The sequence below is a fragment of the Falco biarmicus genome, chromosome 3, assembly GCF_023638135.1.
Source record: "Falco biarmicus isolate bFalBia1 chromosome 3, bFalBia1.pri, whole genome shotgun sequence".
Classification (NCBI taxonomy): Eukaryota; Metazoa; Chordata; class Aves; order Falconiformes; family Falconidae; genus Falco; species Falco biarmicus.
The window spans coordinates 18,576,918-18,636,145 of NC_079290.1; the positions used below are offsets into that span (position 1 = coordinate 18,576,918).

At 42.0% G+C, this 59,228-nt stretch overlaps 3 protein-coding genes and 1 non-coding gene across 12 annotated transcripts; 2 read left to right on the forward strand and 2 right to left on the reverse strand.

Annotated features, from left to right (window-relative positions):
• Positions 1-1,167: 1,167 nt before the first annotated feature.
• FAM83A (family with sequence similarity 83 member A) lies at positions 1,168-12,248 on the reverse strand. Of its 2 annotated transcripts, XM_056332144.1 has the most exons (4): positions 11,513-12,248; positions 8,405-8,572; positions 6,766-6,890; positions 1,168-1,763 (listed from the first exon to the last, which is right to left on the reverse strand). In XM_056332144.1, exons 1-4 carry the CDS (start codon positions 12,086-12,088, stop codon positions 1,217-1,219), a joined length of 1,416 nt encoding a protein of 471 aa, XP_056188119.1. In that variant the 5' UTR covers positions 12,089-12,248; the 3' UTR covers positions 1,168-1,216. The 2 variants fall into 2 exon arrangements, with proteins under 2 accessions (XP_056188119.1, XP_056188120.1); XM_056332145.1 differs by lacking the exon at positions 8,405-8,572.
• A 2,048-nt stretch (positions 12,249-14,296) lies between these two features.
• Positions 14,297-14,369, forward strand: TRNAM-CAU (transfer RNA methionine (anticodon CAU)). The gene has a single exon. It is a non-coding gene; the product is annotated as a tRNA-Met (tRNA).
• Positions 14,370-15,812: 1,443 nt separating this feature from the next.
• TBC1D31 (TBC1 domain family member 31) lies at positions 15,813-39,703 on the reverse strand. 6 transcript variants are annotated; one of them, XM_056332534.1, is made up of 22 exons: positions 39,535-39,702; positions 37,599-37,745; positions 36,923-37,038; positions 34,858-35,036; positions 31,772-31,923; positions 31,205-31,364; positions 30,777-30,977; positions 29,427-29,600; positions 28,501-28,580; positions 28,252-28,398; positions 27,857-27,990; positions 26,719-26,852; positions 25,945-26,124; positions 24,702-24,886; positions 23,937-24,089; positions 22,653-22,788; positions 21,631-21,723; positions 19,752-19,892; positions 18,529-18,723; positions 17,920-18,079; positions 16,898-17,014; positions 15,813-16,187 (listed from the first exon to the last, which is right to left on the reverse strand). In XM_056332534.1, exons 1-22 carry the CDS (start codon positions 39,609-39,611, stop codon positions 16,045-16,047), a joined length of 3,204 nt encoding a protein of 1,067 aa, XP_056188509.1. In that variant the 5' UTR covers positions 39,612-39,702; the 3' UTR covers positions 15,813-16,044. The 6 variants fall into 6 exon arrangements, with proteins under 6 accessions (XP_056188509.1, XP_056188507.1, XP_056188508.1 ...); XM_056332532.1 differs by having other exon boundaries at positions 24,702-24,934; positions 39,535-39,701; XM_056332533.1 differs by having other exon boundaries at positions 17,932-18,079; positions 24,702-24,934; positions 39,535-39,699.
• Positions 39,704-40,208: 505 nt separating this feature from the next.
• On the forward strand, positions 40,209-57,563 carry DERL1 (derlin 1). 3 transcript variants are annotated; one of them, XR_008820553.1, is made up of 9 exons: positions 40,209-40,550; positions 42,261-42,372; positions 45,338-45,402; positions 48,241-48,267; positions 49,742-49,837; positions 50,527-50,579; positions 51,727-51,837; positions 53,652-55,683; positions 56,378-57,563. XR_008820553.1 is itself a non-coding variant. In XM_056330190.1 (8 exons), exons 1-8 carry the CDS (start codon positions 40,398-40,400, stop codon positions 53,788-53,790), a joined length of 756 nt encoding a protein of 251 aa, XP_056186165.1. In that variant the 5' UTR covers positions 40,209-40,397; the 3' UTR covers positions 53,791-56,344. The 3 variants fall into 3 exon arrangements, 1 of the variants encoding a protein (XP_056186165.1); XR_008820552.1 differs by having other exon boundaries at positions 56,412-57,563; XM_056330190.1 differs by lacking the exon at positions 56,378-57,563 and having other exon boundaries at positions 53,652-56,344.
• The last annotated feature ends 1,665 nt before the right edge of the window (positions 57,564-59,228 follow it).

Consider the following 59,228-nt stretch of genomic DNA (forward strand, 5'->3'; position numbering starts at 1 on the left):
GATAATATAAAGCAGGGTAAAAAAAAATCTGCTAATAAATCAATAGATGTTAGGCATCTATTAGTAACTTGGGGATTTGGATGGAAATCCTTTGTTTCATGGATTTTCTTACTATTTTTTGCCTTTCACTTACAGAAGCTTCCTTTGTTTTCAGGGATTATTTGGCAGAATATTTTTCTGGTTTGGCTCAAACTGCTGAATCTCTGTAACTTCCTCTGTAACTGTTCAATGCACACTACAGACACCCAGTTTCTCTTTAAAAATTAGAAACTTTGAAGAACTCTGAAATAAAGCATCATTAGCTCTCACTTAGCATTCAATCAAATGAACACTGAGAGGATTATTACAATCCACGTGCTATTAAATGAATAGGAACACAGTCCTGGTGTGTTACTAGTAGGACTTTGCTGCTTTACTCAGCTTCGTTCTCCAGTATGAATATACACAGATGCTCTGCAATAAGGAAAATTGCTCTGAGCTGGTGGGATTGGAGGTTTGTAACAAAGTGTGCTGGAACACATCCTTGTTGCTAAGGCATGGAAGTGAGCGTATGGTGTCTGCAAGTTGTCCTCTGTAACCTGAGTTGTTGGTCTCGGTCCGTGTCATGGTTAGGAGGACCCTTCCTAAAAACCCTGTGAATAGACATCCTTGCTGCACGCCTCAAGCAGACAGCTCTGAGACGGTGCGGTGGTAGGAACCGTGCTTCCCCATCAGCTTAAAGGAGTCCTGCTAAATCAAGATTAAGGTGCGATGATAGCATGAAGGTAGACTGCTGCAGCCAGCATTGCCTTGGTTTGGCACGTAAATAGCAGCCTTCAGTCTCCTTATGCAAGTGCATAAAATGCATGGTAATAAACTGTGACTTACCCCACTTTCAGGTGCCTGGCCGTATGAAAAAGGTTAACCACTTAAATCTACAACCATACAAATATGCTACCAAGGGCAGGTGGTAAGCAGCAGCAGTGTTGCACTGCGAGCAGTGAGCAGCATTGTTTAGATGCGTTCTTCCTCGGATCGTGATGCACCCAAGGTTTACATGTTAGCAGGCTTGGCTTTTTAATTAGGGAAACAAAGCATCCAGAAGCAGCAAAACAAAACAAGAGGCTTGAAATCATCCTCATTTTGTATTATACAGAACTTCTATATTCATCAGTACACAAGCGATTGCTAAACAGGTCCTCACTAGGTATACTTGCAATTCAAAACAAGGTGGTTATTATGCAAACAGGTTAGCTTTGTGAAGGCATCTCCAGGGTGAGCTTAACCCTGTCCTGTTTGGTTCCTCTTGTCTAAGCCTTATAGGCCTGTAAATGTTCATGTTGTTATACAGAACCATGGAATTATCAGCCACGTAGGGTGGCTGATAGTAGTTAGCCTGGATGGCCTTCTGTGGTGGGGGGTGTGTGAATGAGACATAGCTGTGGAAGGAATTAACTCTATGGAGAGGTGACTGGGGGCTGAAATTGCTGCTGAATATGAGAGTTCTTGGAGTTTGCTTGGTCTGGTGGGTGCTGCCAGCTGAGAGGCTGCTGAAGGGATCAGAAAGCGTGTTAGCGCTTCCCTCACTGCTGTAGGAGAGGCTGCGCTGGGGGACCCAGCTCTTGCGGAACAGGAAGGGCATGGTGCGTGGTGGAGACTTCGGTCCCCTCACCGGCTTGGACAGCGCGTAAAGGTGTCGGAACTCTTCATCAAACAGCTCCACAACTTGACCCGTGAACTTGGAGAGGAGGTTGCGGTGAACCTGGCCACATAGCCATGTGAAGCTGGAAGGAAAGACAAGGCAAGAGTTAGCTTTAATGTCAGCCATTAGGAACTGGAGATGCCCGCAGGGGTAGTGCGAAATGCAAATGCGTTCTACTGCTGAAGCTTCTTGTCTAAACACAGGATGAAGATGGTGTCGCAGTTGAATTTCAGGTCAGTTCACATCAGTGCTCTTTGACTTGGATCAAGCTTTGTTATTGCAGCTGCCTCTAAAACCTTCAAGAAACCTTGTAAAGTTATACAACCCCCTCAAGGGAGTGGTGATCCGGATCCATTGCAGGACTAAATGTCAGATACAATACCCAAGCTTTGGATGTCAGTTCCGTGGAAAGGAGTTTAGACCCCTCTTTTGGGTACCTCTCTTCCATGCACAGTGCTTAAATTTGGGTTTACCATGTCTTGTCTGCGCACACATAAATCGTACCTTGCTTGCAGAATGCTGTACCAGTTGGTAACTCTCACCCACTCAAAACTGGCGTTAGAAAGACTAGTGAAAAATAACTATCCCTTGTTTTCATTTTGTCATACTTTTTCTGCATTGGTCAAGAGAAACACATAAAACCCCAACCTCCCTGCCACACCCCACTCCCACAAAACAAACCGCCACACCTGACAAATACTTATTTTCTTCACTACAGAGGAAATGAAATTATAAATATTTCCTACAGCCTTTCCAAAAATAAAAATAGCACTTTTCTATAAAGTAAGAGAGAAACACCACGATTGTTTACATTCTGGTAGTCCAGAGACACACCTCAGGATACTCCATAGCTTTTAAACTATTGTTGGTTTATGTGCTTCCCTAATCCACTTGGCAAACATAAATTTGTGCTCTTTTACAAAACTACGAGCCAGCTTGATTGTGGTGTGCAGGCTGCCTTGTCTGAGCAGCAGCAGCAGCAGCAATAAAATGAGCATAGTAGAGAGAATGAAATGTAATTACTCCCTGAGCTGACCGCCGGGGCTTGAGCTGTGCAGCAGAGGATACAGAGCAGTGCTGGTTTTGAATTCTGTGTTGGCAAAACTCTGCCCTGGTTATTCCTGCATGACTTTATTAGCTACGCTGGATTTGCACAAGGATTGCTGAGAGCCAGATTTGGCTGTAGGTGTATGCACTTTAAATCTTGCTCTTGTCATGTTTTGACAAAACTCCTGTGAAACTCAGTGGGACTGACAGCCTGAGCTGATGCTAAGGGAGTGAAGACAGATCATTTACACCTGCCCATTCAGAGCATTCTTAAAGAGGGTTGGGTTTGGGGCATGCAGTGGTTTTATACTGTTGCTTCAAGGAGCAAGGGAAGGAGTGAAGAAATCATTAGTTCAATGCCACTGGGCAATCCCACAATATATGCTGTACGTTTACATGAAAATATACAGTAAATTACTAGAATACAGGTACTTCTCATCCACTTTGTTCAAATCATTCTAAATATGGATGAAACCTTGGGAGCTGAAGTAAACAGCACAGCAAGCTAACTCCGTGCTGCGTGGGTAACATCTGCTGTGCTAGCTCAACATTGCCTTTATTCACTAAGAAGCACTCTCTAAACCTTTGCATGTCCTTTGGCTAACTGTGAAGGAGATAATAAAGCAGGAACAAATACAAAACCACCCACAATTTGTCTGGTATATCTACACTGAAGGTTACAACTCATGAAAGGGCTGAGGTATGGAGTGGCAGGTTTAGACTTTATATGTTAGAGATATATCTAGTTTATGTAAGAACATTTAGAGAGAAATAAAAATCAATTATACTTATAAATGGCTTTTAAAAACCCGACAGAATCAGAGGAAAACACTGTTGCACTCCACTGTGATAATTTGCTCCCACGTGTAACTTCCTGGTGTACCTGACGGACAGATACTAATTTGTGGCTCATTGATCTTATCTGTAACCCTTGTAAGCAAAGAAAGTTGGATCCAATTAATAGCCCAAAGATAATAACTCCATGGACTGATGGCAAATGGGTCAGCTGTAAAATAACAGAGTGAGACCTGTGTGATCTTAGACGCACATTTGTGGGCTTCACGTAGTGAGTCACAGCAATTTACATTCTGTACGCTTGGTGGAAGAACAAAGCAGAACTTGACATAAAGACTTAACAGGTTTTCATTGGCTTCATTCTAAGAGGAAATCAATTGTTTCAGTTTTAGGCTCTGTTTTGCTTCTTAGTTTACAATTCTGAGTGCTCTTTTGGGAAAGGCTCAGAGAAGTCTGTTACTGTCACTACCTTCGCAGAAGGATCATTTTTCTGCCAGGCCATTTGGAGTGAAGCACATCAGGAAGAAGAGAAAGCACAACGAAGTCCTGCCTCGCTTGGGGCCAAAGCTGTATCACAAATTCAGTCATTAATAGGTAACTTCTCAGCTGTCTTGCCAGGGCTTTGTCACAAAACCTATGTCCCGTTCTGGTTCCTCTCATTTATGATTATCTGAATCAAAACCCGCCCCTCCTGCACTGGATTTGTGTTTTTCTGAGTGTGCCCTCAGCGTGACTGCAGCAGCAGTTCGTTAGGGATGTCTCATCCCCTGTGTTAACATGCAGCATTACACACATTTCACCTGAAATGGAAGGACTGGGTTTGTCAGCTGAGCTCAGGTTTGAACTAACCTACGCCTTAGCGTTGCCTGCTGGTGGGATAACCTCTGCATGAGAAACTTGCCCCACCTGAACCGATGCTCCCGACAAAGCACCCCAGTGCTAGATGTTAGATGCTGGCTCTGTAGAGGCTGGTGGCTTTCAGAGTGGCAGCTGGGGTGGTACTCAGCTGTCCCTGAGGATCAAGTTCTGTGCTTTCTGCTGTTTTCATTTTGCCTTCTTTAGGAGCACCGAGTTCATGCACTATCTAACTTCAATTCAATTTTTTAAAAAAGGAATAACACAGTTGTCATGGAATGGGGTAGAGTAACACACATACAGCAGAAAGAAATGCTGCATCCTAACCCCACACCATAGATGCTGGCAGTAAAAATTGAGAGGAAAACTGTAACTTAAAACACATGGGTGGAACAGCCTTCAGAAGCTTTTCAGCTCTGGTCTGCCCTGTGCAGCAGGACCATGCTTATCCACACTGACCCAAGCAATGGCTTTTCAATGTGGTTTTAAAAACCACTCCAGAGCAGGAGATGCCACAGACTTGGTGGTGGTTCCTCTGCCTCTAACTAGTTGCCAGCTTCAGTCCTCTTCATTGTCCATTAGGCAAATATATTTTGTCCCCAAACTCTTTGGGTAGAAACAGTGAGCCAGGGTCCCTTTTACAGCCGTATGTCCCAAAGGGCTATTTTATTTCCTCAGCCTGTTCCCTCTACCGCTATTATGAAGTCACGCAGAGCACAGCAGTTTGGTGAAACTTGCTGTTGTATTAGTTTTAAGATCTATTCCAATTTGATTTCCAACAAATGCGTTGCAGAAGTGTTTGAGTCTGTTTTACTCAACATCATTCTTGTTTATACCTGCAAAGGTTGGTGGATAAGGTTTAGGGATAACAGAAAACGTTCGGATTAATAAAGTGAAAGCTAGCAAGCCTACAGAAATGCCTTGTACCGATAGCTAACTGTAAACCATGTGAATCTGCAAACTGGGGCTGAGCATGCTTAAGTCAAATAATGTACGGATTTGTTCCTCACCACCCTCTCTGCTTGCTTGCTGGATAGGGGATTATGCACTCAAGGCTCTTGAGGTTAGAAGATATTGCAACAGCAGTAGAGAATGACTCTGTGCAGTTTTTCTTTTTTTTTTTTCTTTTTTTTTTTTTTTTAGAATTGAGAAGAGAAGCCAAAAGGAAGCTTTATGGCCAAAGAAAGTAGATCTTGTTCTGTCCCTCTTCTCCCATACATTCTTCACTTCTACTCTCTCTATAAATCTGCTGTTGCATTTCTACACATCTTTGGTAAGGGATTAAAAGAAACCTGAAAGAGCACGAAAACCACAGAGTTGCCAATAAAAAACCCAAACACTGAGCGTTCACACATTTTTGTCTGATGGTTCATTTGGAAACTGAAGGGAAACTGGATGCTTGCCTCTGTGGACAGCTGAGCTCCTGCAGCCTACACCAACCCCAGGTATTCACCTTTACCTTTGTTACTACAGTTATGTAGTCTTCCCAGTGGCACAGTTTTGTCGGACTAGAGGCATTTAAGCTTCCAAATCATAAACTGGGATTAAGAAAAACAATCTTATCCTTTTAATTAAATAATCACCTCTTGTCTTTTTGTATCTGCATTTCTAGGATACACTCGGTCATTTGTGCAGCTTATCTACATAGCCATGAGGCTTAGGAACTTCATTTATTTGATGCAAGCTCAGAGTCTACTGAAATTCCCTGACTGGAGGATCTTGGATCTCAATTAAAAATGCAGTTGTTGAGATGCTGCATCCTCTACATGAAATAATTATAGCAGCATAAAAGCAAAGAGTTACAGACTCAGGTCATGTAAAAAAAAAAAAAAAAAAAAAAAAAAAGAAAAAAAGAAAAAAGGGAAGGTACAACAGATGCGTAGATATATACTGCCTACCTGTTAATGAAACACAAGAGAAAAACAGTTAAGTCTCTTAAGTATTCCTGGTTTACCTTGAATCACTGAACTTGTCATATAGAGAACAAATCCTCGGATAAGCTGAGTGACATATGCTACATTAAGGGATCCCGAGGGAGATGGAAATGTGTCATGTCTCATGATCACAGCATCTGAGGACCCAAACAACGAGGAAAGCATAATCTAAAGCGGTACACATTTCTAGTTCTGCTCCAGGGCTGCACCAGCAAAGGTATTTACATTAGTTTCTGAACATTTAAATTAAATACCACGTCCCATAAGGAACTAACATAAACTTCAAAGCAAGTTAAATGGATTATTGAAAAATGGTGCATATTTGAAAACATGAGGGGGTTTTGTTCAAAAAAGCTCCTCACCTGTACAAAATTTCCATGGGACTTTTTTGGTGAAGTAATACTAAAAATCATAAAAGACCACCTAGACACGAGCTGCAATGGCTTATCTCACCTGTAAGATCCAGAGAGCACGTATCGCCAGTCAGAGATAAGAAATTTCTCTTGTATTTGTCCTGAAAATTTCCTGCCTGATTTGGCGCAGTAAACCTCTCCAGTAACACTGCGGACTGAAATATTCTGTAAAGAAAAAAAAAAAAAAGAACTGAGCAAATTACATTTTTTAAAAATTAAAAATATGAAGGAAAAAGGGCTCTTCCCCCCACCCTGCCTTTAGCTCTTCACTTTCCCAATGCCTGTTATGATTTCTTCACAGACTCTCCGATGATATATTGAAGGTTTAGGGCTAGAGGAAACGGCCAAGTTCTCTCACCTGTCACAGGGTTACTTGTTTCAGTGGGGATATAAACCCACATGGACTTCCACGCAGATGTAGCTGTGCTGTGTAATGATAACTGATGCTTCCCTGCCCAAAATGAGATGTGTCCATAGCTGAGGGCAGTCTGCTGCCTCTGCCACCACCCCAGCAACAATCGCTCTAGCTGTGAGCTCTCTTGTTGTACATTGGCGATGGCACCGCACAGATACAGCAGGGCAAAACCTCTGCTCCTCCACCCCGTCTGGGCCTGCAAGGACATACGTGCTCTTCTGGTGCAGCACAGACTAATGCCGTCCTGCAGGATCAGGCACAAGTACACGTGTGTGTGAAGAAGCAGGACAGTTTGGCCCGTGCAATGCTCTGCGCTGTCCTTGTACCTGAGCAAGTGCATTTAAGGCAGGCCAGGCACCCAGACCTACCTCACCCTGCTGTCTGTATGCACACTTTGCACGATCAAGGCCTTAGTTAATGAGCAGCACCAAGGATTTGGCTCAGGCGTTGTTGAAGCCTGTGTATCGTAGTAGCAATGAACAGCATAGGCTTGTTCTTCCTAAGGAGTGGGGGTTTACAGACGGTGCAAACACTGTTATGAGCATACTTCATTAATTTTGGTTTCTTCATACATTCGGGGTGGAATTTCACTGTTGATATACAGGTCTCTGGTGCATCTAAGATGCCCTCAGGTCTCCTGCCTGTCCTCCAGCTGCTGTTCCAGAAGTCTGTTGCCTCTGCGGTACCAGCCATCCCCACGAAGATAACACAGGTGCCCTACAGCATCTCAAGTGAAAACTGAAATGGTCCCTAGGATGTTAGTTTTAAGGTCAGTTCCCTCTGGCAGAGATGAAGGCAGGCTAAGCTAACAGCCAGCTGAACCTGAGGCATTATCTTTTCAATAGAGCTTTAGCACGTTTTATCAGAAACAACCTAGTGCGACCAGGGTATTGCCATGCAAAAAAGTTTTGTGTGCCTGCTACCTGTGGCTGCCAGACCACAGCTGCTGCAGATTTACTAAATGGAAGCAGTTGTAATGTTTATGCTAAATTTACTAGGGGACTTAAGCTCTGTTTTAAGACTTCAGGGCCCAGATTAGTTTCATCGAAGGACCTCATGGAAATGCCTTACCTTCCTATGACATCCATGGGAAAATGTGGGCATCTTCAGAGAGAAATGAGGTGTGCTAACACTACCTCTGGAAATCTCTTGCTCCCTTTCAATTACAAGGTGGACTGACCCTAGCACAATCATGCTTCCAGCTCAGGGTGCCTCAAGTTAGGCAGATGAACCTGAGACTAAGAGCTTCACAGAGCCACAGTACCTTGAAGAGATCCTCAGCAATTTGCAACTTGTCACACATCTCCGAGAAGAGATTTATATTGCCATGATCGAGCAACAGGTAGACAAACACCATGCGTTTGTTAGCTGCCTCCAGGAGGTCACAAAGAATCTCAGTGTCCGTGAACACATCCATCACGATAGCTAGCACCTAGGGAAAAAAAGCAGAGGCACTAACAGAGCCAATTTACATAACTTAAGGTCACTTGTGAGGCCATTGAAATGTGGTTTATTTGTTTTAAAAAAATATTCCAACAAAAACAAATCATCAGAGATATATGTGGATATTTGTTCCGGTTTTCTCCCTAAGTGCCTGAATTGGTAAATTGATGAGACACGTCGCTTCATTGTTTTATTGCTCATATAAAGCCACCATAACACACAACATAAGCACTTCAGTTAAGCTCTTTCAATCGTAAAACACAAGATGACCCACGAATTTGTAGGTGAGATTTCAGCACTAGGAAATATACTGAAACGCTAATCAGAGAATAATAAGGATGTTGCTAGAATAAGAGACCGTAGCCCTTGCCAAATGGCTGATTAGCTTTTGTAAGTCACACGCATTTAGCAAGCCTCACTGGATGATGTTACAACTGTTACAACTTAACCTGGAACAGTTCTGGCTTTAAACCCTCACTCTGGTGGTGGTGGTGCGACAGACTGCAGCAGCTCCGTCTGGGTTTTTTGTTTAGTTTTTTTTTTTTTAATACTGATTTATAAACTGTTTTAATTTAACCATACACCCATGCTTCCCAATTTACAACTGGCAGGACACTGTGTGGAAGTCTCAGGACTGGGCATAAAAGCCCCAACAGCTACTTAAATGCACAGCCTCCAGCCAGTGTGGATCAAGGGAATTGTAAATGTGATATAAATCCACTTCCATACTCCACCCCCTACGCTCAGCGCTGGGCACAGCCTCATGAAGGTGCTGGTCTTCACCGACGTCGGTTATTGTCCATGGAAAGGGTCATCTCCCCAGGGCAATTCAGCCCATCTAATACCTGACTTATCTTCAGAAGGTGCCTATGTCTCCATTGACTGGAAAGGGAACTCTTGATTATTGCACTCACAGGGTATCATCTTCAAACAAAACAAACTTTACGGTATCTCTGCAGATCTGTTTTACTACTTGCTTCCAACTTGCACTGAACGTTACTCCACAGCCTATGCCCACACCTGCCAGCCAGATTATTCCCTTCACCACCACAAGGAAATCCTACAAGACCAAGCACATCTTGTGTGGCCAGCATCCTGTTCAGGCAAGCCAAATTATTTGCAGAGCAGCAAGGATCCCACACCTTCCTCTAGCACCACGCTCCAGAAAGGGCCTCGCCAGTGCCAGGTAAGTGGCGCAATTACGTCCAGTGTCTCACATCCTCACTCACTGTTAACTCACCTTGTTGTAACCAAGTTGTAACCAACTGATGCACAATACAGCATCCAGCCTCACAGCAGATCCAGGACACTCTCTCTAGTACTGCTTTTTCACCAGCTGTTACCAATCCGTATTTCTGCACCTGACTTCCCTCTGCTACTTGCAGTACTTCTCGCTGCTTTTGCCCAAATTTCATTTTATGATTTACGCTTATTCCGCAAGTGTATTAAGATTATAGTACCACTTGCCAATCCTTTGCAGTTCGATATCATCCACAAACACAGACTTTATTCTGTTGTATAAGTTGTTAATGGATATACCAAATACTAGGCTATCCAGGCCGGACCCTTATCAGATACTAATTAATAAATGCTGCCATTGAAAAACTATACTCCAAAAGCAGTTGCCAAATTTATACTGTGAGAAAGTGTTGCTCCAGCAGCCTCTTGTAATGTAAATTAGATGGTTAAGAAAGTCATGTGAACCACGGATTTATATTATGTTTCCCACTCTTTCCCCTACAAGTTTTCTTCTCTTGGGACAGAAAATTGGCCTGGGTTGATACTTTGCTAGATGATCATTTGATTATTCCAGAGACATTTCTTCTGTTACTGTATCTTTCTGATGCTGCCAACTGAAAATGACTGATTTCTAATTCCCCTGATGTGCTGAGCACTTGCAGCCTTTGACAGGGCAAATGCCAACAGGGATTCTTTTCTCCCCAGCCATTACACTCAGCGTTACCAGACCCAGCACTTGCCCTTGCAGGAGAACAATAAAGCGAAAGCCTGTGACTCCAGTGCGCTCCACAGCCTGTGCCAGACAGCAGGAGTGACAGCCTGGTTTTGTTCCTGACCGTTCCTCTCGTGAAACTGCTAGTGACATCTCAGGTTTATACCAGGGGACAACTCCCATATAATGGTAAACACAGCCCTGAAATGTCAAATACTTTGTTTCCAGGCAAACAGTAGAGCTGCCAGAACACTCATGACAGAGGCTTTTTGTCCCTCTCCAGCTGCTCAGCTCCTGGGTTCCCAGTGTGTGGGCAGCCTGACTCGGGGCTGGCACCTCTCTGTGGCCACTTGTCACCTGTCTGTTGTCAGGAGCATCATCCCCACCTTTCCCATGCGCCAGGTCACACTGCAGAGTCTCCATATGGAGCCCATGTGGCATTTTTAGTGACACTGACAATGTATTTGGGATGAAAGATCTTTCTTCTGAATAATTTCCTTCCTCTGGAGATGGCTCCTGGCACACCAGACGCATGTGCCCTTCTCCAGGCTTCCCTTCACCCACATCTCCCATGAATCTCCTAGAACAATTGCTAATGGCTCAGAGCTTGCTTTAGCTAAATTCTCATTACTGGTGCAATGGTCTGAATGGAGCAAACCGTCCCGCTGATGATGCATAAGAAGGGACAGAGCACAGCTGCCCTTTCTAACAGCACATTTGCTCTGGTGGGTTAATAGTAGTTTAAAAGAAGAGAGGATGCTTTTATTTTTAAGTCACCAACAGCAAGAGGTGGTACAAAAAACCGAAAAGCACTGCCTGTGTTCAGCAATGGGCTCTTTACAGCAGCAATGGGCTCTTTACAGCACTTTCTAAAGCAAAGCTACGCTGCAACTGGCTCGGATCAAACGCGTTTACCTGATCTTCTTAAGAGCAGTGAGACAAGCGAGTGCAGAGGGAACAGCAATTCTCTCCCCGTACCTGAGTGGTCTTGTTGATGTACCGGCGTATGATGTCTCTGATGTTGCTGTTTTTCTCTGTTTGGAAATACACAGTGGCGGTGGATTTTTCCTTTAAATAGGGTTTCTCCGCTGTAATCCATGTGTGCAGCAGAGCTGGCTCGCTGTTGTCAGAAATGGTGGGGAAGTACGTCCCTGAAGGGAGTGACCCGGCATCGTTCTGCTTTGGCGCAGCTGCCCCATCAGCGGCCAGCGTCTCCTGCGCATAATAGGACTCCTTGGCGTTATCCTTGATGTACTGAGCTTCCACTGAGGACAGGAAATCCACCTCGCCCTCTTTGCTTAAAGTTTCGAGGTAAGAGTCTGTCCCACCATCCAGGAAGGCGTCAGTGGCCAACCTTATGCTTTCGTTGTGGCTGAAATCCACTTTTGTCAACTTTGAGGACTGGTTCTTGATATCCTCCAGCCTCTTCCTTATCTTGCCCATGTGTCTGGAGTGGCTCATGGCTCTTTGTCGCAGCAGTCGATCTGCCGGGCAGGCACCATGCGTATGCGCTGTACAGGCAGCGCAATCGTCCGTCTTGTTTGGAGTCTGCATTCTGGCATGAAATCGCCTTGGCTGAATGAATTAACTATGAATAAAAATAAAGAGATCTTATTACCTCAGGCAAATTCACACTCCCTGATTTCGTTGGCACAATTATCTTCAAAAAAAACCCAAAGCTTGCTTCTCAGGTGGTGGTGTACTTTGTCAACAATCTGTTTCCAGATGGGACACAAGTGCAAAGCTGATTAGATTGCTTATCTGAGAGGCACCCACCTCACCCCCAGGGCATACGAAGGATTTGAGTCCAATTACCAGGGCTGTCCGATTTGGTTGTATTTCCCTTCCTGTCGCATCATGTGAAATGCGAGTGAGAAAAGCGCTCAAGCAAAAGCAGGTAGGCTCCCAAGCATCGTTGCACAATCTTCAAAATACCTTGAGGCTTCTCTGTCTTCCCTTAGTATTCGTTAGGGAGCAAAAACAACTCTGACGTTGAACTGGGACAGAGACATCAGCCATGTCCATAGCTTCAGAACAGCAGAAAGGGTCACGGACTCTTGTCTGCACCTACATGCTACCAGGCAGGCTTAAAAATAGACTTGAACTTCGTCACTGTGCCCCATTCCTAGTATGTTGCTATTACCACAGACGATTCACTCATTTATTTCTTTAAACCTTTGTGACTACGCCATCCTATTAAAAGAAAAATACCCCTTCCCAAACACCCTGAATATTATGTGGACGGAGGGTTGTGAGCTGGCCTCAAAGCATCAGAAATACAAACACTCATCACTTGATTGTGCACATTTAAGGCTGTTTGGTTGGGGTTTTTTTTCTTTTTTTTTTTTTTTTTTTTCCCAGGCTGTAGCTTCTGGAGTCACGTTGTCCCCGTGGCGGCCGAGCTGCTGTGTCATTAGCAGGACGGAGGCACAGGTTTGCAGCGGGGTGACAGGCACAGTGCCTCTGGGGAGCCAGGCCAACTGGTATGACGGCACGGGGGCGAGGAGAGGCAGGGTGGGAAGGCACCGTGCCTGAGGTACGCCGTAAATACCTGCGTGCATGCTTTTACGAGGAGGCACGTGTGACACAGTTTTCTCATGCGGGTTGGCTTTGCCCTCGCCCTCTGTAGCTCTGTGTCCATGCACTGGCGTGCCACGGCTCTGGGGGGGAGCGCAGGAGCGAGGGGACATGCCAGTCTGGGCTCTGTCACAGGGGCACGTCTGAGCGGGGAAAGGGTCCTGCCGCTGGGAGGGATGCGCCTGGGAGCACAGACACCTTCAGGTCCACTCGGAGTGACACAGGCCCAGCTTTTCCAGGGTAGCTTCCCAGATTCTGGCTCTGGGTCTGTGTCAGATGCCTTATGGGGGGGGGGGGGGGGAAGTAATTATACGTGAGGATGACACGAACACATACATATATATATTTGAGAAGAGAAAAGGGTACGAAATGGTTCAGATCATAATCATGGAGCCATGGGGGGCAGGAGCCACCCACCCGGGGGCCAAGGACGGACGGTGGCAGGGCCCGTTCCCCAGCTCCTGGTGTGATTTTACAAACTATCCCGTCCCTCCCCCCCCCCCCCGCCAACATCCGCCCACAGCTGTCAGACGCGGCCAAAAGTCACTAATTATCTACTGACCTGTTCCGCGCAATTATGCCGAAAATGATGCCACCTAATTAACCTGACATGCAAGATCGCGCCCTGTCAACGCTGAGCGGGGCCTCCCCGTGCCCAGCAGGGCTGTCACCCCCTGCCCTGGCCAGGGCCAGCACTGTCACCCTGGGTCCCACACCGTCACCCCAATGTCCCACATGGTCATATCAGGGCCCCACGCAGGCCACCCAGGGTTGTCACCACAGGGCCTCACACTGTCACCCCAGGGAACTGCCTCTGTCACCACGGGGTCCCACATGGTCGCTGCCATGTCCCACTGGGCCACCACGGGAGCCGCATGGTCACCCTGGAGCTCCGCTGCCGCCCCACGCATCCTCCCCAGGGTCCTGCTCAGCCACTGCGCAGCCCCACACGTGCACTCTGAAGCCCCACGCGGTCACGGCGGGGACCCCCCGGCACGGAGCCTGCCGCAGCAGCCGGAGGAAGGGCCGTGCCGTGCCGTGCCGTGCCGTGCCGTGCCGTGCCGTGCCGTCCTTGGCTCCGTCCGGGACGGCCGCAGGACCCCCAGCACCATGGCGAGGAAAGGGCCGCTGCGGTGGGACCGATGGTCAGCGTCGAAACGCAGCACAGGGCACCTTCTCGCAGCCGCCTCGTTAGCGCAGTAGGTAGCGCGTCAGTCTCATAATCTGAAGGTCGTGAGTTCGAGCCTCACACGGGGCAAAGGCGGAGAACACCTTTTTTGGCGGGGCGAGCTTCCCCTCCCCGGCCACGCTCACGGCGCTTTTAGCTGCGACCCAACCGCTCCCTAGTCCCTCGACTGTCATTGCTGTCGTGATTCATGAAGTTGTCGTGATTTATGAAGCCGTCGTTCCGAGGGAAGGGCACGTGTCTGCTGGCTGTGGGCTCACACAAACCGTTTCCGCGATGTACAGAGTTCAAAAACGCGCTTTGGCAGAGGATGTTCTGCACCCAGCTGTTTGCCCACCCACGTCACCGTGTGGGGACAGGGAAATGGGTCCCACTCCTGGGGGGCTGTGGGGTACACCCCGAGAGGTCCGCAGCCCCCGCAGCCCTGGCAGCCAGCTGGGGGAAGATGCTGCCCCGGGGCGCGGGAGGGCAGCGGGTCCCGCCGGCTGCCCCGCTCCGGTTGATGCGTGTCTGACAGCTGTAACGTTTTTATGAACCGTAAGTCTTTTATGAACTGGAAGTGCATATACATACGGCCCAAGGTGCCGGCCAACAACTTTGTGGGTTTATTCCTTCCCTTTAAATACAGAAACAACATGTAAACTCCTCTGAGACAGGCAGCAGAAAAAGGCAATTTTCTCTCACTCCTCCTGCCTCCCAGAGATATCTTTGCCTGTTGTGTATCTCCCCCTTCGAAAAGGAATGCCGCCTCTTCCCCGCGCTCCGCTGAGGGCTGCGATGACCTTTCTATGCATCCTGGGCTTTGCTTACGTGGCTGCTCCCAGTTCCAGATGCAGAGGACGCTAACGTGAGGATAACTGAGCACCTCTGCGCACTGAGGCCCTGTAATTTAATGAGAAACAGGGAGGCTGCTCTCGGCCCCAGGTGACAAAGCTGCTGTCGAGAAGCGCTGTCTGGCTCTGCCCCCTGCACGATGGGGCACCATGAGCAGCCCCACTCCGATACAGCCGCCCCCATGAGCATCAACGAAACCCCACGGGAAGCAGAGCGACTTCAGTTCCAGACCCTCATATTTTGACACAGCTGAGCCTACTCCTGTACCAGCCCTGTGCGTAGCAGTTACGAATGATTCGCTTTATTTTACCGTGTCTCATTCTTTTTTTACTGTAACACCACATAATGTTCTACTCTTGGGTTGAAAACATTAGCCAGTGAAAATCAAGCCTAGCAGCATGAAAAACAGTGTGTTTATTCAGATTCTCTCTCCCCTTCTTACGAGATAAACATGCTACTGTCTCCAACATGGAGGCTCCACAGCCTCTCTGGGCTTTGTTCTTGGTGTCTGGCTCTCAATGGAAGGGATTTTTCCCTCTAATTGAGAAGCTCCCTGCTGCAACTTGTAGAATCCACTTACATACCACTGACAAAACCAACATTTCAACGGTGGTTTGTTTCTTCAAGTCACGGCATCCACCAGAACAAATAAAAGTACAAAACCACTGCAAGTCGAATAACTTGATAGTAAAAAGTGAGTTTATTTAAAAGTAAAAATAGCATTATTGTCAGTAAGAAAATAATGAGAAGGTTACAAATAACACACATTTTTCTAGCTAGCATTTGATTTTATATAAAAATATTCCAAAGGCTTTTACAATAAACAATCTATGATCAGTCCTTAATCACACTATACATATTTAGCATTTCACTGATAATTTGAAAGTACAGCTGAGGTCCAGAGCAAACCATCTCAAGGTATCCACTTTGTAGCTGGGAAACGAGTTGGAGGATGTCTACTTCGGGACTGTGAGATAAGCTTTTGTCTGAGCCGTCTGACTTCCGCCATCAGTTCCCGCTCTTGGCACGCCAGTCCTCGTCTTCTGTCTAAGGACACTTAAGTGCCAGAAACTTGGACTTAATATTGCAACTAATGGTTTTCCATAAACACTACGAATGCTTATTGGAAAACAGTTACCTGTGGCATAGAAATGCTGTGCTTTACCAGTACTGCTGTATGCAAGAGAGCCCTAAGACCTGTAAAAACAAGTTCTTTGAAAGCTGTGCCTGTGTTTTGTTACAAAAAGGTCAGATGCTGATGGGTCACTACGGCAGGTCCATAGATACGTGTTTCCCATCGCGTGCAGAGTTTTGCACGTAAGATGCATATTACTTTAAATTGTGCTTCCACTGGCCATAGTAGCTAGTACGGCCCAGAGGAAATGATTACAGACTAATTCCCGACTATAACTCTCAGTAAGATTTTGATGAAAGACAGTTCTACATCTTCTCAACATCCCCAAATCATACTTAACTAAAAAGGGAGAAAAAGCATGGGTAAAATGATCGGGTCAGAATGGGATTCAACTAGGCTGAGGTTTAACAGGACCGCTCTCACAATGTGACACACTTCAGGAACTTCCTACTTGTGCTGCCCCTGGTAGCAAAGACTTTTTTTCAGGTGTGAAATAGAATCCAACAATAAACTGATTTACTATCCACTGAACACCTACATAACTAATAATGACTCAATTGCACAATAAGGCTCCAGTAATGCTTCTGAAATGAAATGTGAAAGAAAGGAGGGTCCTATCTTAGAAACTTACTGTGCGATGATGACTCTGATGCAGAAAAATCATTCAGACAGATGTTTCCAGTCCTTGGCACCTGCTGGAGTTCCACCCCTCTCTCTGTACGTCTGGCCTTTAAATCACAGTGTCTCTCTGTGGGAAATGGAGGGAAGGATTTTTTGTAAATTAAAAGTGTTTAAATTTCTACGGAATTTTTCTAGTTTGAGGTGAAACAGGTTTTCCCCAAGAAGCAAAACTGGAACAATCACTCGCTCCATCTAATGGCAAGTATAATTTGCTCAGAATTAGAAGTCAATGTTTCTACTCTATGGGTCAAAGCTATGCTTCACTGCATTCATTTTAAGAAATCACAGTTCCACATGTGCTGTTTCTTCCTATGTAATTAATCTTCTGACAAATGGGCCACTAAGATCATGTGGAATATGGCTACTTCTACTTGCAGTTTTAGGAGGAGACACCCATTTTAGTAATATGCAGTTGAAAATTACTCCATACTAAAACCATTAGGTAAATAGGGAAAAGTCTGAAAACAGTTTGCCCAAAGCAATACCGATCATCTAATCTTAATACTGATCACTAGTCTTGAGTGAGCCTTGCAGAGATGGGGGAATAGGAGAAATACCCACAAAACCACAAATGCAGTATTTGAGAAGGATGTACAGGCCTACTCTGGAAGTGCATACATGGTTTTTTCCTGTGAAAAAACTTGGCAAAGTCACTTGTTGGTACAATACTGCACCTCATCACAGGACATTATTTGACAGAGGACTTCTAAGAGATGTGGTTTTACGATTGGCTTAAGCCGAGCTATACCTGTGCTCCTATCAAAAATGCCATTTATACTGCTGCATCTGACAGATATCAAAGTGAGATTCCTTTCCAAGTCTGGCCTGATACATTGGCTTCACGAAAGAATACTGCCAAAAAGTACTTATATAAAGGAGTTAAGCTTAAGTTTATCCCCAATATTGGACACTTAGTTTACATTCATTAACCGAATGCTTCATGCTAACATCCACACCAAAGAACTGCACTACCTATATGCTCACCAAAATAGTCATCTTCCCTTTGCAGCTTTTCAGCCAATTCTGCGTCATTCATTCTGTCTTCTAAAAACTGCTTCCTGTGTTCATTTGCAGCAGCAGCAGCTTTCTGCTCTTCCTCCAGTTGAGCTTTTTTCTGTATAACTTCTTCCCACTATGCAACAGATATCAAATGTGTCTTTAACATATATGTTGCAAGGAAAAAGCAACAAGTAAAATCATCTGGATTATTACAGATTATGCTTCACTCTTAAATCAAAATATATGCTAAGATGAGTGAATGTTACTTTTTTTTGAAAAATTTCTCATTTAAACACACGGAGAAAGGGAAAAGTCTTAGGTCAGAGAAAAAAATTGAGAGGAAGTTACAGAATTAGGAATATGCTTCCCTAAGCCTAAAATATCCTCACCAATTTGCTCTAGTGCTTCCACAAACTTCCAGTCCTAACAAAATTTTTTTTTGTTATTTTTAATTTTGTTAAAAGGAGATTCCTAACAAAATATTTCTTCAATATCTTTCAGTTTTATGTTATGGACATGTTACGGGCAAAACCCAGTTACGTTTGTACCAGTCCCACTTAGAAAAAGAAATACTAAAAATACCTTTTGTTCTTCTGCTTCCCTCATGGCCTTCAGCAGTTCAGCTTCTTTCACCCTGTTGTCATGCAGGAGCTTGGCTATCTCTTCATAACGCTTCTCACGGTCCTGATCCTCACGCCTTAGTTTATGCAATGCTTGCAACCTCCAGTCGGTGTCAATGCGTTTCTGCTCTGCTTTGGCTGCATTTTCTTCAGCCACCTAATAAAACATCTTTCTTACTAGCAATTCATTTAGTCTATTCTAAGTACACAGGCTTACATACAGGTAAGGTAAACTGTTCTCCACTATCACCGTTGGATGTCCCTGCTGGGAGACTGTACCTGCAGTGCCACTCCTCCACTCATTACAGCGGGCTGTCTCACCTATCAAGGCTGCCTTCTGCTTCTTCACCCTTCTTTGTCTTTCCCTTACTGAGGGTCATTTTTTTGTTTTGTTTTGTGATTTGTTTTTTTCCTTTTTTTATATCTTTTGGAACGAGGCCTCAACTCTCTCCATGACTTTGGGGATTTTGCTTTCCTAGTATGGATTTAATACCGTTTACAGGTGCAATTAACATAAGAATGATACCTGCATGCCAAAACTTCCACCCACATCCATCTGCTTCCAAAAATCAAAGGCTGTTTACAAAAATTGAGACCCATATGTCTATTTCTAGACAAAATATAAATGCAGATGCCAAGCATATGGGCAGTGGGTTAGCTGCAACTATTTTTCCAACTGTGCAGTTACAAGTTCTGAGCTTGAAAATCTGAACAATTCCTAATGTCAAGCTACACACATTCATTACTGTGATCTAGAAGACATCTTCTACAGCTGAATTTCCTGCCAAGTACTACCAACTGAAAGTTCTTTTGAGGCATACTTCTGTTTTATTATGGTTACAAATAAAACATGTTCCTTAACAGGAGGATGATTTATTTTGAAAAGCACTTTTGAGTCTTACATGCTTTCTGAGTTCTAAGAAGTAAAGAAAAGTTAATATTCATGGCAGGCCCAGAGAAGTTCAGCATTACATAGCTGTTTGGACACTTCAGTCAGATTTTTAAAAACCTCAAAACTTTAAAAATACCATCATAATCTATTAATACAGGTATCTAGAAATTAGATTTATTTAGAAAATATTGTCATATTAACCTGAACTAGCTAATTGCAATTAAAATACTATTAACAAGTACTAGTTTGAATACTAACTCCCCAAAATACATGCTATGATCCAATCAGCTTACTATCTGAGCTTTCTGTTTTTCTTCTTTATCTATTTCCATCAACCTCTGAAGAAGATGATCTTCCAGATCCACCTTTCTTCGATGGGCATCCACCTCTTCTTTCATTTCCTTTGTAACTGCCTCTTGATCTTTGATTAGATGCTGCCAAACACACAAAGATAATTTACTGTTGCTAAGCTACTAACCCACATTTGTAATTCTGTCTCTATCATTTATTAAAATTTCATTAGACTAGTATTTGAATATATCCACACGTCTCATCCCACTACATACTGCAACTGCCCAGGAAACTGATAGTCCCTGCTGTTTTATCCATTTGGAAATAGTGTCATCAGAATAATCACAGTGGTCTCACAGGCTGATCCTGATGTAATTCCACTCCCTGAATTACAGTGGAGCATAAAGAGAGTTCCAACTTAAATGAATTTGATTCATCATGAAAATATTCCGTACTTTCATGGCACATTTTAGCCAAAACCTCAAAATGTTTTACAAATATAAATCCTGTTTCACGGTACAGGAACTTATAACAAACACATCTGCAGCTTGAATGCAGAGATGATTTGCCAAAGTAGCACGAATCAGCAGTAGATCTAGGAATAGAATTTTACCTCTCACCACATTTTCTTCATATTCATCAGGGCACATCTACACAGTTTTTTGGAGAAGGCATAACCCCTTCCCAGGCCTGTGGGAATCTATTGAGCTGTGCCAGCAGGGTACTAAAGCAAAGTTAACACATATGGCCTTCTTAGCTTGAATATAGCCCCTCACTGACGGCAGCGAAACAGTCAGTTCAGGGCACGGCAGGGAAAGCCTGCTTATACAGACTTTTGTGGGTAGACACATATCCCCAGTTAGTTAAATAATTGCTACCTTTCTATAGCCTAAAGAGGATGATCACTGTAGAATTAGCTCCCTTAAACAGCTGACTTTACATGTACTGGAACACAAATGAACTTAGCCTGGTTTGTGTTATATAGCTACAATACAGCTGGCTGTGTATTTAATAAATAGATGCTAAAAGAAATTTAGCCCAGTTATGCTCAGCATAACTGAGCATAATATATAAATTATATAAAGTCTATGGCCAAAAGTTTTAAAAAGCCAAATATAAGCAAACACATGCTTCAAAATAGGGGTTAACTATCTGGATGTCCACTTCTGCTTGCACGCCATTGGATCTGCACATATGCAAGATCGGCACATGTAGCTGTGATTTCTAAACACTTACGGAAGTTACTAAACCCTTCCATTAGTAGCCTTGCTTTTCAGTCACTCATAATAATTAACTCATATTTAACTTTAAACAGTATTATTAATTAAACCTCTTTATTAGTGATCTTTCTGAATTATAAGTCAGTCATTTGAGAAAGGAACTGCACACTCCCCACAAACCACCCACTCCTTTTTGCTTAATGATGTTGTTGGTAATTAAGACATTTTTTCATCAAATACATCAATTTGCTATACCGTACTCTCAAGAAAACGTAGATATATCTGGATATCACAGATGAGAAGGTAAGAGTTTCTAGGATGAGGAACATATTGTTACAGACTTTTTTTTTTACACATTTCTTGCTTCTCTCAACCAGCTGAGCACACAGCTAAACCCTGCAGCAACTAAATGATACCTCTGCACCGAAGAATAAAATGGGGAGAACATGGGTATTTTCTCCCAGGAAAACATCTAACAGTGCATTCTACTAATACTTTAATCAACAGAGGCTTTATTCTAACAAAAAAAAACATCAGAGAGGAAAAGGAAAAAAAAAAAAGGCCCCCTTTTTCCTAACAAAGTCTGCTTGAATGACCAATGCAAGAACTGCAAAGGAAGAACCATTAAATATAAACATCTGTATAGCTCCCTAATAATTACCTGTTCAAAAAGCTGTCTTTGTGATTCAAGTTCCATCCATCGTACTTCTATATCTTGAATAGTAGCAGCTGTTTCCTGGTCCCTCATGGATGCCTTGAGAAGAAAAGAAACACATGAAAACACAGTGAAGGAGAAATTCTTCTTCCTTTAAAAAACAGTATCAAGAATGTCCAAAATCCCAAGCCACACCCTACTTCTAAGTTCTTGTTAACTTTCTGTCACACCATGAATAATGGAAAATACTACACATCAAAAGCACAGGCCAAGGTGAAGAAGAGGCACAAGAATAGTTTTGCATCCAGCCAAGCATGTTAGGGAAATGTCAGGCTTGCTCTAGCGCTAATAACCTGCTACATGTAGCTCTGAATCCAACAAGGAGTCTCTGAAGTCAGAACGCTGCGGAGGACAGTACACAGATAGGGAAGGGGTCACTTTGCACCCGGCAGAACCTGTGCTGAGCTGGAGCTTCAAACCTTACAGCGCCCTGACTGCGGAAACAAACAGGCAGCTGCGCTGCACTCTGCAAAGTGTAGTACTGAGACACAAGGAGTAGCCCTACAAGGACTCAATTCATGCCCACAAGGTTCAAAAGTTTCCATTCTCATCTTCTGTACGCCACGGTGCCTGAGCTAGTAGCACGGGAACAGAGCCAGGCCTGGCCAGAGGCCGCTGTGGAGCCTCTCTATCAATGGCAGAGTTGATTTGCAATCTGGACATGCAGCCCACAGACAGCTCAGAATTCACTAGTCCTTTAAGGAGCTCATTACATTTTTCAACACTGCCAATATACAGATATATCTGGCTTTTCTCAGGAATTTTGCCGGTTAAAGCATGCCAGTGGAACATAGTAAGTGCCAAATAAAACTGTTAAATTATGCATTTATCACTTAAAGCAGTCAATCCCATACAACCTCTAGGCTCACAAAACACAGTAATCAACTGAAATTTTAGTCATGCATTTTCCCCTTGTCTATTTTCACTAATAAACCTTCAAGAAAAGAATATCTTGAGCAATACTCAGCCTTTCTCGCAATTTCGTCATCAAGACGTTGCAGTTCCATTTGATGCTGATCTTGCTGGTATTTCAGAAAACGCCTTCTCGAAGCATCTAGAAACTGCAGTTCCTTTACTTTCAGCTCTTTTTTCACAGCAGCCAGTCTTCAAAGCCAAAATAAATAGAAACAAGGGAACTTGTATATATGAAAGCTCAGTACCAAACAGCACAAGCTTGCACTGCAGTTATCCGTTAGTGACTATGAGCTAACGTCTAATTTATCTTGTAAGTTGTCCAGTTTTCATTTACGAGACAAAATTAAATTCACAGCCACAGAGACATCCTCTAACAGCAATGTCCCCAATTAAGCTTTGAAGTCCTGTGTCCTGTTTCTATTCTATTTTAACAAGCACTAGTTTACTATTGCAATGATCCAGAACTGGAAACTATGCCTTAGAATAACTGCCAGTGTCCTGGTACATCTTTCTGCACAAAATTAGTCCTAAATTTATTTGCAAAATATCAAACTATTTCAAGGAACAAAACCACAAACTCAAGAATTAGTTTGCAAAGAAAGGCTCACTGCCCTCTTTTTAAAAACCAACCAACCAAAAAACCTTACTCTCCAGGTTGCAGAGGTTTAAGAGAAGCGCTTGCAGATGTGGTGCTTAGGGACATGGTTCAGTGGTGGACTTGGCAGCATTAGGTTAATGGTTGGACAAGATAATCTTAAGAATCTCTTCCAGCCTAAACGATGATTCTACAGTTACTTGTAGTTGATCGAAAAAAACTATTGGAGATGTTGAAATTCTCTTAAACCTTCACAACTGCAAAATGTACAAACTGACATTTCAGCTTCAGTATCAACACAACCATTTGCTCAGCAACCAATATATAAAGCAGTCTTTTCCCTAAATCCTCTAGAAAGAAAAGAATGTGTGCAGTCACTGATACTATAAGTGACTCGTGTATTTGCAGTGTGAGTCTGCTCACGGTGTAGGTCTGAAGTCTCAGTGTGCAAACACATGGCAATCGACTGCTTAAAAGCATTCACAACTTGAAGAGACCAACCAAAAGGCTGGGGGCTGAGACAAAAAATATGAAGTGACTTGGCCTCTAATCTGCTGTATTCCCTCAGGCAAGGCAGTAACACAACCCAGATCACTTCGTTCCCACACCAAAATTGGACCCAGCAGACCACACTGTTTTCCCACGCTACAATTTCTACAAATTAGTGGTTATTTTGCCTTTACTCATGGTTAAAAATGTAATAGCAGGATACAGTAGCCAGGCCTAATGCTTCTTATAATACCTTTGCCTCTGTTCTGCCAGCTTCTCTTCTTCTTCCAGTAGCATTTTTCGCCTCTGTTCTTCAGCTTCTCGAAGTAATGCCTGCTTTTGATACCAGGCTTCATCTTCTGCTTTCTGTTCCTGTGTTTTAGCTTCTAATTCATGCGCTAATTGTCTGAATGGAAGGAGATCACATGTTAATAATTCAAGCCAAGCATCAAGAAATTACTTGATTACTTAGAAATTTACGTCTGTACTAGCAAAGAACTGCTGAAATAAGATGTCATGAAAGAGTCTGGCATTCCCTTGATACTGATGAAGTATGTGAGGAAGAGTTACAGTACTGACCGTTACAGACAACAGGGCATTTCAGATGAGTGCAGACATTTTCTTCCTCACATTCTTAACAAAAACTAGTTTCTAAAGGTGCCTGGGCATCATGGTACCCACTGATTTTAATAGCACGCTAAGAACTCTTGGCCCTTCGGGAAGTTAGACACTACAAGGTCAACAGAGGTTTAGGCTCTCACTTACAGGCTTCCAAGTTCTGTCCAATATTTTCTTGTATTAACAAACATTTTTTGTTTAAGATAAGACGGCCTTAAAATATGTAACTTAAAAATGTGTCAAACCAAACAACTCTTAACCTTTGGCAGCTATTTAAAGTCATCTTCCTGAATTTTCTTAATTGTCCCTCTTCTCAAGCATACACATTACAACAGAAAAAGGCAATCGCACCCCCCTGTCCCTCCCAGTCTGATATCGTCTTCAACTTTCCCATTAATACCTCTCTCGTAAGTATTCAATTTCATCCTGTCGGATCCTCTCCCGTTCCTGAGTTTGATAATCCACAATGAACTTGGGATATTTATTAAATACAGGGTACTGTCCTTTTGTAAGTGGTATGAAGTCATCAAGCATACGCTGTGGATGGATATCTAATGGCGTAGCCTCCATAAGATGATAAGCTTCCTTAATCACAGCATTAATGTCCAGATTGTTACGATGATGAAAGAAATACTGTAAGAGACATGCTCCCATTTACATTCTACAAAAGATTAAGCATTTTATTTTTATCTAACTGTTTGGGAATAATTAGGTAAATTAGCAAGATCTAGATTCCAAAAATTGATTTTAAAAGGGATTATTAAGTTATCCCTACCAATTCGTAAAATATCACCTCCTCAAATGACTTGACCCAAACCTCTTCAAGCTGTACAAATATGCTCTGGCTCTTTTCCTTCTCTTCAAACGACAGTTGCGTAAGGGAACTGGAAAGCTAGGTGTGAATTTAGAGTGTACAACTGCCTGCACAGGGCAGCACTGGTAGGAGGTTCCTACCAGTGGATAAATCTCCCTTGAATTTTGGTGTTCAAACATGAAGCCTGGAAGTTCCTCTTCTTGCAGGACTATTCCTTCCTGTCAAAGATCTTATTCGCCAAGAGTATCTCTAAATTGGTTATTATTAAATGTAGCAATAATGTCTGTTTGATGCCTGTCAAACTAACTGCTTACAAGCACATTTTCAAGATAGAACCCTTTGTTTGCCTACAGAGACGTTTTCGTATGAAAAAGCCTCCTTCTCCCATGTTAAGGCTAAACATAAGGAAACATTTTCATTTAGCTTCAGAGAACATCAAATACTACTGCCTAATTTTGAAAATCTGAAAGCAAAATGATGAAACAAGATGACAGAATGACTGTGCCTTGTCTCCACAAGTAGAAGTCCAAAAAAGAGGCAGAATTATTTTGTGGTTGATGAACTACTCACATGTACAAAATGGCTTTTAGTGGCATTAGAAAGCTTATGAAAGCTTTTAAAGATCTCGTTGCATGAAACTACCGGAAATTGCTCAATGTTTTACTCATTTATTGTATATTTGCCAGGTACTTGATGACATTGTTCAGAAACATGTAATAATATGTTAACATGGAAATGAAACATCTTCTAAGCTCTGTAACAACAGATACAATGTTTTATATGTCTCTGTAGGTGCACTTGCATATGACTGAAATACGAAGATGCTTACCTCAAAATCTGCCATTTGGTTACAGTGAAGCAAGGGAGCTCTGGAACATACAATATAGGCAACAACAACCATTAAAAAGTATGAAGGATGGTTGGAGAAGATATTGTCAAAGACTTTCAGCCATTCTTCTCTTGTTAGAACCTCAGAAAACAGTGTTTCTAGAAGAGGCCAAGCATAAACCTACATTATTTGGGAAAATTGACAAAATAATCCATTAGTGCAATTTTAGTATTCCTTTTAAAGAAGTAATAAGAAATTATCTTGCCTTATACCAATAATCAATTACTTATGAAAGAAACAGGAACTAAACCAGAATATTTGAAGATAAGTTTCATCACACACTATAAACATTCAAAATTAATATGGGGTAACTACAAATAAATTTATTATTTCCCTGGATATCTAAATCTTCTGTTTAGATTTGTGAAACTGAAATAATCCCTAATGATAAATAAGGATTACAAAATTAATTCATCATGCTTATGTCCACTTGAAAAAAAACACCCAAACATTTATAATTCAATTAGCAGATTTTTAAGCAATGTGGACTTGAAAGCAAAAGACTTCCAAGAACTACAGTTGCATGTATATGAGATTTATGATCATGGAAAAAGAAAAGTGGCAGGAAAGCAATAACACATTCCTTACACTCCCACAGCACTCATTGTTATTTAAAGAAAACTCCTTCAAAAAAGAACTATGTAAAAATGAAAGACTAGTGCACTATCATTCACTGCAGTATATCATATACACAAAAGCTGGCTGGAATATTACCTGTGAAGTCACATTATGTTTTATTAAATGCTGAAGCAGTTGTTTGTCATGATGTGCCAGAACGTTTTCCATCATACTAAGGACATTAACTGGAGGATTGGGGAAATACTCAAACCAGTGCTGACAAAAATTAACTGAAAGAGAATAAAAAGCCAAACACAATCCACTGTAATCCAGAGTAATAAAACTCTTGACAGCCTTAGGGTCTGGTTATAAAGACTATGATTTTAAGAGGCAGTTTTAGGCAGCAAAACCTATTTAAGATACTCCCATCTCTCCTCTTCCCTAGCATTTATTCCTAAACCATTCCCACAGTACACTGCTCCTCCAGCTGCACTGGCATGACTGTTAGTGTCAGTACGCTGTGAAAAAGACTGGGGAACTAACCTGGCTCAAAAATAAAATGAAATAAAGTCTGTGTGCTGGGGAACTAAATGGCTGGAGGCAGATGGGAATACTTAAACCTGTATTTCTATCCCATGAAACTACAGCCTGGGTCAAGTATTTTTTAACATACTAAGAATAATTTCTGTAAACTTGGATACTTATTCACTAACAGCATGTGTTTGCAAAGTGGGTATGTATGCTTGGCAGCACATATCTTCTGTAGGCTTAGCAGCAGCTGCAACAACTAATTTAAGTGTAAAGCACTTTAATTTAGAATGTTGCTCCAGAAGACAGCCATAGCCAGCTTTCAGCCAAATGTCTAATTTTGAGTTACCACATGCTTAGGACAACTAAACACAGTAAAACCTTAAAAGAGATCATTCCTTTTTGACTGGGAGTGGGTGAGGGGGTGGGGTGAGGTGGGTAGGTGTGACTACTTTTCCCACGTCTCAGAGGTTTTAGTTATAATTATGCTACAGACATTTGGTTTTGCTGATTAGACTTCACGAATACTGTTAATCTGCTATCTTTTTGCTAGAAAAACTGCAAAAGCAAGTCTAATATCTTGTTTTATTTACAAGCAGGTTTTTGTTTTAAGCATGCAGTTGCTCCATATTTCTGGCAGCATCTTTGGAAGAGAAGCTGGTGACCTCTTAGGAAATACCTCATTCATTTCATCAGGAAAAGCTCTTTCGCATGGGAAAGCTTAAACATGTTGCAGCATATTTGAGTTTTTAAAATCCTTGCTTACCTACTACTGTAGCAACAACTTCAAAGCAGATCAGCTGGTTGTTCTGGAATAATTTTACGAATGGGAATGCTAGCAAAGGGATATAAGGTGTCTCAGCAAAGATAGCAGACCAATGAGCTAGAGCTGATAAGGTTCTGTGAGCAAACAAAGGTGCAGAAAACGTCGATTCAAAACCAAACAGAAATATAATGTGCATCTTAGAACAACACAGAAGATCGTAAACGTCACAATAGATGTGGAATTACATGAGTTATAAAAACAAAACTGCATGACAGCAGTATTATTTCATTTTAGAATTTTTCTTACAGCTGACTCCGGCTATTGAATACATTCCAGATCACTATATGAAAATAAAAACCTATAGTATTTAAATAAAATATAAAAATATATTTTACCTCTGCAAAACTCTCAGCAGTTTCCTACTTTTGATGGGATACTCATTCTGAATATTCACAAATGCACTGTGGGTGCCCTTATCTATTAGGCTACTGAATGCTAAGTGGTTTTCAGGAAGTTGTAATAAGGAACGCCAAACAAACATCCTGCAATTAAAATGCAGACTTAGTCAAGCAACTTCTCTTTCACAGGCCAGCAAACAGAAGCAATTTTATTTTGTGCAAGCATGAACACGCACACAAAAATACCTGTACTTTGCTGGATATTCTCCAAATCCTTTCAGTAAGGACTGCAGACGTTTCTTGTTTAATCTGCCTGGCAATTCATTCTACAAAATAGGGGATCAACAATAAATGCAAGGATTTCTCTTTCATAATCTCTTTCTTTGCACTCTAATCGATTATAATAGCTAAATATTGAAGTTCCTAACGTAATATTAAAAAAAATAAAATAACATGTACTGCTATCTGTTATATAATCCCAGGTATTTCAACAAGAAAAAAGATAATTCTATGATCATCTTCTACTGAACTCAAAGAAGAGCCACCATTGATTCCAGTTAGAAGCTGACCGGAACCTAACTGACTAAACTATATGTTATTAAATGATGGATATAGCCAAACCACACAGAATATTGACATAGTAGATCAGATGAATGTTAACAGGAGGATATATGTATAGATATAGATATGTATCTGTATATATATGAGAATATAAATACCAGAATATAAATATGTATGAGATGCAAGACAAAGACAGTGAGAGAAGATGGCACAGTGTTGACAGAAGGGAAATAAATGTAACAGTAATGAATTTCTGAATAATTAACAAATAATGAAATGGCTTCTAGGCAGACATTTTAGAAGTGCCAGTTTGTCAGCAGGGAAGCAGATCATATCTAAAAAATATCCAAATGTGTCACAAGTTGTTTGAACAACTTCAGAGGTACCCCAAGCTGACTGGAGGCAGCTCTGGCTGTGTCATGCAATACACGAGTATGGGGTAAACAGAGAGAGGAAATGGTACTAAAACTCCCTTAATCCCCTTCTCTGCTCAAACGTCCAAGTAAATAAGTGCCAGAACTTACTCTTTAAAGTAAGTGGCTAAATATTTTTTTGCAATGAAATTTAAATGCTGCAGACTGGAGAACAAAATATTTGCAACTTTTTCCCACCTCTTTATTTTGCAGTGATGTGTTCACTTGCAGTTTTAGCAGTCTGGTCTGAATTTTGCTTCTTTTGGATTTCCAAGGCCACTCTGACATTCCTGAAGCCACTCTTGTCAATTTATTTGGCTCTGATGTGCACTTGGACCAATCTTCTACTACTTTGAACACAGGTGGTGGAGGCTAATATTAAGCGAAAATACCTCAGTTAAAATCTTGTAAGACAGATTAAATAACACTATAATTTGATGTTTAGTCTATTTTATATACCATATTTTTGACCTTGATGGCCATAGCAAGAAGAAGAAAGACATTTATACTGTAAATATATATGGACTGTATACTCCTGAATAAGTACACCAGTGAATAAAACTGCTGTAACAAAATAGCAAAACTGTGAGAAGGTTTTTGTAGCTTCCAAACCAACTCAAACATCATGTTATTTCCTTGCTTAGAAAACACTAAAATATAATTGAGGTAGTATAAACGTGTATCACGTACCGTTCAGGTTATTTACTTTAGTGTGTTTCTCAATGTCACTAAAATAGTTGCATTTCTATAGGACCAGTTAAAAAGAATACAACAGACCTTTACAAACTTTATAATTAGTCTTCAGTGTCAGGGAGGTATTAATTCAGTGTTGGAGATTGGGAAAGCATGTAACAAAGTGGCTATCCCAGTTCATGTCAAACCAGCAGCAAAAGTGCAAATGGAATGCATGTGTGACATCTTTACACATCCTTCCTCAGCTCCAACTCCGTCATTATCCGAAGCTGGTTACTGTTTACTTCAAAGACATGGTGATTAAAGATATATGGAATTCTGGATTTAGAAACCTGACTCCCATTAATAAATTACTTTATTAAGTAAGAACTGGTATTTAGAATGTTTGTTATTTAGGAAGGATTAGGAGCATGATTGTGCCATAATGATGCATGCTGGTATCCAGTAACACAGTAAGAAGAACAAAATCACAGTAACAAAAACACCATTCATGCTGGCAGTTTAAGAGTGCATCAGTTGCCAAACATTTCCTATAGGAAACAGAACAAGCCACACAATTAATGCTGTTTCCATCTGCCCTAAAATATCATTTTAAAGAGAAATTAGTCCATACAAATTGCTATAGAAAGAAATACCATCTCGCCCGCCTCCCAACACCAGAAACACAGGGATATATATACTTTAAAAACATCGCATTACCTGACAGGCTGGAGTAACTATGAAGGGAACTCTACAAACCACTTTTTCTTTATTTGTAGTGTGAAATATGGTACTCCAACATACGTCTACCTAACTTTTGTATCAGTGGTCATTTGCAGACAAGTATCAACTTTAACGGGATTTACTGCACTCTACCTTATTTCCTTCTGGAGTCAAAGACTGGACACTGTACAAATTAAGGCTACCATCTTCCATTACTGATGCAATATACCGTCCATTTGGGCTAATCGCTGCTGTACTAATTCCCTCTTCGTGGCTCCCAATGTCAAAAAGAAGTTTGCATGTTTCTATATTGATAAATCTCATAATATTATCTTGACTTAACACTCCAAGGACCTATAAGTTAAAAGAATTCATAAATTAATACTGTCAATGCAAAACAAAGAGGAATACCTAATTCAGCAATAACATTCCATTAAGCTAAAGGAGCAATTGAGCAAACATTTAGCACAGTAACTTTCCTTTTGTATGGTATGGGCCCATATCCCCCAAAGGCCCTCAAAGTGTATGTGTTGAATTAACTAACCAAATACTCCAGTTTTAAGCTTTGTAAAAAAACTGACCTGATTGGAGCCCCCATCAAAACTGTCAGGGAGGAATTCCAGATGACGGACAGCTTGTACTTTTGCAGGCATCTGGATTATTCTTATCAACTGCTTTGATTCTAAACACCATAAATGAAGATGATTTGATTTTCCACCAGCTACAAAAATCCGGCCATCTCTGGATCACAGATGAGGTAAAGTTTCCATCAGAATACTGCAATTTTTAGAGAGATTGTACATTTCCTTCTATGCCCTCAAATCACTTTTGAAACTGCCACAATCATGTCATACTCTCCTGAAAGAACAAAAGAGCTCCTAAATAATAAAAGCTGCTTTTGTAAAGGGTAGTTTAAATTTTATTTTAGTGGTCATTAAAAATCAACTTACTTTATTTCAACTGCTATGGGACTGTAATAAAAACTGCTATTGATTCTTGCTCAAAGTATCAGTCACAGCAGAGTTCAAACGCTTAGCATAGTATAAAGCTCAATATGTCCATAAAACATTACAAATAATGAAAGAAAACCTGTTTTAAAACTACAGGTTTTGCAGTCTGCCTTTAGAATGTTTAAAATAGCAATTTACCTGGTAACGGCAAAGACCTTATAAAGTAACACAGAACCTTCTACAGGAGTTGGCAACTGGTATTTACAGTGAAAAGTATCAAATTCCCATGCAAAAACAGAATTGTCTTTGAAACAGCTGAGGATGGTGTTACTCAATGGAAGAAAAAAAACCTGGAAGAATATGGAAAAGAAAAAAAATGGAATATGCTGTCAAGGAAGTACCCTTTAAACTGGACCAAAGTGCATTACAAAATAAAATACAGCAAGAAACCATGACAGTATGGCTATGACTACAACTGTGTAACGCAGCTGCAGTGCAAGGCTTAGATCTCCCAGGCAGTGGGCCCCCTTCCCCTGTTACAGCCTAGGCAGGCCTGCTCTCCCTTGCACTGGTTCAGAACTTGTTGTACCCTTTGCTAAGCCAGTTTAACTCACAAAAGCGGCACAAACCTTTATCTGTGTTTTTATGACTGTTGAACTGCCTTGTGGAGGTTTCTGCTGAGTGCCAGAGAGGACGTAATAGAAATGGTGGGAACGTGAACCCAGAAGCAGGAGCGGATGGGAGACAATAGCCAGAATTGCTCACTGAGCAACTGCTTGTTGCATCTTCTGCAAACTAGTGTCAGCATTCAAATGGTACCAAGAGCCTGCAAATGCACTCTGTGAAGCATTCATTTTTTAAACCCCTTATTTTATGTACAACTATTAAACGTAAAAAGTACTGTAAAAAGCGTAGCAATGTATTCTCCAATGATAAAATGCAGATTTTACTGTGAGGATGAATGAAGATAAAACCAAAAATCTTGTAAATATATTTTTTCAATTATTCTCAACATGTCTACTGTTTATGTGTAATCTGTTTCAGTAAGAAAAAAAATTGGATTATTTGTATTTTTGGATGTCATCAGATACACTCTTACTTAATGATAAATTATTGGCAGCTTCAGCAAATTCCCTGTACCTATAACTTTTTAAGGTTAAATTGAAAATATCTTCTGGTATCTGAACATGTATGGGATTACTTGAAGTACTCACTGGCTGAGACTAACAGTTAGTGCTACAAAGTTCCAAGTTTTGGTCTGAACGGTCTCTTGAGGCCTTGAAAATCTGTGAATCTGGATACGTGGGACAGGATTAACCTTGCTGAATGTTAGTGACTGAAAGTTGGATGTTCAGGCCAAATTAGTCACTTGACAGTGAGCAAAAGTTACCTATGAGGAAAGAGTAAGCTCACCTACCAGAGTCATTTATCTCCAGACTGAGCTGCCTGTCCTCCTTCAGGGACACTGAGAAAGTCTACCTAGACAATGAATGCCTATCACGCAGATGGATGAAGTCTAAATTTTGATAAACTGCAAACAGTTCCTCTTTTTCTGCTTTGCCCTACAAAAATACCACAAGATAGTCACAAGCAGCTGTCGAAGAAGAAGTGATGCTTTGGAAATGGTCATTATATGTCTTCTCTCAGCAATTCTTTCTCACCCGCTATTGTTACAGTGTGCAGCTCAGTCTCCGTCTTTTCAAATTAGCTTTGCCCCATACCAGCGTAACAGAAGGTGTATGTTGGAGTGCAACTGGGCTTAAGTAAAGAGGCATCAAAAAGTACACCGCAAAGATTGGTGGGACACTACTACAATGGCTCAGACAGCAAGCAAGAATGCAACTTTGGACAGTGTCTAATAATAAATCTGATCTTTAATAAAGCACTTACCTGTATGTCTTAAATTGTGGCATGGGAGCAGAATATCATTATCTCTATTCTAAAGACAGGAAACTGAAATCCAGATAACTTGGATTATTTGCGTAATGTCCTATCAGAAATGGTAGAGCCAAACCAAAAGTGCAGGCTCTTGATTCCCGAACAGTGATTTATTCATTCAACCATAGCCACTATTGTTTGAATTTAAAGGTTGTTTCCATACTGTAACATCCTGATCTTGCCAAATTCCAAGAGCCATTTATCAATAAGAAGCCCCTACACACAGCCTACACAAACAAAGACACTGAGCAGTAGAAAAATCTTGTCCGCTAAAGAAATGCAGCCATCTTTGGAGGGAAGACATAATTATTATTTTAGCAACATGCACTACACAACAGTTTTAATAAAACAAACAAATGAACAAAAATTTATGCATGATTTTCCACAGTAATTGCTAGGTAACTATTCCAAGCTGACAAAATTTCTGCCTGACCTAGAACACAGTGAAAACACTCAAATGAATAGCCTTGTTCTCTGCAAAATCAGCATGGCTTTTTAGTGACCAGCCAGAAGAGAACTTTGGTTTGAAGTGGTGTTTGTAAAACTACTCATTGCAGGGCAGCCAGCATGTGTGTCAGCAATACTCAGGCACTGCATCAGTACTTTCTGCAGTACTTATGCCAAAGTTTGACATCTGGTGGCGCAGGCAGACCTGTCTAAAGCAGTGTAACAGTAAGGAAGACCTATTTAAAGCACTCCCTGACATAAACGTGCCATCCCTCTCATCCCCTGTGTTGTTCCAGACACTTATGTCTGTGCAGCAAATCGAAGCAAAAGAAACCACTAGGCTGAAAAGCAGCAACTTCTTTTTGCTGAGTTACTTTTCAGCTTTGTTTGTTCCCACATTCAGTGCTTAGCGCATGCATAGAAAAAAGAGCAGCTTTGGAATAAGCAGCTGAATGGGGTAGGTGGTGGTGACTGAAGTTAACATTATGGCACTACAATTGTGTTTTTAACAATGCCCTTAAATCCCAGTATCGTTCAGGTTGGAATCAATCTCCAGAGGTCCTTTGAGCCCATCCCCAGGTCAAAGCAGGGTCAATCTAGAAGATGGTTCCAACTTCTAGGTTAAACTGAGTTAGTAAAGGTCATACCCAACCAAGTTTTGAGTATTTCTAAAGATGGAGGTTCCTTAGAAGTTCCCAGCAGATCTCTGCACCTATTGAGTTATGATTCCAGTGGTTGGGGTGACATGACAGGATGACAGTTAAGGAGATATGCCCAAAGAACATGGAAAAGATTCAGTTGTATTTTAAAAAATATTTTCAAGTACTGTGATTTTAGCACACAGTGTTACTCCTAATGAGGTATGCTTGTTCACCCTTTAGCAATTATCCTTTACTTACCTTCTGTATACCCACAGACTGACGAACATTCAGCTTTCTTCTTCTTTGAAAGGTGTCCAAGTCCCATAGTTGTGCTGTATCAGTGGATGTAGTGATGGCATACCTGCCCGAGCCATGGACAGAGATGGAAGACACTGAAGAATCATGTCCCCTCATCCAACTAACTAGCTCCTTGGTTTCTTCAGTTGATAAAAAAAATAAAATGAAATGGATATGAAGGTCATTCAAAGTGAAACAACTATGACTGTACACTTTATTGCCAACACTATGCTGTAAGAGACTTTTAAGCACACCTAGTACATGATCATTTACCATCACAGCCCAACAAACAAGAAACAAAGGTATCAGTCTTCATATAGCTATTATTCCTTAGAGAAACATAACCATCTCCTCATCTCTAAGTAACAGTTTCCATAAGTTATTCTCATTTCTACACAGAAAGCCAACTTGCACAGACTTGTTCAATTTAGCCTGAGGATCAATCTTAAAAAGACGTGAACACTGCGATCAGGTAAATTCAGCATGCCTGGTAGGCAGATTATCTGATGTGAACACCCACAGCAATCTCTAGAAGTTAAGACTGAATGTTCTATTTAGAATTCTCCACTTGTTTTTACTTGTGGACAATATGTATGAATGATCACACAGCTATTTACAGGTGCAAGGAAGAAAGGCTTAATGACAACGGGCTATGACTATAGAAAGGCACAGTCAGAAAGCAACACATCATTAATTCCTTTAGAGTCCAAAACATTTTTATGCTGTGTACTGCATACTAAGGAAATGGTTCCTCTGACTACACTGTCTCCCACTTGTGACTGCATGACCACTAATCTTCCCCCAGCAACCAAACTGTACTTGTGGCAATTACACTATTTACACTGGGTAGCCTGCCTGACAGCCCATGGGGGTGGCTCCACCTGACCTACTGCTGTCATGTCAAAGACGGGAAATGTCTATAAAGCAGCTCATAATGCCTAACAGTCAAACTTTCTGCTGTGCTTACAAACAATTGAGTGCTTACAGCTATTGTCACCTGGGAGGAAGACATGGGATTACAGAGTACGGCTTCTAGGGAAGGGGGTGGTGCCCATCAACTAAGTATTATCTAACACATCCCTAAGGATAGTTCACCTAATACTGACTTATGTGAGTAAGAATTATATTTTAAAACATTCTTTGGTATGACTTGGTATCTGGAAACAGCACCATATATGCATGCAGAACTCTGTGCAATAATTAGGATGATTTCTCTAAGTGCATCCAAAATCTTAAATTTGGTCTTCCTGTGGTTGAAAGGAGGAGAAAAAGCACAGAGGATTTCAGACCTTAACTTTGACTCTTCCTCTATTTGGGAAACAATGTGTTACACTAAAATCTTCACTGACAATGCCAGACTCAAACCCTCCAATTGCAGAGGAGGGATTCCTATGGCTTTTAAAAAAGATTTAAGTCCAGATGATATGAGACACTATACCTGGACTTTTTGATAGGTTAAAATTATTTATGAAGAATGAATTGTCAATGCGTTTCACCATTTAACCTCTAATAAAGACAGACACACACAGCTGACCTGTGAAGTTAATTTTAAATATCACTTTTGAACAAGGATACAGATCTACTTGCATACTCAAAAGTATTGACAGTTTTTTTAGTATACATTGTCACTTCATTAATATATTTTACTGTTAATATAGTTAATAAACAGTTCAGCTGCAAACTAACACACTATCAACTGATTCTAGTTTGATTTTACATAGAGCAGCTCATTCTAAGCAAACATACACAGAATTGATTTAAAAAAGTAACATACATAATTGTGATCCTGTGCTAAACTTCAATTAAACGGATACCTGTGTGACTCAGTAGGAATTTTGACAAAGCAAAGGGTTCATTTACCCACAGGCCTATTAACCCACATGGGCCCAAACTTTTCTGAAGAGAGGGCACGAAATACATAGTATGAATGCCATGAAAAAAACTTACAAAAAATTTTGAGATCAAAATTAAAGTTATATAGGTTTTTGTAACGACCCACATAGCAAGTCTTTACATTTCTCCTTACCTGTATCAAAGCACTTAATGGAATAATCTGCCAAAGCCACCAGGAATTCTGTCTTTCTGCGAAGATTAAATGCCAAAGCAGTGCAAGGCTGCATTGTTCGCTGAACAAGGTTAAACCTATTTCAAAACACACATTCTCATTGTGTTAGGAAACTTTGGTTAGTGACGTCAAGTGAAGTAATAACTTATTTAGTCTGAATATGTATCACTGAGAGAAAAAAAATCAATTAACTCAAAAGAACGGAGGAAATAAATCACATCTAATTACAATAAATCTAAAAATCAATGCAAATATTTTAAAACTCAGTAGTGTAAAACTGAAAAGACTGATTAATGTACTTCTGCAAATGGAAATACTAGCTCTAGTTTACTGTAATTCATGGCTTGTATTATTAATTGATTGGTGCTATCCAAAGAATAACTCCTTGTGGTAGTATTTCAGTTCTAAAAAATTGCTTTGTTCAGTTTAGAGGTACAAAATTCTGATTTTTTTCAAGCAGCTGAACTAATAAAACAGTATTTAGGGAGCCTACATGAGACACTGGCTTGTAGTTTCAGCTCTGAGCAGACTACTATCTATTTACACATTCATGTGGCATGCTGTCCAGGCAAGCTCCCTACCCCTAGATGTTACTAATGTCAGGACAATTAACATGTCTTGATAGAAATATCCTTACCTGTTTCCACTCAAGTCAAAAACATATATATTCCCTTGGTAGTCTCCAACAAGTAGAGAATCTCCAGAACTGTCAAAAGCCACATTCAGAAAACGTATTGTCTTTGAATGGTATCCTTTGACACTATGAATTATGTTTACTATAACTCTGTGAAGAAAGCAAGCAAAACAACCATGCTTAGAATTGTTTTATTATCACATATTTCTCCAAGACCTAGGATTAAAATATTCCTAGCTTATGGTTTTACAATACTAATCATTCATAGTGTTCTAAGAAAAATCTTCTTCCATGAAACCCCCATATTTCTAATATAAAAACCAAACTAAATAAAGGAAGTCATTCACTATGTTGGAAGGTAGTTAGGAGACATGTAAAGCAGATGGGGAAAATCCACCATTCACGATCCTTTCATGTGGCTCCTGGTTACCTGATTTTCATTTCTATTATTAATGATTAACACTAACTTGCGTACTGATGTATCATCTGCTAATGTATATGAAAGCCCAGTTCAGCACTCAGCACGGAACCTGGCTCTTCGTTATCACTGCAAAGGAACAAACTGGAAAACTGAGAAGCGATGAATTACTGTAAGAAATCACTTGGATTAGCTGTAGGGGGAAATTAGTTTTAATACCACTTCTTTCCAGAGTCTTCAAAAGCATGAAGAAAGCCATTTTTATCATTATTCATCTGAGATATTATGAAACAAAAGTTGCTGTGTGTCCACATCCTATCCTTGTACCATGCTGTCGGCATAAAACAGAGCCAGATGCAGAAACAAAGCCCATGTGCAGACTAAACTGTAAGAGGAAGGTTTTTCCAGGAAGCAGGAGGTTAAGATTTGGGAGATCTGCTACTTCTATATTTTTTGGCTAACAGTCAGCAAACCAATTATTTTCTATCATTACTTGTATGCAAACTCAGAGTAAAACTAAATATCTAAAACTGTACAGGATACTGGCAGGCTGACTGAAGAATGCAGGGCACTTGCAAAATACTGTGACCATGGCAATTTAAGACACTGATAGCTATCTGAGACACCAGTTTCTAAGAGAGCAGAATAAGCAACCCAGCAGCTGCATGCAACTGTTGGTGCATGTTACAAAGTGTGAGTATAAGAAGAGGGGCCACGCAGCTGTGGGCCAGACTAGAGACAAAATTGCACCTCATTTTGTTAAGCCCATTCTTTTCTGCAATAGAAGGGAAAGGCCATAAAAATGAAATTAGAAAGATGTTAAGCTAGTTTAAACTACAATTAAAATGTAGCGATGTTAAGCACCTTTAATGTCATTAAAAAACCCACAAGTGAAGTATGACTTCTGCTTCTAAAAACACCCTGAAATGAGTACATAACAGTGTAGTTACAGCATCTCCCGGGACTTCCTCAACACCACTCCCTGCCTTTCAAAAATTCCTTTGCCACTAAACTAACCCAGGAGAATAAAGTTGTTGGAGCTGCATCCGGACTCTTCAGGTCAAACACCATACAGGTACCCCAAAACCAGCATTCACCCTGCTGCTCTTCAGCTTGGGCCAGATGTCTTTGTAGTACTTCGCCCCTCAACTGAACTGTCGGAATTCACCCACGGCGTTTTGTTCAGTACAGTTACAACCCAAAAAACTAAACTGGGACGGCTGCCCAGCCCTTGCTCAGCCAGGCTTCGAGCACCTCTGAGCACGGAGGTTTCACAGCCTCCTGGGGGACCAACTCCACCTTCAAAGGGAACGTTTTTCGCCGTTACCTAAGCGGGCATCCCCGAGCCTGCAGAACCTCCGGTGGGCTCCGGCTGGCCCTGGCTCCTCCACCCCCTCACTGCCCGCTCCCTCGGCCTCCACTCCGCGGCGCAGCGTCAGGGACGGCCACGGCTGCCGCCGGCTCGGCACCGAGCTGAAGCCCCGCCACCACCGCCGCCCCCCGCCCCTGGGCGGTCATTACCCCCGCCGCGCCGCCGGACAGGGCTTGCGGTGCCAGATGGGCCCCTGCTGCCGGCCGCCCAGGTCAGACCGCTCCATCCCGGGCCCGGCGCCACCGCTTCCCGCGCTCGCCGCCTCCCCTCAGGGCCCTCCAACGGCTGCCGCGCAGGGGGGCACCGCACGCATGGTACAGCCCGCTCCCGCTTTACCAATGGAGGGCAGTAAGGAGGAGGCGGACGCGCTTCCCCCCTCCGCCCCCCGTCGGCCTGCCGGGAGTGGAACCGGCCCGCCCTGCCCCGGGGCCTGCCGGGAGTTGTCGTTTCCCTCACGGGCGTCAGGCGGGGGGCCACGGAGCGGAGCGCTATCAGCGTCGGATAATAAAGTGTAGGCCACGTCTTATAAAAAAAAAAATAAATTTTTTAATATAGTGTTTCTTCCTATCAGGCAAACATGTTTATAACATGGCGCAATGGGACATTAATACTTTTTTCCAGGCTTTCGCATGTGCAGGGCCTGCTGCCGGTTAGCTCTTGTTACCAGCGCCCTCGCGTTACTAAATACAGCTCCGGAGAAAGGGGCCGGCCGCCGGCCCAGCCCGCGGGGACGGCGGCACCGTCACCCGGCAACGGCGGGTTGCTCCGCCTTCCACGAAGAGGCGGAACTTCCGGCGCTGCCGTTGCCATGGCAGCCGAGGGGCGGGGCCGGAAGTGGCGGCGGCCCGGCCGAATTCGGCGGCGCCACGTCTGGCTTGGGTTTCCTCTCCCTGCCCGGGGCGGCGGCGCTGGGAACAGCGGGCGGAGCGCGGCTGGACCCTCGCCTCGCTTCTTCCTTAGCGGCCGCTTCGTAGCGAGGCCTCGGGCGGCGGCCGGGTGCGGCGGCGGCGACATGTCGGACCTGGGGGACTGGTTCCGGAGCATCCCGTTGATCACCCGCTACTGGTTCGCCGGCTCCATTGCGGTGCCGCTCATCGGCAAGCTGGGCCTTGTCAGCCCCGTCTACCTCTTCCTATGGCCCGACGCCTTCATCAACCGCTTCCAAGTATGGACCGCACTACCCGTCCCGGCGTGCCTTGCGGCGTCCGCGCCATAAGAGAGCCTGGTCCGGGCCGCGCTGGGCATTCTGGGAGTTGTAGTGCGCGACTTGGCGGGGCTGGGGGCTGCGGAGGTGCGGTCTGGGGTCTGGACCCCTCTTCGGCCTCCACGGTCGCGCTGGGAGGGAATCGCGCACCGAGGGAGCCCTTGGGAGTGACCCACATCGCCTGCAGCGGGAAGCCGGGCCTGCCTTCCTGCTTAACCTATATAAGGCCTGCGAGCTGGGCCCCGGGTTTAGTGCTCTGCCTCTGCAGGCCCCGGGCTCCCCACCAAGGTGACACAGGCTGCGGTGCCTGGCCCTGCCGGGGCCCCTGGGTGAGACAAGGAGGGCAGTGGCCCTTGACAGGCCCCGTAGTTTGTCTTGCATCTCATTTTGGTGTGTTTTTTCCCTACGTGTTTTGGGAGAGTTGTTTTGGCTGGCACTGGTGGTTGTGCCAAGGCACTACAATCATAAAACCTATGCCTGTGACTTCGGGTGACTTGCCTGGCCTCTGTTGTGTGATTGTGTGGGTGTGACTGGGAACAGGGGCTACAGGCAGGTGTGCAACTGTCCTAAACTGCAGGTAGCTCTGGAGATATTAAGGCAGAGCTAAAGAAGTGCATCTTTTGCACCTTTTTGCTTGGAATTTGAAAAAGTTTCTGGCTGGGATTGCCAGCTTCTATGCCTAGTTATGGTTGACATAAAGTAACAACTGAAGTCCTGAGGTTTCAGATAACAGTGTTTCTGGATGTGTTAGCAATATCAGAAGTGCGCACAAACTGGATATAGTAATTATCCTTGCATTGAGAGGTTACAGGTTCAGTGTTCTGGTATGCAGGAGTGTAGGGGGAGAGCACCCACTGGCTGGATGAACTGAAAATGAAGGAAGATAAAGGATTCCAACTTTTAAATTTCTATTTTACTTGCTCATTATAGCTTCAGTGGAGAAGACTGAATGCAAAAAAAGATAAAAAGATAGCTCTATCTGTAGTTTGTTTCATGTATCGTCCCCAAAATTTAGTAGCTTAAAGGGCTGTTTTTTCCTCTAGTTCTGTTACTCCTTGTGGAACTGTGCCTTTCAGGATCCCAATACTCCTGCTTGGAAGTGTTGCTGCTTAAAGAACTCGTTCATAAATGGCCAGACATTTTCTGTCCCTGCTGCATGTTGCCGTGCAGTTGGCTGTACCTAATATTGATAGATAGTTGGGAGACTCTCTAAAGCAGGTGCAGGATGCTCAGAGCAGTGTGTGCTGTCTGGAATGGTTATGCTAAAGGCCATTGTGTGAATTCCTTGGCCTCTGTTCAACAGGTAAGAATGGGTTCTGTATGGATGCTTTTAGAACAGGGTAGCATCCTTGCACGCATATCCCTGTTGCACTGCAATTAAAGACTCAATACTGTGAAGATGTGACAGAAGTGATCTGGGAAGTTTTGTGTGATTTTTGTTGTAATCATAATAGCTTTGCTTATCAGACTTCGAAAAAAAAAATCACCACCCCAACAAACAACACCTAACTGTAAAAGCTGCTGAAGCAGCAGCTGTTGATACTTGGGCTATTTTTAATCTTCTCCTTGATCTTCCAAATAATTGATAACAAATGAAAAGAAAAGCGCTATGCATATGAGTTCATTCTACAGTATATAAATAGATCTATCTTTCTTTTTTGATCTGGACAGATCTGGCGGCCGATAACTGCAACTTTCTTCTTCCCAGTGGGACCTGGAACAGGATTTCTGTACTTGGTGAATTTGTATTTCTTGTATCAATATTCGTCACGATTAGAAACAGGTATGTTATCCGTTAAATTATATGCATGTGGTGAACTCTGCCCAGAGTTGATATAGACTAAGTGTTGTTAGATAGAGCTTCTATTGCGAATGTCTGTGGTGATGGGATTGCGGCTGATTTGATCAGAGTCATGTGAAAGGCGCTCTGAAAGCTGTTTTTCTGTGACCGGCTCCTTTCTTTGATAGGGAGCCTGTTCGTTTAGGATCTGAACTTGATACTTGTTTCAGTAGGAGGGCCTGGTGCTTTTAGTTGTTGGATTTCAGGAAGTGAAGGAGAGAGAGACTAAAAGATGACATTACCTCTGTTTTCTTGTGTTTGATGTCCTTTAACACAGAAGCTTGATAAAGCATATGTAACAATGGGTATAACCATCTTGAGAAAAACAATGTCAGTTTTTCCTTTTTCTTGAAAGGGGTGCTTACCTGTGTTATTCTATCTACGTTGAATTGAGGGATACGTTGTACAAATGAAGTGTATCCTCTGTCAAACATAAGTGTGAAAAAGGAACTAGTTGGATTTTCAGTTAGAGGAGAGAATTAAGAGTGGAAGAAGGGAGAACAGATAATGGATCCTTTTTCTCAAAAAAGGAATTGTTGTTATGAGGTAGCTTCAAAATTGTTTTCATTTTGCGTTGCACAGTTCATTAAAGCTAGGCAAAAATTGTTTCAGTTGAAGTGAATAATTAACGTATTTGCGAAGCCAAGCTCCTGAAAGCCTTTATGAACAAGAATTTCAGTGTAGTTCTAATGAAGTCTTAGAACTGATGGTGTAAGTGGAAATGCATTGCAAGGTGGTGTTTGGCAAGTCCCACGATAAAGAAGAGGTCTCTGGTAAACCGGTCATCCAGAGTCTTGTGGAATCCCATTAAAGTCATAAGAAGAGTAGCAGGGAAAGGCAGGAGTGGTGCCAGATTGTATTTGTTTGTTTTCTTAGTAAAAGTAAGTAGCAGTTTAATAGCTAGAAATGGTTTCTCCTCTCTGAGCATTTCTGCAGTACGTTATGAACACATGAGAGTACACACACTTAGAAAACGCTCTTGTTTTCTGTGCTGTGGCAGAAGTCTCATGGAAGTCAGTCATTTTCTACAGTAAATTTACATTGCTGCTGTACAACGCATCTGGATTTTGAAACTGGGAAGTCAGCTGTGTTGTTTGAATCAGTGCATTTCTTTTATATTACAGTCATTTTTCTGGGTATAAATGAAGTTCTTGGTTAGGTCAGTCCTCCTTTCTACGAAAAAGGGTTGAATCCTTTTGAAAGTGGGAAGTGTGTAAGTTGCTGATAATATGTTCACAGGTGGAAATCTGCATAGGTCTATGCCTCCTTTTGTCTGTGTAACTGAGGAACTGAAACTTCTGTTTTCAGGGTTGTAGTGGTTTTTAGGCATACACTGGTGTTGCATGCTAGCTTCAAATCTAGCTGTCGGAAATATTCATACAGTTTTGTACTGTGCTTGTGCTTTCCTAACAAGCTGACCTCTAGCTTCCTGAGGAAAAGGAGATTAATGCATTTTTGTTGTGTTTCTGTTGGAGAAGAACATAACAAATACCAACAGAGAAAGCAGAATGAATTATTCAGAGTTCACTCCCCAGCAGTATGAATGATGAGATAATGAGTCTGCAGCTCTTCCCTGAGGACCGGATTATACCCTGGGCTCTACTGAAGGACCCAGTGGAGACTCTTCCTTTCTGTGCTGAGCTTTTTAGAAGTCTGCAGCTCAGTTTTCTTAGATATTCATTGGAAAGTCAATTTAAATAGTTTGTCTAATATTCTTGTTGGTAATCTCCTAGATAATAAGAAATCAAAGACTTTAAGGAGATAATACTTACTTGTTTTCTCCCTATTCTGGAGGAATTTCTGTGCTGGAGTTTCTACAGGATTAATCAGCTTCCTCTTTTTATTTGTTTGTATTTGTTGTATGGCAACAATAAGGAGAAAACTTCAGTTTATCTAGTTCTCCAACTTTAAAACTTTCCAAAAGATTTTTTCCTAAGTTTATTTTTTAGGCATCTAGAGATAATTTCATTTAGTATGACCTGCAGGGAATATTGCTCTGTGTTTTTGTTTCCACTGTTCTGAAGAAAATTGACATGTCATGTACATGTCATCCCATGTACATGTGTATATCCCATGTAGTGATAGGACAAGAGGTAATAGTTTTAAGATGCAAGAGGACAGATTTAGATTAGATGTTAGGAAGAAATTCTTTACTGTGAGGGTGATGAGACATTGGAAGAGAAGTTGTAGATGCCCCAGCCCTGGAAGTGTTCAAGGCCAGGCTGGATGGGGCTTTGGGCAACCTGGTCTAGTGGAAGGTGTCCCTGCCCATGGCAGGGGGGTTGGAATGGGATGATCTTTAAGGTCCCTTCCAGCCCAAACCGTTCTATGATTTTGTGTTTGAAATGGGGAATTAGGCAAGCCATTAAGCTTAGAAGAAGGAACAGAATGCACTGCACATGTGTATCCTCCTTGTCATGTGTGGTAATGTTTCTGGAATGTAAAAACTGTTGCATCTCTTGAATCTGACTAGACGATGCAAAGAGGATGCAGTTTGCCTAAGTAAGGACTGGTTTTCTCATGACTGTCATTAAACTTGATGTCTCTGTTGTTGTCATGCATGTGTATTTATTTCTTTATTGTGTGTTTCTGACTGGCAGCTTCTTATGAAGGATGGGGTCCAACTCCAATTTGAGGTCTTATGAAGTTAAAGCCACTTATCTCCAGAGTTAAACTGTGTACTTTTTCAAGTAGAGGCACTGTGGACTTTAATGCAGTAGGCTGAATGTCTTATTTTTCAGTCTGTAGGTTGTTCTATTATAAGGCTTTTTAAAATTAAAAAGAATAAACCACAGACTGCACGTAAGACAACTGTTATTAGCTGAGCTTTTCTTAGACTCCCAAAAGTAAAGTCTTAATTTCTTACCAAGATTTTGGTACGTTTCCTAATAATTCTTTTTATTTACAGGAGCTTTTGATGGAAGGCCAGCAGATTACATGTTCATGCTCCTGTTTAACTGGATCTGCATTGTTGTATCCTTCTGTTCATCAAACTTTTAGAATGTTTTGGTTCTCCTGTTTCTGCTTGAAATATGTTCAAAGACCAGGTTTTAGCAGCTGACAGTTTTAAAATTTAGCAAGTGTTCACAGGTGAGTTTTTAATCTTCCTGGAAAGGTAGCAAGTGTCTTGTATTGGCACATTTATTAGTATTCTTCCTACAAGTATGTAATCTGGGGACTAGAGTTCTGCTTACACAAAGCTCAGCTAGTGCGTGAACTTCCATGGTGCTCGCTGTATTGCTTCACTTAGCCACTTTTGTGGATTGCTGCATGGGCTAAGAGTGAATTTAGTGTGTTTAAGCTGCAAATGTGCAAATAAGTCTGATCTGTGCCATTCCCTAAGTTGGAAATTCAGGGACCTCACAGAGAGATCCTTTACCTGCTAGGCACAGATTATCTGAGTCTGTGAAATCAGTGTTGCAATATCTGCACTGAGCCAGCTTCCTGAAGAAGCTGGGCTTGTTGCTTTGGGAATGTTGGGAAACAGTTTTTCCATGAGCTGTGCTGTTCTACCTGAATTTTCTTTTAGGTCTCAGGTACAAAACTGGGAGGAGTTGTTGATAAACCAGATGGTTGTGCTACCCTTCAGAGGGATCTGTAGTGGCTGGAGAAATGTGCTGGTCAGGAATCTCATGAGCTCAGCAAAGGGAAGTGCAGAGTCCTGCCCCCAGGGAGGAACAGCCTCAGGCAGTGGTCCAGACTGGGGACTGACAGTCTGCAAAGCATCTTGGCAGAAAAGGCTCTGGGAGTCCTGCTGGACACCAAGTTGGCCATGAGCCAGCAGCATGCCTTTCTGGCAAAGGTGGCCACCAGCCTCCTGGGTTGCATTAGGCAGAGCATTCCCAGCAGCTTGAGGGAGGTGATTACCCCTCTCTGCTGAGCCCTTGTGAGACGTATGGGGGGCTGCATCCATCTCCAGGTTCCCAAATACAAGACAAACATGGACATACTGGAGTGAGTTCAGTGAAAGGTCATGATGATTAAAGGGTTGGAGCATCTGTCACATGAGGTGAAGCTGAGAGGGCTGGGATTGTGCAGACTGGGGAACAGGAGGTTCAGTGGTGTCTTATCATAGAATTATAGAGTAGTTTGGGTTGGAAGGGACTTTTAAAGGTCATCTAGTCCAGCCCCTCCCTGCAATAAACAGGAACATCTTCGACTAGATCAGGTTGCTCAGAGCCCCGTCCAACCCAGCCTTGAATATTTCCAGGGACGGGGCATTTGCCACCTCTCTGGGCAACCTGTTTCAGTGCTTCACCACCCTCAGCATAAAAAACTTCTAATATCTAGTCTAAATCTATCATCTTTTAGTTTAAAATCACTACCTCTTGTCTGATTGCTACAGGCCCTTGTGAAAACAGTCTGTCCCCATCTTTCTTATAAGCCCCCTTTAAGTATTGAAGGGCTGTAATAAGGTCGCTTTGGAGCCTTGTCTTCTCCAGGCTGAATAACCCCAACTCTCTCAGCCTTTTCTCACAGGAGAGGTGTTCCAGTTCCATCCCTCTAATCATTTTCGTGGCCCTCATCTGTACTCACTCCAATAGGTCCATCTTTTTCCTCTGCTGAGGACTCCAGAGCTGGACATAATACCCATGTGGATAAATACCTGATGAGAGAGGGAGTAAAGCAAATAGAGCTAGGCTTCTCTCAGTAGTGCTCAGTGGTGGGACAAGAGGCAACAGGAACAAAATGAAGCACAGAAGATTCCACTTAAATGTAAGAAAGACTCTTTTTACTGTTAGGGCAGTCAAACATCAGCATGGGTTGCCAAGAGAGGTTGTGGAGCCTCCATTCTTGGATGTGCTCCCCTTCTGTCTGTGCTGTGGCTACCTCCTTGTAGCAATTTGTGTGGCACAGCATGTGGAAAAAAGGGAGTGGTGACATCAGTGTGAATCAGATACAGCTGGGAGAGAGAGTGTGTAGAAATGCTGTTGCCTTTATCAATAGATGAACTATCTAGTCACATTCCACTGTATGGAGGGAATTGCTATTCCTGCTAGTCCTGTTGAGCCACGGCAACGACTAGGCAAACAATTGTGCGTTTAGTTATGTTGTTAAGAAAATCATCAGCTTCATTGTGGTTGCAGGCTGTTGGCTGTGAGCTATTAGATGAATCTGATTGTGACTTGACTTTCAAACTGGTCATTTAAAAGCTTCCAGTTGCTTGTTCCCCATATGACGTAAGGAGCAACCTGAATGCATGATCTGGGAAAACACTTGATACCATTTCATACACATTCATGAACGGTTAAAAGCATTCTGATCATAGCAAAATTATTCAGCAATTGTTTCTACTCAGCAGTCACTACAGCAAGTAGATCCTTTGCGTTCCAAAAGTAGTATGAAAAGCCTGCATTGATGCACTTCAAGAAATTATTTTCTAAAACACGGTGGCAATATGTTGGTATTTTTTTAATGATCTGATATATCTTCAGTTAGAAAACCAGCAGTTTAGTCTTTAAAAAACTAATGAAAGAATCCAGCTGTTAAACTTGTAACATGCTTTTATGCAAGAACTGATCGAGTTTCTAGACAGTTTCACCATGGAGGGAAGGTCAGTGCATGCGTCAGCTCTTGGGGTAATGACTTGAGGTGGTAGCTTGAGAGGCTACTGAAAAGCAATTATTGAAACTAAGTGTGTACATCTTTAGATCATTGCAGGGTTTTCATTTTTTCCAGTGGTCAGCTTAATATTACACAGGAACGCTGTTTTAATTTTAAACATTAAAGGCCTTTACGTGTGTGTTCAGCTCTTTTTGTTGTTCTAGTTTATCAGGTTTTACTGCATTTTCCTTAATGGTGCAATGACAGATAACTGGCTTGGCAATGGACATGCAGGTAACTGCTGAAGTTTTTAAATAATGTTATGGAACATTCTGACTACTTAATGACTTTGTAGAGAGCATTATTGACAGTTTGCAGAACATAGTTAAACTAGGCTGGTTTAGTTTATATCAAAATGAACTGTTGTGTGTATATTGTTAGTTTTTTAGTTTGGGTTAGCCTCCGCTGACATCACAAGCCTGTATCTTCTGACTCTCACTTCTAACCTAGTTAGGGAGTCAGGGAGTGAAAATTGGCTCTTTGCACAGTCAGGAAGTGTTCAGCCTTTTACTAAAATGGACACAAGATGTCACCTATATACTGTTTCTTCTAATTAATGTGAATCTGCATTCTTAATTTTTTTACCTAAAAACTATTCTTGGGTTCATTAGTCTTCTAAAATGTAGTGTGCCTTTTACTGATCTTTTTGTGAAAAATGCAGCTGTAGGTTCAGATCAGAACTGTGCAGTGCAAAATCCTCACAAGAGTGATTAAAATAGTGGTCCAAATAACCATTTTCAGTGAACTAGTTCTTATCTCCCCAGATATTAAGGAGGGAGATGGGGGAGTGCTTCTTGGACACAACAGAGTGTCATGGTTTTAATAAAGACCCTAAGGTGCTTGTGTGAAGAGTCAGACTGCTGGTATACCGTAGGGCTTGGGGAAGACTGGACTGGTGCCGGTGTGCCAGCTTTAATGTGGAATCTGTTGAGTAGCGGCACCCCTGCAGAAATGATTTTTAACCTCTCTTCCAAACAAATGAGCTGGTTTGCAGCATTAAACCAGTTCATGGAAATGTTGCTGGCACAGTCTGTCAAAATCAGCATGTAGCTAAAATAGTGCTTTATATTTGTTTCACTAGGAATGGTCCAGTCAGCTAGTACACGGTCACAGTAAGGAGGTATTTGAAACAGTCTCATCTCCTGGTATGGAGCATGGGTTACCTCCGAGCTCTGCTGAGGTGCCTTTGCCAAGGCTGGCGGCAGTACTCTGAAATAGTGATTTACTGGTGCACTTTCCTTCTGTGGTGCTCTGAGGGGAGCATAGCTAGCATTTGGATGGAGTAACACTTCAGCTGCTCTGTTAGCTTAGCCCCAGATGAGTGTGTTTGGGTTAGTGCCCAGGGTTGTGAATGGAAATGATTGTGGCACAAGCATGTCACTGACATTGCTGTAGGTGGTGCTGCTAAGGAGCTGGGAGCAGAGGAGTTAACGATGGCTGCTTTTTCAGTTGGTGCAAGTTGGAGCCCTTTGCTTCAGCATGGTCTTGCAAAAGAGAATGGCCAATGCTTAGCTTTCTCAATAGTTTTTGAACAGATCCATGTCACGTGATGGCAAAGATTCTGGGGCAATCTTTAAAGGTTTTTCTGATTTATTATGCTTACGAGCCATTTTTGAAGCTTATAGGTTGTGCTGTCTGTTTGTTTCTTAGACTTCTGTGAAAGCAATGGTAACTTTCTGCCTTTTTTTTTTTTTTTTCAACATTGCAGTTGCTGATGATTCCACTCATCATGTCAGTACTTTATGTGTGGGCCCAGCTGAACAGAGACATGATCGTATCATTTTGGTTTGGAACAAGATTTAAGGTATGTCAGACTGGATATTGGAAAGGTTTGTGCCCCGAAGATGCACATGAAGGGGGTGAGGAGCAAAATATAAATACTTTGTGTTATTAAAGATGGCCTATACTTTCACACAGCTATATACTCCTTGAGATGCAATGAAGACAGATTTGTTCATGGTCTTCCATATGGTGTCACTCAGTGTGGCTTTACTGAAAACATGTACTGACAACTGAAATTCATTGGTCTGAAGAGAGAAAAAAATTCCTGATAAACATTAACTTGGATAAAAGCTGAATGTAGTGACACCGTAGTGACAAAATGTTGATATTTAAATTCTTTCCTGTGCAACCTCATCTGTTTCTGCCCGATCATGTAGTGAAAACTCTTTTGATCATTGTTTCCAGACCTTTTCAAAATCAGAAATGTTACGACTTTGTTTCAGATGTAACCATGCTGTGGAACATAGAGTGCCAAAGACACATTTACTTAAAATGTTTAAATGAGTGTGATTTTTCTAAAAATGTTAGTGGTTGCTTGGTTTGGAGTATCCTGCCTCGTTAGGTAGAATCTGCTTAAGTTAATATATCAGGATTTGAGTAATGCCTAAAACACTGAGATGATAATCGTGCTTACTGCAGTGGGAAGTTGAGCAGCTTTATGTCCTTAACTTGTACTTAAAATTTCTCTGTCTCCACTGTATTCTTTTTCAGGCCTGTTACCTTCCATGGGTTATTCTGGGATTCAACTACATCATTGGTGGATCGTACGTATTTACTTACATGGCCAATTTGAAGTTACAGAAGTTTTTATGGCTTTTGAACTGACTGCTGCATTTAGAAGCAGTATTAAAATAAAAAGCTTAAAGCTGTATAATCTGACTGATAATGCTTAGTATGACATGGTCACCATTTAAGATAAAAGCAAAAAGGAGATGTGCATGTGAGAACTAGAGAATGTAGGTGAGGGGAAACCAAATAAGAATTTGGTTTATCTTCTAGTAAATCTATGCATTAGGCCTTTTCTGTACTACAGGAAGGGTCCTGTAGTGACCAGCCATCCTTCTTGGTTTTAGAAACAAATTTAACTTGACCCTGGTAGTGCTGTTACTTCTGTTCCTCACAGTCTTGCCAAATGCAATGTTTTTTTCAGCTTATGAAACAAGGGAAAATGGAATAACAAGCCCACACAGTGCCATATTAGTGCTTGCTGAATTTGTTGGTCTGTCTTGGGTTTCTGTGATGAAACGGTGATGCAGAAACCCTTCTGTGCATGGTCTTTCTCATTGGTGCTCTGCATTTGTCTGGGGCCTCTTGGTGCCGCTGTAACACAGTTGGTGACAGCAACAAGTTATGTGGTTGATTTATAAAAGGAGGAGATAGTATAGCAAAACCAAATTCCCTTTTCTGGCTGTGCCACCTACTGACTCATCCGTCACTTGAGAAACTGCTTGCTGTTAGATACCTGCTGTTTCTATGCATGACAGAAGATACTCAAGGGCCTCCATTCAGTGTTTTTGCAAAATTGGGAACAAAACAGTTCAGTACAGCAGGAGACAGGTTGTCCAGTGAAAACAGCAGTAACTTCTCAAGCTCTGCAGACTATTATTTTACACGCTAATAGCTGTACGGTCTAATTCTCTGATGTAAACAAGTATTTAATTGCATTTTCAGTACAGACTGTAGAGAAAGCTTGGCAGGGAGGGAGGGTGGAACAGCCTGTTGATGTGCTGGCACTGAAGGTTGGCCCTTATAAAGAAGTGGCTGCAAAGTGCTGAGGGAAGGGAAATTTTCTGTGGCTCACAGCCCTGGAAATACCCGGGGCAGGTGAACAGTAGTAGCTGGCAGAAGATGGTCAGTTTATTTTCAGAGAAGACAGCATGTGAAACAATTCTTTTTCTTCTTGCCTTGCAGAGTCATCAATGAGCTGATAGGAAATCTGGTTGGACACCTGTATTTCTTTTTAATGTTTAAATATCCAATGGATTTGGGAGGAAGGAATTTTCTCTCCACACCTCAGTTCCTGTAAGCTGGCTTTATTCTTTAACTCACTGTTTGTTTGGTCCAATTTTCTGTATTGTTCATTAGGCATATATTTACCAGATTGTAAGGTGTAAAATACTTTGCTAAATCAGTCTGCTTCAGACTATTGTATTGACTGTGCTGCTGAGTCATCAGATGTTGAGTTTCTTGTAACTGACCCATGTGAGCGTTCTGTTACTCCTATGGATGGCTTATGTCCTTTACCCACTCGTAAGAGTGAGAGTAAAAGTTGTAGTTCTGCTAGTAAGTTGGGCTGTAAGAAAGAAAACCCCCTAACAATTATCAGATAGCACCAAAAAACCTGTTTTCTCCTGTAAATGATCTTTTATCTGTATTTCCATGTATCATTACAGTGGCTACCAGTTCAGCAACCTGTAACAATAATAGGAGTTAGTTTAGACTTGTTCACAACTATAATGCGCATTCTGCTTTGCAGTCTGTACCAGTCACCTTGACTTGAGACTGCAGGTCTTGGTTTCTGAAGAGCTTTTTCTTGTGATTTGTTAATTGTTTTGGCATTGAAATGCTATGATCAGAAGCCAAAGTTTGTAGCTTCAGTTGCCCTTGTCCTCATCCTTTTGTGTTGTAAATATTCCTTCTCTACCAAACTTTAGTTAGCAACTCAGTTAACCCTTTTTATAGCATAAACTGTTAATTAGAAGATGCAAAGTTAATTTACAGTTCTACTTTATGTACAAGTTTTAATGAGTAGGCAAGTTTTATTTTCTACCTCTGTATTTAAAAGCCCTTCTGGTAAACCTAGTTTTCCATAAAGGTTAGGAGACAAAATATTTTTTTCCATGTTTCTCAAGGTAATAACAGCTCTGAAACGTCCATCAGTCTTGTTGGTTATGTGTAATTCTCTTGAGTCCTCATAGGTGTATTTAACTTTTCTCTGTGTTTGAGAAGCAGGAACAGAAGTACTGCGAATATCCCTACAAAGGGATAAATTCTGCCTTGCACTGTAACATTATATCAAAAAAAAGACACTGTGATGATTTACTGGTACCTTTAATATAATAATGAAGAATTTGTACCGTACAGGATTGTTTTTCTTGTAGAAAGGAATTGGGGTTTTATATCTGGGGCCTCAGATTTTAGTGGTTAGATTTAGCAAGGGATCTGCAGGAGCTCTGTGTAACTGTTGTAGAGCTGGAATGACTCTGCACTGATGGGATCCCTTGCAAAATGCAGAAGCTGTATTTTAGATCACTCTATTTAGATGATAGCCCAAGTTGGATGATAAAGTCTTACAGCTCTCATTTGCTTTGGCCAGGTCACTTGAGCTTTGATTTCAGACAAGCTAGTTGCTTGAGCCTGTTTCCCTTAGCCTCATTTGTCCTCAGTCCCTCAGGAATGTTTACTTGGAGAGCAGTGAGATGGTTAGATGCTGTCGTAACAGGACCTATGCAACTATTGAAGAGAGAGATGCTCGGAAGTTATTTGGATTTTTGTTATTATTTCCCCTTAAAAAAAAGAGAGAGAATTTAGAGGAACTAAGTTTATATCACAGTGTTTATTCTCAACAGTGAGACCTCCTTATGGGTTTTTTTTCCCCTATGTTTGGATTATTGTATCTAACCATATCCCAGAGATGGAAGTTCCCCAGAATTCCCATTTCAAAATGCACTGAGGGCTTAGATTTGGAAAGAATTCTGTGAAGTGCTGCCGTGAAAAGCCAGTTTTATTGCAAAGTCTAGCAGCTAAAAGGAAGTGCATGGAATAGTAGTCTGGGCATTTACCCCCAAGGTACAGCTGTTTCTCACTTTCTCTCCTCCTCTTCTGGCTTGCCCTAGGTACCGCTGGCTGCCAAATAGGAGAGGAGGAGTGTCGGGGTTTGGTGTCCCACCTGCTAGCATGAGAAGAGCTGCAGAAGACCCACAGGGTGGTGGAAGACACAACTGGGGCCAAGGTTTCCGGCTAGGTGACCAGTGAAGAACTCCTGCCTTTGGAAAATGGCAACTCTTTGGTTTTAATAGGACGTAGAACCGACCCTTCCTGGTGCAGAGCATGTTTAAGAACCAGGCTCTCTGCAGTACTGTTGGATTTAACTGATCAGAAAGAATGTTTCTGGTTCAAGAGAAAATTAAAAAGTCCAGAAGGCAAAAATGTAGATCTTGCTCCAGGTTAGCCAGTAGTGTCCAATTTGATTCTGCCATTAAAAAAAGCCTTCTTTATACAGTATTGTCTGTCTGTTGCAGTGGGCATCCATTATGCAGTCTTGTTCCATGAATGTGATGGAGCAAGGTAATGGTGTTCTGTCTCACCTGGTACGTTAAAAGCTTTGTTGACCGTGGTAAGTTAAGAATCCAATGTGAGGCAGATGGATCAAACTAACCCCAAAGTTTAGGAAGCTGACTTTTTCCACAGCTGTGCTTAAGTCCCTGCGCCTTTGGAAACATTATTTAAGTGATATCTCTACTGCATTCATAAAGCAAAGTGCAAATATTTCATTTCCATTATTAAGCTATGTTTTAAGGGGAGTTTTTTCTTACAGTGCAGCATTTTCCTGCCTGCTACAGCACAGGCTGGGCAAGACCAGGGATAAGAGGGCTTTCATTTGAAATGGCAATAACAGATATTCACAGAATTTAAATCTCTGAGCTCTTCATCGCATGTTACAAGGCTTGCTGTTTAAACTGAAGTTGTCTAGCTTGTGTGGTTGGTTTTTTTTTTTCCCTGAGATCTGTGAATTCTTGGCTTCAAGGTTTCTATTTTGATTGCAAAATTGGGTAGCACAAATAACATTTAAACTAGAAAATGTAACATATCATTGTGGTTAATGTAAAGGGTATTAACTGCAGCATTATGTTTGTTAACTGCATCTTCAAATTTCTCTTCAAAGCTTTAAGACCTCAAAGAATTAAAGCTGGAAATAAAGTTTTCCAGGGTCAAGATACAATAGAACAGATTGCTTTACTATGGGACTCTTTCACTGTCAAATAAGAAATTATGTACACTGTTTATTAGTATTTACGTTTTTTGGTAGAAATTTTTGACATGGAAAAGGGAATGATTCTGTAGAGTAGTTTTCCTTGTACTGGGTTCTCGTGGGCAGAGCACAGGACTAAGACCAAGGAAGCTGTAATGCTAGCTTATTACTGACCGCATGGACTTGAGCAAACTTCTTTCTTACTTCAGTTTTCCCAGCTGTAAGGAGGACTCATTTGTCTCATAGCATTCTTAAAAGGTAGCTGTCCCCGACTCCCCTAGGTAGGTGCTTCTAGTGAGCAAGGTAAGGCTTAGGTTCACGTAAATGACAACCATTAAACTAGGAATGCAGTTACTCTAAGCTTAACCAAGACTTCAAAGTTGGAATATAGTTGCTCACTTTTTGTTTTCTAGTTGGAGGAAGAAAAGCATCGTCACTAGGATGAGATTCAAGTCTCTGACCGAGTTTCCCATCAGCATTTTCTTTCTTTTTACTAGGTAGGTGGGGCACAGAAAGTTGTTCTACCCCAACTTGGGTATCTCAGGTATCTGTAAGTGGAGTGAATCTGGGCCAAAACATTTTTATTGCTACTTTGTTTCTTCACTAAACCTGGGTTCTGAAGGTTTAAAAACTTGTAAATACTATGTGATGTGAAACTGAGTGGGAAATAAACAGTCAGACTGGAAGTTTTCATCTGGCTTGCTTGAAAAAAATACATGCTACCTTTCTTCACTGCAGGTTAATTTTGTTGATTCAGCTTGTGGAAAACCGTAGAAAACTGGTAATGATCATATTGCGTGCTTACATTTTACAGGAACTTGGAGTTCAGAAATCACCTGCCATTTTTGTTTGTTCAGTGATGAAGTTTAAAGATGCTCTTGTCTTTTTATAAAATGGTAGGTAGAAGAGAGGAGTTCAGTGTTGTAAAGAGTAGTCCGTAGACTGACAGCTGTTAATTGATTTTATTTGGGAAGTTTGGGAAGCACCATTTTTATAGGAGTCATGGTGCAACTGGTCTTTTTAATCGTAGTAATATCACTGTCTCCAAAGCATTTGTCTTAATTTTGAATCAGAACCTAACTGTTAAGTGAAGTTGCAATAGTTTGTGACTCAGCCAAAACCCTGGCACACTCAAATTGCAGCACATCTTTGTACAGAAGGCCAGAAGAAAGGCTTCGGTGGGAGGAAGTATGGCAAAAGTCATTGTCCTGGCCCAGTGCACTGTGCTGGGTCTTGCTTTCTAGTACATCCTCATTCTCTAAGAGAAAAAGTTTTGCAAGGAAAATAGACTTCTATTAAGTCTTGGTTAGCTTTTGAGCTGCTTCAGGTCAATTTAATTTGGTTTATGGAAAATTCACTTCAGAATTCTGTATTATGAGCTTGGTTGGTTTGGTTTTCACTTGTCACTTGACCTGAAGCACTGTTTCTCCTCCAGCGTACGCTGACAATGGCAGTCTCTTGTTAAATGAGTACCTCCTTTCTTATTTTGTACAGATAATTTCCCTTTTTGTAATCAATTTTTGTTGACAAAATTTTAAATTAAAGTTTTAATCTCTGTTACTGTCTCTGTTTCACTAAATCATATTTCAGCTTAAGACAAACCTTGTGATCTGTCCATCTCCAGGGAATGTCTGACAGCTGTACTGTGACACCACCTTCTGCTGTTGATAAAAGTACTCAAGAAAATGACCTGCTTTTGGGTAGGAGCCTTGTCTTCTCTGATGAACTGCAAAATTGTAAAGGCGTTTTCTTTATCGCCATGAGTCTTGACAGTCTGTGTCCTTCCTGGCCGATTACAAAAAAAAGCTGTAAAATGGTATACTTGATTATACTCTGTTGTCCTTTGGGAGGAAGTACGCTCCTACTCACCCTCAAACTGTGTGAAATTGATAGAGATTAGTTACTTTTCCAGGGATAAGCTTGGTATTCTGCAATACTCGCTGTCCAGGCAGATCTGCACTGCTGCCAGAGTTCCTTTTGAGGCTCTTATCTCAGCTGATTTGGAGACTTGTTGAGCATCCTCTGAATGACTCTTCTGGTCCTCATTGTTCGTGTGACTGCATTTCTCCTGTGTGTTACCATAGAGGCACCAAAGAAGATCATGGACTTGGTACATAAGGCACTCTGTGAATTTGTTGTGCTTCTTGAGCTGGAAAGTCTTGGTCCATACTATACACCAGACAACAGCATGGCAAGTGTGCGCGTTTTGATTTTGCTCCAGCTGCATTAGGAGTCAGCAGAAGAGCCAAGAATACGAAATCAAATGCTTCTAAAATGCTTCATCTTTCATTCCTATCACTTTGTCTGGATGACAGCTCCTCTCTCAACACAACTCGGTAATGTGGCATTGCTGGAAACTGGACCTGTTGCTTCATTCTGTCATCTGATTGTCACATTAGGAAAACTGAGAGGCTTTAATTTTCAGAGTAGCATATTGTTTGCAATACAACCTAAGATTCTTTCTGTGTTTATATACCACTGTGTACCTTATCAAGGAGGAAAACTGCTTTGCCTTGATGGTTAAGGTAGCGAGCTGAAGAGATAGACACTAATTTACAGTCTGAAGCTTCTGATATAACAAGTCACCTAATGGCTTTTTAATCCTGTTATGCATCCATGAAATGAAGACGATTCATATTCTCCCTTGTTCCGTGCTAGGCTTAGGATGATGGATCAATTTGTACTTGCTGTAGTATGGCACAGCACTAATTTTGGTGAAGATGTTCTTAGCAGTGTCATCCCCTGCAGTAGTAAATGGCTTTTCTTGTTTTGTGCATCCCTAGATTCTTATTTTGCCATGGATGATAGTAATAGTGTGACTTGATATGCAGAATTGGGTCTATTGTCATGATTTTATTAAGTTAAATATGTGATATGTGCATGTCAAGCAGAATTATGTCTAAAAGGTGATGATGTGCTCTTTTCTAGAATTGGAAAGATGAATACGCTTCAGCTGCTTGTATTTTTCAAGCGTGCTTTTTTGGTGATGAAAGGAGTTCTGTTTGCAGCAGTGGCTCACCCTTTTATCATCTGGAACATGATCTAGAAGGAGTGATTACAACACTTGTGAGCAAAAGTTGCATAAAAAGAGCTGTAACTGTGGGATGCTGGCGAGGCCTCTGCAGAATCTCATTGGTGTTGGGGGGGGGGGGGGAAGTGATAATGAAACCTTAATTCTGGTGCCTGAAGGTGGTTTGGTTTATTATTTTATTTCCCACCAAAGGACAAAGCCCTTGCAAAATGCCATTAGAGCTCAAATCGGCTCTTAAGGCTGAGTTTCTCTGAACTACTTACCAGTCTCTCGTGATGAAGGTCATGGCAGCTGGAGGCAGTGTTTAAAATCAAAACCATTGCAAGAAGTCTTCTTGCTTTTGAATGTTTACATTTATTTCTCAAAAGGGATGTGTGTATTTAGTCCCTGGACTGGCCATGGATTAAAGGACAGTGGGTGGATCCCTGTGTTAGTGGTTTCATTCATTGTAACTGGAGGTGTGAGGATGCTGCCTGCACCAGCCCTTGGGCTTGCCAAGCTGCTTGGTAAATCTTTTCATACTACAGAGTTCAGGTCACCTCGCGGTAGGTAGTTAAATGTGGACGGTTTCTTTGCAGTAATGTTTCCCTTTGCTTTCAAGTTAGTGTATTGATTAGCTGTAGTTAACCCAAGCAGACTCCTCAGCCTGTTTTAAAATCGAAACACCCTCACCTACTCCACCTGGAAAGGCTTTTTGTAGCACTTGTCTTTGTTAAGACTTACTTGACTGCTACCACGCAGTCTGTAAAAACTAGCAGGCATCTAGGTGCAAAGTTCATTGACAGTCACAAGAGGGGAGAAGGCTCCGGGGTCTTCCTATTGCCCATCCCTCCCTGGGCTGGAGGGGCTCCCGCCCTGCGTTACAGTCTGATTAGTGCCCCTCCTGCAGAGTGCTGTTCCTATACATAGCACTGATCTGAGACCCCTTCCTATCGGAACTGTTTAGGTTCCCTGATGCTTGGGCAGTGGTGTGTGTTTATAATCTCAAGCTGTGGGGAGCAAATACTGCGATGGAGAAATGAAACTGAGGTTATGTTGTTGCTTCTCTTTTTTTTTCTCTCTTTTTTTTTTTTTTTATGAGAATACAGGTTATGTATGGTGTCGGTGGATGTATGAGGTAGAGAAGCCTAAGGTGCTGGGTTTTGGAATAAAAATATTTTAAATCTGTCAGGAAGGGATCTAAAGATACTGAGAATTTGGGGTTTATTTGGACTTGAGAATGGGAAGAAAAAAAATATTGAGGATTGTATGCATTGTCTGATCAAAGAATGTTTTTCAAAGTGCTTCCCCTGTCCCAATATGGGCTCAGACAGTGGCAGTCTCTGTTCAGGCTGCAAAGAAAAGCAACGCCTGTCTCTGCCCTCACCTACTGAGTCCTTAGTGGGTGGAGGGGCAAGATGAGACACTGTT

Bases quoted from the DNA above. Each gene is read 5' to 3' on its own strand.
- DERL1 (XM_056330190.1), top strand. From the start codon at position 40,398: ATGTCGGACCTGGGGGACTGGTTCCGGAGCATCCCGTTGATCACCCGC. The intron at 49,838-50,526 runs GTATGTCAGACT...ATTCTTTTTCAG, and splicing joins GGTTTGGAACAAGATTTAAG to GCCTGTTACCTTCCATGGGT. The intron at 51,838-53,651 runs GTAAGCTGGCTT...GGCTTGCCCTAG, and splicing joins CTCTCCACACCTCAGTTCCT to GTACCGCTGGCTGCCAAATA.
- TBC1D31 (XM_056332532.1), bottom strand. From the start codon at position 39,611: ATGGAGCGGTCTGACCTGGGCGGCCGGCAGCAGGGGCCCATCTGGCAC. The intron at 24,935-25,944 runs GTAAGCATCTTC...TGTCTCTTACAG, and splicing joins ACCAAATGGCAGATTTTGAG to TATTTCTTTCATCATCGTAA. The intron at 17,015-17,919 runs GTAGTGCAGTTC...CATTTCCCACAG, and splicing joins CTATTTTGGTGAGCATATAG to AGAGACACTGTGATTTAAAG.
- FAM83A (XM_056332144.1), bottom strand. From the start codon at position 12,088: ATGCAGACTCCAAACAAGACGGACGATTGCGCTGCCTGTACAGCGCAT. The intron at 8,573-11,512 runs GTACGGGGAGAG...TTTTTTCCCTAG, and splicing joins ACATCAACAAGACCACTCAG to GTGCTAGCTATCGTGATGGA. The intron at 6,891-8,404 runs GTACTGTGGCTC...TTTTCTTTACAG, and splicing joins TTGCTGAGGATCTCTTCAAG to AATATTTCAGTCCGCAGTGT.